Source organism: Peromyscus maniculatus, chromosome 14 (assembly GCF_049852395.1).
Source record: "Peromyscus maniculatus bairdii isolate BWxNUB_F1_BW_parent chromosome 14, HU_Pman_BW_mat_3.1, whole genome shotgun sequence".
In the NCBI taxonomy this organism is placed as follows: domain Eukaryota; kingdom Metazoa; phylum Chordata; class Mammalia; order Rodentia; family Cricetidae; genus Peromyscus; species Peromyscus maniculatus.
The window spans coordinates 53,888,404-53,960,492 of NC_134865.1; the positions used below are offsets into that span (position 1 = coordinate 53,888,404).

The 72,089-nt window shown below is 41.3% G+C and overlaps 2 protein-coding genes and 1 long non-coding RNA gene across 9 annotated transcripts; 1 reads left to right on the forward strand and 2 right to left on the reverse strand.

The window, feature by feature from the left end:
• The first annotated feature begins 10,937 nt into the window (after positions 1 to 10,937).
• Positions 10,938 to 21,441, forward strand: LOC143268460 (uncharacterized). Its single transcript, XR_013044408.1, has 3 exons — positions 10,938 to 11,308; positions 13,080 to 16,937; positions 18,348 to 21,441. It is a non-coding gene; the product is annotated as an uncharacterized LOC143268460 (long non-coding RNA).
• LOC102903665 (disintegrin and metalloproteinase domain-containing protein 21) lies at positions 16,321 to 27,273 on the reverse strand. Of its 6 annotated transcripts, none has more exons than XR_013044407.1 (3): positions 26,999 to 27,273; positions 16,502 to 16,687; positions 16,321 to 16,406 (listed from the first exon to the last, which is right to left on the reverse strand). XR_013044407.1 is itself a non-coding variant. In XM_076550977.1 (3 exons), exon 3 carries the CDS (start codon positions 20,228 to 20,230, stop codon positions 18,128 to 18,130), a length of 2,103 nt encoding a protein of 700 aa, XP_076407092.1. In that variant the 5' UTR covers positions 20,231 to 20,397; positions 23,152 to 23,256; positions 26,999 to 27,172; the 3' UTR covers positions 17,876 to 18,127. The 6 variants fall into 6 exon arrangements, 3 of the variants coding, with proteins under 3 accessions (XP_076407092.1, XP_076407091.1, XP_015847403.1); XR_013044406.1 differs by lacking the exon at positions 16,502 to 16,687 and adding an exon at positions 23,152 to 23,260 and having other exon boundaries at positions 26,999 to 27,259; XM_076550977.1 differs by lacking the exons at positions 16,321 to 16,406; positions 16,502 to 16,687 and adding exons at positions 17,876 to 20,397; positions 23,152 to 23,256 and having other exon boundaries at positions 26,999 to 27,172.
• An 18,134-nt stretch (positions 27,274 to 45,407) lies between these two features.
• On the reverse strand, positions 45,408 to 63,595 carry Med6 (mediator complex subunit 6). Of its 2 annotated transcripts, XM_076550978.1 has the most exons (8): positions 63,484 to 63,594; positions 55,630 to 55,789; positions 55,094 to 55,185; positions 53,339 to 53,421; positions 52,422 to 52,530; positions 50,011 to 50,126; positions 46,389 to 46,416; positions 45,408 to 45,813 (listed from the first exon to the last, which is right to left on the reverse strand). In XM_076550978.1, exons 1-8 carry the CDS (start codon positions 63,503 to 63,505, stop codon positions 45,683 to 45,685), a joined length of 741 nt encoding a protein of 246 aa, XP_076407093.1. In that variant the 5' UTR covers positions 63,506 to 63,594; the 3' UTR covers positions 45,408 to 45,682. The 2 variants fall into 2 exon arrangements, with proteins under 2 accessions (XP_076407093.1, XP_076407094.1); XM_076550979.1 differs by lacking the exon at positions 50,011 to 50,126 and having other exon boundaries at positions 45,622 to 45,813; positions 63,484 to 63,595.
• Between the last annotated feature and the right edge of the window lie 8,494 nt (positions 63,596 to 72,089).

The following is a 72,089-nucleotide window of genomic DNA, read 5'->3' on the forward strand; positions in this document are numbered from 1 at the left end:
TATAGCATTAAGTGCCTGCATCAAAAAAAACCAAGATAATGCAAATTAATAACTTAATGATGCACCTGAAAGCCCTAGAAGACAAGCACAAACAGCACCCTGGAAAGTAGACAGGAGGAGATATGCAAATCAGAGTGGAAATTAATGTTTTTGTATTTTCTTTAGTTTCTCTTGCTATTGCTTTTTAGTTACCTTGTACCACGACTTGATAAAATACAATAAATAAATTTTTAAAATCTAGTTTAAAAACAGAGAGCCTTTGAGATGCCTCAGAGGACAAAAGTACTTTGCTGAGCAGGTGGAGACTTGAGCTCAGTTCCCATAATCCTCATAAAGGTGAAAGAAGAGAATTAACTGCATAAAGTTATCCCCTGACTTCCACATGCACACTGTGGCACACACACACCCTTATACACACACATCTTGCAAACACACACATACTAAGTACACATTTTAAAAAAAATCTGGAAATATCCATTACACATACTCCATAAGGATAGAAAAAAGAGGAGTTAGATTACATAAGCTAGGAATGTAAGTATTATTAATGGTAAAATTATTAATACATAGTCATATTAAAGGAAGGGAGATTGGAAAATAAAAAGACAGGAAAGTAGTGTAATATATATACAAGATGAGGGGAAACAAATACAGAACAAAACAAAGCAATGAAAAACAGCAGCAACAACAAAATATACTGGTTATTTCTTCCTTCCTGTAGAGATAGCGTATACATTTGCTTTAGATTGGGGTTTATTTTGGTATTTCCCCCGTTTTATCATTTACATTTTACCTGACTGGGGTATGTGACACGAAAATAACATCATTTTCTTTTTGAACCCCCCAAATAAATCAAACCAGAAATGGCTGCTCTCAGACTGAGCCCTGCTCTACATTTCCAGTTGACACATGTTACCATAACTATGCCCTGGCTAAATTCACGGCAGTATTTTTTGTATCCAGGCCTGGCAATATGATAAATACTGGGGACACTCTCAGATTGGTTCTGGCAGCTAAACCCAAGGACTTTAATTCAGCTGGGTATCGCCTTACCAAGATGCATTCTGTCATACAGGTATGTGCCTCTTGGACTTTGAGAGTACATTCAAAACAAAGCAATTTGTGTTGACAGGATGAGGCATAGGGTTATGAGCGATCGAGATACTCTGGCCACACCAGTCTGCCAGTTTCCTGTCTGTGCTAGGGCAACTTTTATTTGTCAAATTAATACAACTTAGAACCACCTGGGAATGGGGTCTTAATGAGGAAGTGTCTACATTGTTTTGTCCTGTGGGCATGCCTATGAGGGATTTTCTTGGTTGTGTTGGTTGATATGGTGTGGGAGACCTACTCCCACATTTTCCCCCAGGGTACTCTTGAGAAGGGAAAGGTGAGAAATATTTAGATAGAAATATAGAGGGGAGAAAGACAGTATAGCCTCAGGAGGATCAGGGTCAAAACCCACCAGCCCCTTCTGTCTCTTCTAAAGGGCTATTTACAGAAGTGCCAAGGGGTGGAGCAAAAGACCTCCCCCCTAGCACAGCCTAGCGCAGACCCTCCCAAACATCTGGTAACCATGCAGGTGGTCAATCCATCCCCTTAGGCAGCCCTGGGTAAAGCAAGCTCGGATCTCACTAGGAAACCTCTGCGGGCTTGCACAATATGGAAAGTCCTAGCCCACTGTGAGTGACACTATCCCCTTTGCTGGTAGTCCTAGACTATGTGAGAGAGGAGAGCTAGATGAGCAAGCAAGCAAAGGTGTATGCATTTATTTCTGACCATTCTAGTCTGACCACGACTGCGGCTATGGTGTGACTAAAGTCACTGCAGTGACTCCCCACCCCCAGTGATGGACTCTACCTAGAATTGCAAGCCAGATAAACCTCTTCTGTCCTAAGTTGCTCTTTGTCGAGGTATTTTATCACAGCCACAGCAATGAAACTAGGATGCCATCCTAACCACCCAGCTGGCATTCACACGTAGATAGTCTTGTTCACGAAGGTCAAGCTATGGGTTTTCTAGCTGTGAGACCCTTGGCTCCTTTTGAAACATGGATCACACTTCCCAAAACAGATTTGTATCCAAGAATCTGCATCCAAATCCTGACCTGTTTCCTGGGCCCACACTGAGGTAATTACTGAAGTGATTACTTAACTTAGCTGCTGGAAAGCAGGAGATAGTCAAAGGGTGGAGATGAAAGGCTGCAAAGGCTTCTGTTCTTTCCGGCCCAGAGGTCGTAAAAAGCTCTTTTGAGGTGATGATTCCCTATCTGAGCACAGGTGAATAAACTAGGGGTTCAGGGAGGTCCTTCTCCAGCCCCTGCTTGCTTCAGGGACTGCAGATCTCCTACTGTGCCTGCCAAGCCTTTCCTTTGCTCGTTTATTTAAAGGCCCCATGGAGGAAGAGTCTATCCCTTACTGTTTTGCCCGGTATAAAATACTGGATTCCGCCGGGCGGTGGTGGCGCACGCCTTTAATCCCAGCACTCGGGAGGCAGAGCCAGGCGGATCTCTGTGAGTTCGAGGCCAGCCTGGGCTACCAAGTGAGCTCCAGGAAAGGCGCAAAGCTACACAGAGAAACCCTGTCTCGAAAAACCAAAAAAAAAAAAAAAAAAAAAATACTGGATTCCACGGCCTCTTTCAAGATTGAACGTTTAATGTTCCTGGATGCCACTGGCCTCTGTCTACCGTTGACAGTCATCCACCTTGCCATGCCGTCCCATCCTCCCTGTACGCATGCGTCTGGTGTTTAGACGAATCTTCATACAGATACAGGAAAGTTACAACCGTCTAATACACCATCTTCCCTCTCCTCCTTGCTGAATTTCTGATTCACATCATGAATTATTTGTTTGATTTCACTCAACTGTCTAGCAGTATTCTCTTGTGTTTCTGTTTCCTTCAGATTGGTGCCAATATGCTTTTTGGGCAGTTCTTAACTTCTCTTGCTTTGGAGTCAGTTGCTGGAGAAGTCTTGCACTTCCTTAGTGTTATCAAATTCCACTTTCTTTCATTTTCTTGTAACCTATGTTAAAAATCCATACAACTTGTATATGAAAAGACTTCCACCTTCAGATGTTAGTTTGGTACGTTAGATTCGGTTTTAAGGGGGCTCACTTGTGTAATCTCTGTAGATGCATTGGCTGTAACTGTTGTCAGCAATGCACACAAATACCTCAGTGATACAGGTTACAAAGTTTTCATGGCTAACATGATGTTCCATACACAAGCAATGATGCTGTAGAACTAGCCTGACAACATGATTTTGACTTCTCTGTAGCACTGATTTCTATGCCCACAGAAGCACAAAGCAAATCGGAATCAACTTCCCCACTGAGGAGGATAGGATAGCATGTGGGCCCAGGTGCCACGTGTAAGGGTAGACGGTGGTGCTCGTGACCGGCCGTGGCTACTGCGTGGAAAGGTCACAGTCACGACAGGACCCAGTGATACCAGGGCAGCTGCGGTTTGGCTGGCAGCAGAAGAGAGCAGAGGAATCACGAACCATGGCTACCTTTTAGAGCTTTATTAGGAGGAGGAGGAGGAGGAGGAGGAGGAGGAGGAGGAGGAGGAGGAGGAGGAGGAGGAGGAGAAGAAGAAGAAGAAGAAGAAGAAGAAGAAGAAGAAGAAGAAGAAGAAGAAGAAGAAGAAGAAGAAGAAAAAGAGAGCCAAAGAGACGCAGAGTGAGACAGAGACAGGGACAGAGACTGCACGGAGGGAAAGTACAGAAAGAGAGGGGCACAGAGAGGAGAGAGAGAGAGAGAGAGAGAGAGAGAGAGAGAGAGAGAGAGAGAGAGAGAGAGAGAGAGAGCATGGGGGCAGGACACAGTCGCCTGCTGATGACATACCAAATGCTTACATTCCAGACTTCTTTTGCTTATTATAAAAAAAGCAAGTAAACAGGAATGAATAGGGGCATTGTTTCTCTCAAAAACTGCTTCCAGCTGACTGGTGGACATCAGCTGGCTCTTGGGGGGGAAATAAGGAAGGGGGGTCTTCCAAGGTAGACAGGTTTTGTGGGATGATGAGCTGTCTGCATCTGTTGCTCTGGAGATGTGCATCCCTTGAGGCTGTGACTGGGAATCTTTTGTCTGACAAGATACTGGTGACACAGAAAAAGCTTAGAGAGGAAAATATCATTTTATTTTTTTGGAGTGTTCCCAGACCAGGGGAGTTGGCACTTATCTGAGGTAGATCTGGCCTGTCCATGTGGGTTTAAGCTGGTTTCTGGAGCTCAGGAAAAGTTTTGAAACATGATAAGAAGCAGCAACGAGAAAATTAGTGACCATATGTGGTCTTTAGTACTCTGCTTATATTGGTTAGTGTTAATGGGAGAGTATACAGGGAGAGTACAGGAGAGAGGGGGGCCAGAGACAGAGACAGAGACAGAGAGAGACAGAGAAACAGACAGAGAGAGAGTGTGCAGAGACAGAGAAACAGACAGAGAGACAGAGAGACAGAGAGAGATGATGCAGAGAGAGAGAGAGTGGGGGTGCACATCCAGCTTTTAGGCTGGGATGCAGTCGCCTGCTGATGACATACAGAATGCTATACCATGATCATAGCTGTTGGTTGTGTTGTGAGTAGCCGGGCACTTTAGTATCTATAAAGACAGGGGTGGGGCAGTGCTCTCATGAGCAGCTTCAGAACACATCTGCATTTAGAACTAAACCACCTCTTCTTTTTTTTTTTCATCTTATAACACTTTTTTAAAATTTAAATAACTTTTTTTCATTTATTTTACATACCGACCTCAGTTTCCCCTTGCTCCTCTCCTTCCAGTGCCCCCAACCCATCCCCCGCTTCCCATCAACTCCCCTCTCCTTCCACTCCTCCATCTCCATTAAGAAAGGAGCAGGCCTCCCGTGGGCTTGAACAAACCATGGCACATCAAATTGAGGCAGGACCTAGCTCCTTGCTTGTGTCAAGGCTGGGCAGAGCAAATCCTGCATGGGGAACAGGCTCCCAAAAGCCAGCTAAGCACCGGACAGGTCCTGATCTCACTGCTAGGAGCCTTGCAAAGAGACCAAGCTATCCAATTTTCCTCATGGCCTGCCCTGAGGAGATTTCTCCCAGCGTCCTGGGGAAGACACTAAGATCAGTGGGGGTAATCTGAGGGAATGAACCCAAGTACACCAAGCTCTACAGTCCATTCACTTTATTCATCTGACACAAGATTCTAGCTACACAGACTCAATTCTGTACCCACACATAGCTCCTCTCTGTTCCTTCTCCTCCTATTGTCTCATAACTCTGAGTTCTTTTCCGTCCCCATCCTCATCTTCAACTTCATTCTTCTCCATCCTTGTTCCTTCCCCTTCCTCTTCCTGTGACCCAGTCTACAACCTTGAGGGCTCTGTGTCCATAAAAATAAAACTGCCTTTATTTTTCTAGATGGCCATTGTCTGGCAGGGTGGGATAACTCTGTTCAGAGCTAGGAAACCTACCTCAGTAGCTTCATTGCACCTGGTATGCAAAAAGCCCTTTTGTTCTGAGTCAATTGCTCTGGAATGCCACTTGGGCTGTGAGAGAAAGGAGGGTCGGAGCTTCCTTTGCACAAGAAACAAAGGTATGCACCTAACCTCTGCCTGCCTCCTAGACAGGTGGTGTCTCTGTAAGGGTGTTTACCTTAATTCAGGAGATGAACAGTTGATCTGAAATGCTTATTCTGCCTGCCGTTTTGGCCTTGGATACTTGAGAGGTATTTCAGATAAAATACACTGTTAGAAGTTCTTGGGGAGCTATGGGAGCACACATGAAATTCATAGCAGGAAACAGCCCATATATTAAAAGCCAAATAGCACTAAATACTCCTTGAGATATGGGTTCCTGTGGAAGAATTCCTTGATTCTTCCAGTTTAGCTTTAACCATACATAGCCGAATCCCTATTTCATAATCCTCCAGCTCGTCGCACCAAGGTACACAACTGTCACACACATGCAGAGGGCTAGGTCAGTCCCATGGGGCCTCCATAAGTGTTGGTCCAGCATCCATGAGCTGTCATGAGCTCACGTTCCCCTGTCATGACCCCCTGGGTCATACAATCCCTTCCCCCTTTCTTCAGCAAGACTACCAGAGCTCAGCTCAGTGCTCGGCTGTGGATCTCTGCATCTGCTTCCACCAGTTACTGGATAGAACATCTCTAATAACAATTAGGGCAGTCACCAATTTGATTATAGTAGATGGCCAGTTCAGGCACCCTCTTCACTATTGCTAGGAGTCTTAGCTGGGGTCATCCTTGTGGATTCCTGGGAGTTTCCCTGGTGTCAAGTTTCTCCCTAACCACCCCATCCAACTCCCATCATAGATGTCTCTTTCACTACTCTACCCTCCATTCCATCTCCAACTGCCTCCTGCACCCAATCCACTCTCTCAAGTTCGCATCCCTACATCCCCGCCTCCCCTGCCCCCAGTTTACCCAGGAGATCTTTCCTATTTCCCCTTCCCAGGTAAATCCATGCATCCCTCTTTGGGCCCTCTTTGTTCTCTAGCCTCTTTTGGGCTATGGATTGTAGGTTGGTTATCCTCTACTTTACTCCTAATGTCCACTTATGAGTGAGTACATGCCGTGTTTTTCTTTCTTTGTCTGGGTTACCTCTCTCAGAATGTTTTTTTTTTTTCTAGTTCCATCCATTTGCCTGCAAATTCATGAAATCAATTATTTTTTACAACGAGTAGTACTCCATTGTGTAAATGTACCACATTTTCCTTATCCATTCTTAGGTTGAGAGGCATCTAGGCTGTTTCTTGGTTCTAGCAATTACAAATAATGCTACTATGAACATAGTTGAGCATGTGGCCTTGTGGTATGATTGAACATCCTTTGGGTATATGCCCAAGAGTGGTGTAGCTGGGTCTTGAGGTAGATTAATTCCCAATTATCTGAGAAACCCCCATGCTAATTTCTAAAGTGGCTGCACAAGTTTGCATTCCCACCAACAGTGGAGGAGTGTTCCCCTTACTCCACATCCTCTTCAACATGAGTTGTCATTAATGTTTTTGATCTTAGCCATTCTGACAAGTATAATATGGTATATCAGACTCACTTTGATTTGCATTTCCCTGATGACTAAGGATATTGAACAATTCCTTAAATGTCTTTCTGCCATTTGAAATTCTACTGTTGAGAATTCTGTTTAGCTCTGTAGCACATTTTTAAAATTAGATTATTTGCTATTTTGATGTCTAGTTTCTTGAGTTCTTTGTATATTTTGGAGATCAGCCCTCTTTCAGATGTGGATTTGGTGAATATCTTTTTCCCATTCTGTAAGCTGCCATTTCGTCTTATTGACCATGTCCTTTGCCTTACAGAAGCTCTTCAATTTCAAGAGGCCACATTTATTAATTGTTGATCTCAATGTCTGTGCTACTGATGTTATATTCAGGAATTAGTCTCCTGTGCTAATGTGTTCAAGGCTACTTCCCACTTTCACTTCTATCAGGATCAGTGTAACTGGATTCATGTTGAGGTATTTGAGCCACTTGGACTTGAGTTTTGTGCATGGCAATTGATATGGATCTATCTGCACTCTTTTATGTGCTGACATCTTCATGCCAGTACCATTTGTTGAAGATGCTTTCTTTCTTCCATTGTACAGTTGTGGTTGCTTTGTCCAAAAGTAAGTGTTCATGGGTAAGTGGATTTATATCAGGATCTTCGATTCAATTCCATTGATCCACATTTCTGATTTTATGCCAATACTAAGCTGTTTTTATTACTATAGCTCTATAGTAGAGCATGAAGTCAGGGATGATGATACTTCCAAAAGTTCCTTTATTGTATAGGATTGTTCTGGCTATGCTGGGGTTTCTGTTTTTCCATATGAAGTTGAATATTGTTCTTTTGAGGTCTGTGAAGAATTGTGTTGGGATTTTGATGGAGATTGCATTGAATCTGTAGATTGCTTTTGGTAAGATTGTCATTTTTACTATGTTAATCCTACCTATCCATGAGCATAGGAGATCTTTCCATTTTCTGATATCTTCTCCAATGTCTTTCTTTAAATACATAAAGTTCTTGTCATACAGTTCTTTCACTTGTTTGGTTAGAGTTATCCCAAGATATTTTATATTATTTGTGGCTATTGTAAAGGCTATTGTTTCATTAATTTCTGCCCTGCCTACAGGGCTACAATGGGTACGCGACCACCCTAAGGAGAGAATGTAGGGACAGGAGATAAAAAGGAAATACACCAAGTCTAGATTCTGATCAAGGTGCAACTTTATTTTTCTCCAGAAGGGTTTATATAGTTCCTACAGGGTGGGGGGAGCAAGAAGCTGTCATCTGCATAAGGTGGGGCAAGCTAACAGGATGTTTGTATAAGATGTTTACAGGGTGAAAGGGTCAAGGGCTCTGACTCAATGTCCTGTTGCTAGGCAACCTGACTGTAAGATGATCTAGTTGCCTGTCTTATGGGGGGGCTCCTGTATTTTTCCACTAACTAGAGATTCTGTCCTTGTTCCTAACAGATTTCTTTCTTAGCCCATTTATCATTTGTATATAGGAGGGCTACTAATTTTTTTTGAGTTAATCTTGTATCCTGCCACATTACTGTGTCTGAGAGTGCCTCTCTTGTTCTAATTTTTAGTCTTGGTTTAGTAGGGGTTCTTGGTTAAATTGGTACTATTGGGCTGTTTCTTCAGGGACAGCTGATTTCAGTTGGTGAATTATATACTTATGATTCTGGTGATCTGGTTTAGTGGCTGGGTAGCGCCTTCTTCTGTGTTCCCAGGTCACGTTTTGTTCATTTGTCAACTCCTCAGCTGATCTTGTTTCTTCAGACTTCAAACTGTAGGCATCTGAATCCTCTCCCAGATGGGTTTCAGCTGAGCAGGGTAATCTCACCAACACCTCCAAGTTGTTGGGTTTCACAGGATCAGCAGTTGGGCCCTGGGTTGTCCCCAGACAGAGTGCCCAGACTCGCCCTGGTTCCGTCCCACGGAGATAGCCTCTTCCCCAGGTGTTGGGGCTAGGGGCGTCCCCGTTCCAAGCTTTGTCCACCCCTCTCCATCCCCGGGCCTGTCCACCCCTGTGGCCCGCCGCCACAGGCCCACCTGCATCCACTTGTCTCCGCCACCAGGCCTGTATGTCCCTGTCAGCTGCCGCTGGGTCTGTCTGCCTCTGCGGGCCACCAACGGGCCTGTATGTCTCTGCCGGCTGCCACCGCGGGCCTACCTACCTCTGCTTGTCACTGCTGCGGGGCCCATCCACCTCTGCGGGCTGCCACCGGGCCTGTATGTCTCTGCTGGTTGCCGCTGGGCCTGTATGTCCCTATCGGCTGCCGCCACTGGGCCTGTTCACCTCCGCAGGTCGCTGACCTGCGTCTGCTTGTCTCTGCCGCGTGGCCTGTCCACTTCTGTGGGCCGCTGCTGGGCCTGAATGTCTCTGTCGGCCGCCGGCACCGGGCTGTCCACCTCCGTCTGCTTATCTCTGCTGCAGGGCCTGTCCACCTCTGTGGGCTGCCGCTGGGCCTGAATGTCTCCGCCAGCTGCTGCCGGGCCTGAACGTCCCTGTTGGCTGCCTCTGGGCCCGTCTACCTCCGCGGGCCGCTGCCACAGGCCTACCTGCGTCTGCTTGTCTCCGCCCGTATCCTGCCACATTACTGAAGGTGTTTATTAATTGTAGGAGTTCCTTGGTAGAATTTTTGGGTCACTTATGTATACTATCATATCATCTGCAAATGGTGAAAGTTTGGCTTCTTCCTTTCCAATTTGTATCTTCTTGGTCTCCTTTTGTTGTCTTGTTGCTCTAGTTAGAACTTCCAATACTATATTGGATAGATAGGGAGAGAGTGGAAATCCTTCTCTTGTCCCTGATGTCCCTGATTTTAGTGGAATTGCTTTGAGTTTCTATTTAATTGATGTTGGCTGTTGGCTTGCTGTATATTGCTTTTATTATGTTTAGGTATGTTCCTTGTATCCCTGATCTCTCCAAGACCTTTATCATGAAGGGGTGTTGGATTTTGTTAAAGGCTTTTTCAACATCTAATGAGATGATCATGTGTTTTTCTTTTTTCTTTCAGTTTGTTTATATGGTGAATTATATTGACAGATTTTCATATGTTGAACCATTTCTGCATCTTTGGGATGAAGCCTACTTGGTCAGGGTGGACAATTTTTTTTAAATGTGTTCTTGGGTTTGGTTTGCCAGTATGTTATTGAAGAAGATTTGTCAGTAATTCTCTTTGTTGCATCTTTGTGTGGTTTGGGTATCAGGGTAACCATTAAGGGGATGGGGAGAAGTCTGCAGCTAGGGAAAATCCCAGGAACTCACAAGGTTATCCCCAGCTAAGACTCATAACAGTGGTGGAGAGGGAGCTTGAACTAGGCTTCCCCTGCGCTCAGATTGATGTCTACCCAAATTGTCATCATAGAACCTACATCCAATGACTGATGGAAGCAGATGCAGAGACCCACAGCCAAGTACTTGGCCAAGGTCCTGGAGCTCAGTTAAAGAGACAGAGGAAGGATTATATGAGCAAGGGGATCAGGATCTTGATGGGAAAAACCACAGAGATAGCTTACTCAAGCTAGTGGAAGCTCATGGACTCTGGACTGACTGCTGGGGAGCCTTCATTGAACCGCACTAGGCCCTCTGAATGAGAGTGGCAGTTGTGTGGCTTGATGTGTTTGTGGGTCCCATGGCAATAGGACCAGGACGTATCCCAGGTACACAAACTAGCTTTTTAGAGCCTGTTCCCTATGGTGCAATGCCTTACTCACCCTTGATACAGGGATGGGGAGGGGCTAGGTCTGGCCCCAACTTGGTATGACAGCCTGTGTTGACTACCCCTGGGAGGCCTTATCCCCTATGAGGAAGGAATGGGGGTTAGATGGGGGGAGGCAGAGGCGGAGTGGGAGAAGGGAAGGGAAGGGGGACAGGGGTTGGTGTAAAAGGAAAGAGGATTTTTTTTTAATAAAAAAAAATATTGGAAGAGTTAAGACTTTGGTGACTCCTGAAGACAAACTAAATGCATTTTGCATTCTGAAATAAAAATAATCCTTTGGGGGGCCAGACACAAAATATTATGGTTTGGATCTTAAATATCTCAGATGATGTATATTAAAGGTTTGATTGCCAGTCTATGGCACTATTGGGAGATGACAGAATCCGTGGGAAGTGAGACTCAATTGGAAAGAAGTTAATTCATTGAGGATGTACCCTTGAAGGCAATGTTGGAACATTAGCTTATTCTCTCTGATTGTTCCTAGCCACCATGAAGCAAACAGCTCCCCGGCGTGGCATTCCCTTTTGCCATGGGTCTAAAAACAGCAGAGCCAAGCAACTGTGGATTGAAACCTCTGAAAAGGTGAGTCAAGAGCAATCTTTCAAGTTGCTTTCCTCCTGTATTTTGTAACAGCCACAGAAATCTAACACGCTTACAAATCAAATAAACCAAGTTATTTTTTGTCACACAGTGAGAGAATTGACACGAAATAAATATCATAAAAGGTCTCAATCAAAACAACCATGTTAAAGCAAAGGGACATAAGAGTCAGTGACCCTCAACAGTCACTGTTGGAGGCACTGGTCCATATCGAAAGCCAGCTGAGCACGACACAGTCTTTGTTTTAAAACTACACTTGCTTGCAAAGTGTGATTCCCTGGCTTCTAATATCAACCTCTGTGCTGCTAACTGGGCCCTCTGCATATGCTCTCCTTTTCTGTAGAGAACAGATTGCATTTACACAAAAGGGGCCTCAGCCTGACTCATGTCTGCATATATTAGGGGGTTCAAAGAATCTTTTAGGTTCTTTTAAATTACCTATTTCCTTTAGTCTGGCATTTTCTCTGTCATCATGCTTTATTTATTTTTTCAGGTGAGAACTGTTTATTATGAATATCAGATGGTTTTGTTGACTTGCGGTCAACAAAATTTTCCTGACTGGACAGGAAAGGTTTCCTGCATTGTTAGTCTTCTTACCCCTGAGATAGAGTTGTATTTCGCATGCATGTAAATACATAAATGCAACCTGCTGAATCCATTTAGTTTTATGTTATGTATGTGTTTATAGAGCTGACCACCTGGTATTGGATAACCAGTTAGTGCCTCATCTCTGGGGAAGAGTTGACTATCCCTTTCTTAGTAGTCATTGCTGCAGCTCTTTATCTAGAAATTTCCCCTATGCACATTGGCGTGTCAACTGGCACTGTCATTGTTTAGTACTGTTTGCGTGACCATAATTTTGTGATTTCATGGGTGTAAGTTCCCTCCCATGTCTAGAGGACACTACTTGTGCCAGGGGATGTTTTTCTGCACGCTGTGAATATATGTTGTTTCCACTGGTTAATAAATAAGCTGCTTTGGTCTATGGCAAGGCAGCTTAGAGGCAGGCGGGAAATCGAAGGAAAGAGAAAGGTGGATTCTGGAGAGACGCCAGCCTACTGCCCAAGGGAGCAACGTGCCAGCAGACAAGTAAAACCATGGAACATGTGGCAGTACATAGATTAATAGTTATGGGTTAAATTAAGTTATAAGAGCTAGCTAGCAAAAGGCCTGCCATAAGCCATATAGTTTGTAATTAATTTAAGTCTCTGAGTGATTAATTTATAAGCGGTTGTGGGACCACGGGGCTGGGCAGGACCAGAGAAAACTTGAGGCTACACTACTTGGGCATCCTGGTCCCCTGACTTTTACAATTTCTCTGTCCCTTCTTCCACAATGTTCCATGAACCTTAGGCATCAGGTTGTGTTGTAGATGTATTCATGGGGATGGACATCCCATGGTTAGTTATTACTTGCATTTTAACCAGTTCTAGCTTTCTGTAATAGTCTCCATCTGCTGCAGAAAAGAAGCTTCTTTGACAATGGGTGAGAGCTACACTTATCTGTGTCTAAAGGTAAGTATTTAGGATGTAGTTAGAAATTATACTGGTTTAGGGCCCTTGGTCTCACCATCCATGGGTAATTGTCTCAGTTGACAGTACCAGACATGAATTCACTCCTATTGAGCGGGTCTTAGGTCCAATTAGACAACTGTTTTTAAAACTAAGACCACTGTTCTTGCCATGCTGATTATGGCTATATTTCATAGACATCACAGCTGGATAGGAAACTGATTGCTTCCCCAAATTTGAAGGTAAATCCTTATTGCTGAAGTTACACACAATTTGGACACAGAACTTGAAGGACTTGAGCTGGAACTGACCTGGAAGCCTCCTCCCTGTACTAATGGCCTTCACTCATAGTACTCAATGGTGTTGCACAGCTGACAAGAGAGAGAAACAATCACTAGCTCAACCCAGCTATGCTCTCTTTTAAAACCAATTTCTTATATCTTATAGGGGTTAATTCCATTAGACAAATGCCACACTCACAAATCTATTCAATATAAATTCTCTACCTTTGTACCTCATGTGAAGCTTCTAGATGACTAAACCCCTAAATTCTAGGTGTGTGTGTGTGTGTGTGTGTGTGTGTGTATGTATGTATGTGTGTGTGTGTTTGTGTGTGTGTGTGTACTAAATAAATGTAATTTTAAAAGATAATCTGAAAACTTTTATTTCTCTTAGTTCTGTGGGTATAAAGTCCTGGATGGAATCTGGTGTCTAGTGCCCAGTGCATGTAATACCTAATGCAGCCACTCATGCTAGAGTTTTTCATTGACATGTCTTATTTCTTGCTGTTACATCCCTTGTCTAGTTTTATATCAACTTGACCCAAGCCATAGTCACCTGAAAGGAGTGAATCCCAGTTGAGAAAATACCTCTATAAGATCTGGCTCTAAGTAGAAAATTAGAGTCTGATGAGGAGGGACTAACCCATGGTGTGTGGTGGTACCCCTGGGCTGCTGGTCTTGGATTTTATATGAAAGCAAGCTGTGTTAGCCATGATGAGCAAGTCAGTAAGCTACACTCCTCCACGGCTTCTTCATCAGCTCGTACCTCCAGCTTCCTGCCCTGACATCCTTCAAGGATGAATAGTGATGTGGAAGTATAAGCCTTATTATTAAACCCTTTCCTCCCCAACTTGCTTTTGGTCATGGTGCTTCATCATGGCAATAATAACCCTAACTGTGTCAGTGTTCCTCAGACTCACTATTAAGAAAACAGTTTACTGTCCAAGCCTTCAAGTCCATCATGGTAGCCTTTGTGATGGTCTAACTGTTCTCCAAGACTTTAGTCCTCTCAAATCCTGAACTTGAGCCTGACAAACTATTTTGGTAAAATTATTCAAAGATAAGCACAGATTCAAGGGATGGAACACCAATCTCATACACCACAGAGAGACAGATTAAAGAATTTTCAGCCCTCCTTAATCTTCTAAGTGCAATGTTAATGAGATTATAGGGAACCTACATATAGATTCACATGCAGTAAATGTGGGAATGTCAGTGTACAAAGTCCCTGTAGAGTGTAATTTGTTGGTAAAGAGTGGAAATAGATGTGCAATACACTTGACCCAGCAATACTTCTTCTGGAATTTTGTTCCAAAAATACTGTCAAAATTTGAAATTATGTGACATATAAAGCTATTTGTAGCATATAATGGCAAAATATGGGAAGCCACAAAACTCTCTGTGTTCATTTAGATTTAAGCAACAGTTACTTTAGTGTAGTTACTGGATAAATGAAGAGATGAGGGTGGAGAGTTCCAGAGGATCTGACACTCAGGTACCTTCACAGGTAACACACACACACACACACACACACACACACACACACACACACACACGCACACATGGAGTACACATAAATACACATAGGCAAGACGCTCATACATAAAATAAGATAAATAGCTCTTTAAAAGTACTATATGGCAGACTGTTGGCTTAACAGATTTTTTTTCTCACGGTTCTGATGGATTTCAGGTTCAAGACATTGTATTAATTCAGAATCTGGTGATAGATAGCTCCGTGGTTTGTAAACAAATGTCTTCTTGCTGTTCCTTCACATGGTGAAGAGAGATCATCTTTTTCATCCATTGGGTACAAGTCCCATTCATAGCCAGGCATGGTGACACACACCTTTAATCCCAACTCTCGGGAGGCAGAAGCAGGCAAATGTCTGAGTTTGAGACCAGCCTGGTCTATAGAGCTAGTCCTAAGACATCCAGGCCTACTCATAGAAATCCTGTCTCAAAAAAATCCCATTCATAAGAGCTCTAACTGTGTCCAAAGGTCTTACCTTCAAATACCATCCCACTGGAAATTAGAACTTTAACATACAATTTCTGAAGAGACACAGACCATTCAGTCTATAGCATTTGCCCAGATATCGTAGATCAAACTATGGTACTTCAATACAATGGATACAATGAACTTTAATATGGTATCCAGAAGATTTCTGCAGAGTGATTCCACATGATCTTCAGGACCTGTCCTTAAGTGGTAAAAAAACAGATCCAACACATGATGCATATGTGGCCATTTTTAAAGTAGGATTGATTCAACTCTGCATAATTATTTGCTAAATTTTCTAAAACTAAAGACTAAAAAGATAAACCAAAAGCTAATATCATAGTTATTTGACAATGGAGGGAAGAAAATAAGATAGAGATTATATCTAGGGCTAGATATATTTTTGAGTATGTATAGGTGTGTGTGTGTGTGTGTGTATGTGTGTGTGTGTGTGTGTATTTGTGTATATGCACACACATTCATATGAATGCCAAAATATATGTATGGTCAGAGGACAACTCAGGTGTCAGTTCTCTGCTTCTGTCTCACTGAGGCAGTTCATTATTTGGTTCCAATCAAGGACAGAGCAAGAAAAATATTTGCTCCAAAATGAAAATGAACTGAAAGTGAAACTTACGCTCAAGTTGATGGATATGTTCATTCTCCATTGCTATAACAAATGATCTGAGGCTAGGTAGCTTGCACAGATGTTTATTTTTCTCACAGTATTGGGGCCAAATGTTTGCTATTGGACAAACCCATTGACATAGCCTCTTACATTTGCTGAGTCACCTCATGGAAGATAGCATGGTGATGAGAAAACAAGCAAAAATGCAAAAAGGAGAAATCAGATGAGAAGCCAGACACCAAGGAGGTTCACTTTTAATGTTTTATAGCAACCCTCTAACCAGGGTCTCACAGGAACTTTATCAATTCCTCCCATGGACAACATTCTCAATGACTTAAACAACCCCCTCTTGGCCTTCTTGGCAAGATCCATTCAAAACCTATTCAAAACAAGCAGAGCCAGTATGACCTCAAGGACCACCTGTTAACCCATTCTTTCTGGATTTCTGCACGTGGCTCCTCCATTTCCCAGTCCTTCCAAGAACATTCACATCCTAGGGTTGTAGTTTAAATTACTAACACTTGAGTCACTTTTTTTGTTTTTTTGTTTGTTTGGTTTTTTTTTGGGGGGGGGTTGTTTTTTACTTTTTGTATCATAAGTCCGTGGTCAGCTTGCTCCATTGATTATTTCAAAGTAGTACCAAGCATACATACAAGAGTCTGCAATTATAAAATAACATTAGATTAATACATCTTAATCAATTTCAAATATTTATGTAATATTTTTTTTGAAAATTAACAAATGATAGAACTACCTTTTGTCTCTATCTGGACACATATACACTTAAAGCAAGTAAGCCTTTTCCTATTGTATCATCTATAGCCAAGGTTAACCAGATTATAATCTTGCTTCACTCTTCAGTTTCTATGGTTTCCCCAGTTGTCCTTTCCTTGTTTGTGACTCTGGATGGTACATGGTCTACCTTGGTCCTCATCATCTACTGGGATGCAGAAAACTATTAAGGCATGACCATAAAATGACAAGGGGACACAAGTGAAATATCAAATAGTTCATCAATTATCTTCCAAAGACTGAATCTCTTCGGGGAATAGAATGGAGTTCCCAAGGGTAAAAGCATGGCAGAAGCTAGTAAAGATTTTGGAGTGCCAGTTCTACACAGAGACTGTTCAAGGATGACACAGCCAAACATACTTTGAGAACTACTGCAGGAGGAAAAGGACATCAGAAAGGTCAGTTGACTCAGTTATTCAGATGTTGTCTTGAGATATGATGATTGCCTAATTAGATCTATGTTTTCAAGAGATGGGCTCTTTAAAATGCTAAGAACAGACTAAGGATGGGACAGGGTAGGCACAAAAGACCAGCAAGGTACCCCTGGTATACACAGCAGCATTTTATATAAATGGGGTGAGTTTTCAAGGTTGAAGTTTGAACAGAAACTCTAGTAGGTTTGAACAGATAGCCAGAGTAACATCTCCAAGGTGATTAAACAGGTACCCTTTTTCTACTAATTCAATATTTTATGCAATTAATATTCCACTTCATTCAGATGTTTGTTCAAATTGGGCAGTGTGCAGAGAAAGATAACGAACAAAACATATAAAAAAAAAATCCTGTTTCATGAGATTTGTGTATATTCACAGAAAGTCTCCAAAAGGGTTTCTAAACTGCCAGATAATAACAAAGAGAACAGACAAACTAGGCCAGCAGACATGTGGAAAACAAGGTCATGGATGTTTAATGAAAGGAACAACAATTAACAAAGATTCACTCTTCTGGGCTGGAGAGATGGCTCAGTGGTTAAGAGCACTGGCTGCTCTTCTAGAGGTCCTGAGTTCAATTCTCAGCAACTACATGGTGGTTCACAACCATCTATAGTGGGATTTGATACCTTCTTCTGGCATAAAGTCATACACGCAGATAGAGTATCACATACATAAAATAAATAAGTCTTTGACCGGGTGGTGGTGGCACACGCCTATAATCCCAGCACTCGGGAGGCAGAGCCAGGTGGATCATTGTGAGTTCGAGGCCAGCCTGAACTACCAAGTGAGTTCCAGGAAAGGTGCAAAGCTACACAGAGAAACCCTGTCTCGAAAAAAAAAAAAAAAATTCACTCTTCACTTTTGTTTGCTAAATAAATACAAACAGTTGGGTGGGACAGATATTATCATTTCTCAATTAAGTTTTATTTGCTGCTTAAGATAATAAACAACAGCTAAGAACACATTAAGAATTACCTGTACCTGATGACAATATTTCTGAAAGATACTCTCATCTTTCTATAAGTCTCAGAAATATGCTTAGATTCATACATACAATAATATTTTGTTGCCAAACTTAATGTATAGGCTGTTAAGTTAGATATATCTTCTTAACCAGGCAAACAAGCCTTCGTCTCTTTGGGACCAAAAGGTATTCAATGATATAGTATATAAAGTCCAGCTATTAACAGACAAGTTAAAATGGACAAAACAGTCAAAATTACTGACAATTCAATAATATTGACTCTTCTTTTTGGTGATGTTGGACCACTATCAACACTACCTCCATAGCCCCTGTGCAGGCAGAAAGGCAGGGACCACCCATAGTCACAATGGCAGTGATGTTTGTTATTACAGATCCCCCTCCTATTACAGGTCTCAGGAAGGCAGGCATTTGAAAGGACAGACAGGCTGATACACTTCTTGTGTATGCAGATCTTTCCTGCTCCACAGGTGGTGCCATCTTTCACTTCACCAACATCCGGTACACCCATCCCCAAATGATGGTCAGTACTCCAGCAGGCGACACCATCGGCATAAATGTTCTGCAAAACAGAGTGAGCCTGGAGATGGAGAATGTTTTCCACGTTTTCACACTGAACTTTCCCACAAAATATATCTGACATTCTACATTTTAGGTATATTGTGCCATTTGTGCCACAGTGGCCAAACCTGTTTCCCTGTGAGTTCATTTCTTTGTAACAGTTAGGAGATGCACTTCTTGCACTTTTGCCAAAAATCTCCCTGCATTGTTGGTCATGGTTATTGCACTGCTTTTGATAGCAGTAGGCACTGACACCACAGGAGACCCCATTCTGTACATAGCCATCTTCTGGGCACTGGTGGGATGTTCCATTGCACCATTCTGGAAGGTCACATTCATTGACCTTTGGTCTACAGAGTTCCCCTGAGAGCATGAGTTTGCAGTCTTTGCAACAAAGCCCAAAAGCACATGCAGCCCCAGGCCGCAGTTTACAGTTCAACAAACAACAGGGATCCTGTTCACAGTCATGTATAGATCCACAGTCACACTCTTCTTCTTTCTCAACCACACCATTCCCACAGCGCTTCACCAGAAAGACTGCCCCTGGTCTTGGATGATTGTGCAAACAAGTTCCTTGGTTTAAAGTAGTCTCCACAAAATCATGATAGCTACAATTGGTGAATCTCTCTGCTGGTACTCTGAACTCACTCATGACACAACCTCTTTCCCCACAAGTACAGGATTCTTCATCATGCTGCATACCAAAAGTATGACCTAATTCATGGGCCACAGTGTTGGCAAAAAGAGACCAGGAGTCTCCTTGGAAATTTTCAACCCCACAGTCAAGTGGAGGATGACATATTCCTGCAACATAGGCTATACCAAGTACACTTATAAGTGAGCTTCTGATGAAAATATGGGCTGCATCATGAGGTACCTGAGAAAGACTGATTTGTTTCCACTCCGAAAAATCTTCTAAGACCTGATGAATGTTTTCCACTGGGAAAACATTTCCTCGATTCCAAATCTCAATGCCAATCAAAGACACATAGGTATCCAGCTGCTTGTACATGGAATCCACCATGTTAACAATGAGAACCACATCTTCTCGCACCTTTGACAAATTTTGTTGAGAGTAAGTGAAGAAACCATAGTCTACCACTACAGCCAGCTCCAGAAACCATGTGTGGGTCCATGATTTTCCAGAATTTTGCTTCACAGCTGACCTCTCAGCTTCTTCAAGTCCAAAGCGTTGGTTTGGTATTCTCTTCTCTGTTACACCACATATCATAGGTGGAAACTGTGTCTTGTTATTGTTCAGTGTATAGACTAGGTGTTCAAATGTGCTGGACTGCCTGATGGGTTCGATTTCATAGGAGAAGCCATTCACTTGTAACACTCCCTGAAACCCCCCACTGCAGGTACTTAACGCAACTAAAGACTCAGGAGCCCCCTCTATGAAACCATGATAGTAACAGTCACTAGGGACGAAGGGGTAATCCTTGAGAAGGGTATGTTCCTCTGTGTAGGTGAGCACAGAGAAGTGAGTAGGAACCAGCAGCTTCTTGACTCTCATGTGGACAACATGTCTTTGGCCCCCAAAAATCAGGCTGTAGGAGAGCCATCCTGAATTTTTTGTACCTCTGGCCCTGCTGGTCACCTTTAGGGGGATGACCACTTCTGGAGAACTGAGGTATTGAGTGGACCCAGTCTGTGAGAGGTCGATAGGGGACAGAAACACCTTAAGGCAGAGCAGCAGAAGAGTGACTCTCATGAGTGCTCCAGCATCTGCATCTAATATTATGAAGCCATCTGCCCAGAGCAGAAAAAGACTGGGTGTGAGACACTCCTGTTCTGACTCTTCCCCTGGAGCTGATCAGAGAGTGGTGGTAACATTTAGAGATGGTATACTGGCAGAGTTGGACCATCAGAGCCACAGTGCTGAAAGTGAAAAGAATTATTGGATAAGGTGAGACATTCAAGTGAGAAAATACTGACTGATGAGTCAAGACAGTGTTTTTGGATTTGGTTTCAATAAATAGAGTGAAAAGTTCTGGGGTAAGGGTAGAGAAGATGATATTGGCCATATGTTGATAACTGCCTAAGTATGAAGATAAGTACTTATACAATCAGCTTAATCCTTACAGGTGATATGAAAAATCTATAATAAAAAGTTAAAGCAGAATTAGGAGTAGAATGAGTCTACATCTTGATTTGTCTAATAGTATTACTAGTTCACATTTGGGTGCCTTTGCATAACAATTGATAGTGTTCCACCTGGTGGCTAAAACTGGAAACAATAAATAATCAACAATCCGTATAAATTTGCACTAGTCTTGGGATTTACATGAATTGTTCTTTATTTGTTGTCTCCTCATTGGACTCTCCTTTATCTGTATGTAGTACATTGCAAGGTCCTTAACTACAGGGTTCATAACGTTCATTTTAACATCTTCTGTAATACCCAGTATATTTCTATAAACCATGAAAAAGTAGAGAGATGTGGTGGAACACCTTAGATTATAAATGAATGTTATTTAAAATGGATTCGTCTCTAATTATAATTTTGGAAGGGGGAAAATTCATGAAACGCCTGTAAGGATATAGGAAGAAAATGTTATCAGTTACCTGGAGAAAATAGAAATGTCAAAAGGAAATGTCTCCAAAAGGAAAATGAGAACACATGCAATTTAAAGTCCCAAGCACTGACTGTATGGTATTTAGGACTGCTGTGGAAGAATTTCAGTTTCAAAAACATATACTTTTGAAAATGGAGAATTTCTGCACCTGACATACAACCTCACTGGCAACACATCCATGTCTTTATTCATTAAAAAAAAGGATTTATGTATTTAGAGAATACAAAGTACAGAATGTTGTGCCAGACCTGGGGGGATCAAAATATAGAAAATGAATATATATTATCAATTTAGTGCAGAAACTCATAATAGAAACATGAATAAACTTTATGGGGTCTCTATGATTGTGTGCAAGGTTTTATATTGAATAAATTAAAGTTCTCTAGTTGTTTTTTTTTTCTTTTTTTCTTTCTTTCTTTTTTTTTTTTTTTTGAGACAGGGTTTCTCTGTATAGCTTTGGAGCCTATCCTGAAACTCGCTCTGTTGACCAGGTTGGCCTTGAACTCACAGAGCTCCTCCTGCCTCTGCCTCCCAAGTGCTGGGATTAAAGGCACGTGCCACTACCGCCCAGCTAAAGTTCTCTTGTTATTCTGAGAGAAAAAGTCTTAAGACTTCATCATAGTTTCAACTAACTTATACAAACCAAGAGAAGGAAACCAGCATTTATAATACCCATTGAAACAAACCAGACTGATCCGAGGTTAACAAAGTTCATGCTTTGGGGATCCTCATTGCAGGCCTCTAGAAATACACTAAGGAGGCCTCACAATACACTTAATACAAGTCACCAATCATACCTCATAAACAAAAACAGAATTTCTGAAATTGGATAATATATGGGTAATATATATATATATATATATATATATATATATATACACACACACACACACACACACACATATATTTTTCTCATTACCAAGCATACATTCTGGAGAGGAAAGTTTTTTTTCTAAACTATCAGGAATACAGAATAAATGTTTATCATAGTAGAATGAGAATAACTCCCCCAGTAGAAAGTACAGTGAAGTAATTTTCATAAGGGAAGAGATTGGAAAAATCAATTGCTAAACCTATTAACAGTCACAGCACTTGTAGATGGAACCCAAGGAGGGAGGTTTGTGAGTTGAAGACCAGCCCTGGTGACACAGTGAGACCCTACCTAAAACAGGTAAATAAACACGAGAGAATACATATCGTAAAGGTGCGCCCAGATCAATATAAACATTGATGAGGATCAAATTCCATTATACCTATGGTGCTGTTGACTTTTCAAATTTATAAACTGTACTCAGTAAATGTTTGCTTTCCTACTCATTTTTGTACTGTGTCTGCTCTTAAACTAGGCCCTTCATCTTATACATGACTCAGAATCAAAATTTTTATTTCATTTCTGGTTTTCATAAAAATACTAACTAGTAGTTGGTATAAGGGTGTGTGTGTGTGTGTGTGTGTGTGTGTGTGTGTGTGTGTGTGTGTGTGTGTGGTGTGTGTGTGTGTGTGTGTGTGTGTGTGTGTGTGTACAAGCGCGTGCATGTGTACAAGCAGATGCCCATCATGTCTATGTTAGGAGTCTTCTTCAGTCACTCTTCACCCTATTTTCTGTGACAGGGTCTTAGGTCTGAAAACCTGAATCTCACTGATTCTTCTAGATTTGCTGACCAGCACGCCCTTGCCTGTCTCTTCCTCCCTAGCACTGTAGTGATAAGTACAGGCCGCCATGCCTGGATTTTACATGGGGAGTGAGGATTCAAACTCAGGGATGTATGCTTCAGTGGCAAGCACCTCACTAACTGAGCCGTCTCCCCAGCCCCAGGATATAGTTTCTCACAGCATTTTGGTTTGGGGTTTTTGATACACACACTTGTTATGTAGCCAAAGGTGGCCTCAAAATTTCTATGTAGTCCAGGCTAAATTCAACTAGTACCCGCTACCAGCCTCCCAAGTGATGGGATTATAGGTATACACCAGTGTGCTCAGCTTCCTAATGTATCTTTAATCATACTGATAGTGATAAACCTTGCCTAAGGAGATGTGGAAAATAAAAATGACTAACCTAATGCCAATCACCTCCCGAATTCCAAATCCATCCTCACTTGATGAAAGCTTCCCGATTCAACTTTTCCTGTACCTCCATACATCCTTTTATGTTTTCTGGAATCTTCCTTTGATGAGAGAGGAAGAGAAGGAAAGAAGGACAAAGGTAAGGAGAAAAGGAGGGAAGGACTGGAGAGAGACAGAGACCTCTTTAAGAAAAGTCCCCTCCCTGTGCCTCTGTTTACCTAATTAAACTTGAGTTTTAAAAGAAGTTACTGTTGCATGAAGGCTCACCCCAACTCCATCCTCAGAAGCTTCATATTCCATATGGCTTGGAGTCAAGGCTCCCCTTCTCCTGTCCACCAAGTCAATACCAAAGCATCCACTCTACAACTGCCTGCACTAATCTTCACATTTCTCACCAACTACTTCATCTCTCTTGCACAAATTTCTAAGGCACTGGCCTCAGGCCGATAAAATTGTTCTTCACCCAAAATTTGACCCTCAGCTAATCTCAGCAAGTGAACAACACACCCCCGAATCGGTTTTCAATGACTCAGTCATAGCTGTCGTCTCTTTCCCACACCACCCCATCTCTTCTATCGCACATACACACACTTCTTACATCCTAAGGACTTTGCCATTCGAATCCCTCTCTCGCTGCCTTGCTCTGATACATACTCCTCAAGCTCAGGAAGAATCTGAGTATGTTCACTTTTCATTGTGTCATTTCTCTCAGTCTCTTCCTTTGCCCCTGATTACCACTGGAGCCCAGGCGACCAGTTCCAGCCCTTCAACCACTACAAATCAAAATCTTTAACTCACTAAGGTCCTACAACTACAGTTTCTATGTTGAACATGTCTAGAGGGCCATGCTTAAAGCTCTGATCATATGGAGGTGCCATTGGGAGATGCTGTGAACCTTCCAAAAGTGGAGTCAAGTTAAGGGGGGATGGTCTCTGGCTCCATGGAGGTGTGCCATCCAGGGAACTATGGAAGCCTGGCCATCTTCCTCTCAGTTTTACTCCCCAGCCTGTAGTGAATGTGAATTTGTTCTTCCTTTAACTTCTCACCATTCCCATCTGGTCTGACCACCAGAGGCTGGTCACCTGATCATGGGCTGGAACCTAGGAAACACTGACCTAAAATAAACCTTTTTTCCTTATAAGTTTTATTATTTGGATATTATGTTACAGTGACAGCAATGTAACTAATATACCCATTTACAATACACATTGAAGGGGGGAAACTACAGAGAACCTGTCAAATTCTTTATTCCTTCATTGAAATTATTACAAAAATAATCCCCAAACAACACAATTACCAAAATTTTTAAAAGGGAGTGTACAATCTGAACTGAAACGATGTCTTCTGGCTTCCCAGTCCAAGGGATAGAGACTTTAATTCAATGTACATCCAAACTCTCTGATACCTTGTTTATTTTCATTTTCCTAGATACTACATTGACATCTCCTTAACGTTCTGAATCTCCTTGTTCATGTAGTTCATGTGGAGAAAATCCATTCTCATTGATATCACAATAAAGTTAAATCATTAGCCAAGTACACTTTATATGAGTATAAAGTCTTTTTTTTTTAATCTGTCCTAGGTTTGTTACATAAATATTGGTTTGTTTCAGTCTGAAAATATCCTTGCCATTGATGTTCCTAAAAGATCCTGGATCTATTTGACCAGGATCTTTGAAAAGTATTACTCAACAAGACACCAGCAGAACATAAGACAACTAAAATCTTTTCTTTTGAGATAATTTGTTTTTTTTTTCACCTATAATACATAAAATGTTTAATCATGTAAGAGATATGGAAAACATGCTTTTTTAAATTTGTATTTATTGTAATCATTCACTTGAAAAACAGAATGCAATCACATTGTAATTTTTATATTGCCTGAAAGATTTTCCTGGGGTATATAAGCTGTAAGGAAAAGAATAAAGCTAGAGTTAAAGTGGGTTAGAAGGAAAACATCAAGAATGAGAGAATTAGAAGGGAAATATAAATAATAAAGATAGAAGGAAAATATCAAGAATGGGAGAATTAGGAGGAGAACATCAAGAGAGTTAGCAGGAGAGGGAAACCTCAAGAGAGACAGAAGGGACATTTCTGGATAGAGATAAGAAAAGAAAATATAGAACACAGAATGAAGAACACAGAATAATAAAGAAGGAAACCATCAAGATAGTATATGAGTATCTTTTCCCCTAACCCCCTTAGATTAAAAGAGAAGAAGAAGTCTAGTACGTGCTGACGCTGTGGATTTCCCTTGGAACCCTGTGCTGCTGGAGGCTGGTGCCCCAGGCAGTGATACAACATGAACCTACATTTCACCAATACTTTTTTTTTTTTTTGTTTTTTTCGAGACAGGGTTTCTCTGTGTAGCTTTGCGCCTTTTCCTGGAACTCACTTGGTAGCCCAGGCTGGCCTCGAACTCACAGAGATCCGCCTGGCTCTGCCTCCCGAGTGCTGGGATTAAAGGCGTGCGCCACCACCGCCCGGCTCACCAATACTTTTCCTGGAGCTTAGATTTATAGCAGGCAGCAAGAAGAAAATAAAACCTTTACAGAAGACTCTCTGCTGTCCTTCCTAGAACTATAGAGACAAAACAAATGGAATATCACTCTAGTATTGATTATGTGAAGTTTAGCCACAGCTGTTTATATTCAACATTGTCAGACTAGCGAGCATATTCCTTGACATAGTGTATAACTTTCTCACTATTTCAAATTCCTCAAAACCTATATGCTCTTCTCCCTTCTCTAACACCCCAGTATAACATGCCCTGTCTATCATTTAGATAGGCACTTGTATGAAAGCCTGATGACCTGGGCTGATCCATTTAAAAAGTTGTGGCATTAATTTAGTTGGTCATGGTGTGTAAGTTTTTTTTTTTTTTTTAGAAAGAAAGAAAATAATAGAACTGTCAGCGGGCATCCCTGGGAAGTCCCCACTGATTCTCACACTGACACTCATACTGTGTCAAATAGAAGTTGGCAGGTTGGATGTGTGACTCTTGATAGTAAAAATTCAAACATAGAAATGGTTTTCACGAGTTTTACTTTCTAAGCGTATCTGAATCCACACCACACTCACTTCTCTTCTCTTCCTCTCCATTGTGGTGTCAGTGGAGAAGTGATTCTCCCCTAGATTTAATTTTAACTTTATTATTATAGCAGTCACTGTGCCGTGGCATGCATATGGAGGTCAGAAGATACTCTATGGAGTCTCTTGTCTTCTTCCACTTTTTCATGGACCTATTCAGGTTATCAGGCTTGGGTAGAAGTGTCTTTGCCTGCTGAACCAGCTCACCAAACCCCTCCCCTCAATTTAGGTAATAGCCATACTTTCTGGCCCATATTGTAGTTCTGACCTACTTGGGGACTGGGTCTATCAATTTACACTACTTCTTCTGTATTTTCATCTTCTATTTTACCTTCTCTTTGCTGGCAGTTACGATAATCAGCCACTTCACCCAGATTTGTTCAGATCTAGCCTGCTTTTAAAACTTAAAGGTTGTCCTCCCTCATATCCATGCCCTCAGTTTCAGACAAACTTCAGCGATTGCTTACCCCACCCTCTAACCTCTACCCCCTACCTGTGCTTAAGTCACTCATGTATTGAAAAGGAAAAAGAAGCAAACATTAAGAAATTTCACATTAGCCGGGCTTGGTGGCTCACGCCTTTAATCCCAGCACTCGGGAGGCAGAGGCAGGCGGATCTCTGTGAGTTCGAGGCCAGCCTGGGCTACCAAGTGAGCTCCAGGAAAGGCGCAAAGCTACACAGAGAAACCCTGTCTCGAAAAAAAAAAAAATTTTCACATTATCCCGCAGACTATTCTAGATACCAACTTACACAGAGTGGAACTGGATGAATGACGTAGCAGCAGAAAACAGTCATTTCCACAGTCCTTTCTGTCAGATGGTTTGCTTGATCCCTATCAGTCAACAGCAGCTTATCGTTGCAGCCACACAGAACAGAGAAATGCAGCCCCTCCCTCACCCCCTTTGTCTAGCTCATGACTAAATTCTAGATTTTAGCTGCTTAGCAACAAGGATCTTTCGCTTCTCTATAAACAGCAACCGTGGGGATCAAGCGCAATGGCAAAGTATTTGCCTAACAGGCGCAAGGCTCTGGGTCTATAGTGGCAACAAAGAAAAGATAAAATTATTTTAAAAGACAAAATTATAAAGAACACCCAACTCTCGAATGTCCTGCTGTGACCCCACGGTCCCTATACAGCTTTGTTTCAGAACTCTGTAACTCAGTTGGACGGCCCTTCCACTTCCATTTTTCATTCCCCTGCAGAGGTCCTTGATCCCGGCTTCATAATTTTGCTTATGCCATTGCATTGGCCTGGATCAAATCATCTTTCACAAGTGAAGTGGATTACTTCAACTTTCTGGACCAAGATCTAGATGAAATTTCATGTCCATTATCAAAACTTTTTCTAAACAGTCTAGACATTAGCTCTCTAACGCTCGTAGTAACATTATAGTCTATACATTTCTGTGATATAAATTTACAAACTGCTGTAATCTGTTTTACACATAAGCTTTTGGGGTTATTTTTTGAGAGTTTTATTTTGTAGCCCTGGCTGGCCTCAAAACTCACTATGTAGCATAGGCTGGCCTCAAACTTGCAGTGACTCTCCTGCCTCGGCCTCATAGGTGCTGAGATTATAGGTCTGTACCACCCACACACAGTGTCAGAGAAACTTTAAACTGCATCTACTATTAGAATGGTTTTGAGAAAAAATTTTCAGAGTCAAGAAATTTTGGTAGAGTACTTGACATGATGTGTAATCTATGTGATTGGTTTAAATATTAACTCTAGCTCTCGGATGATTTATTTCTTAAGAGATTCCTATCCATTGAAACTTTCCCCTGCTAATTTAACTAGTAGATCCAAACCCATGAGATAATTATAAATTAGAAGCATTATCAATCAATTCTCTATTTCTCCTCAGAAACTTCTCTGGAACTATTTTAGCCATCTAGACAGAACTAGAGGCACCTCCGTCTTAGGATGGGTAGATATAAATAGCTGTCTTTGACTTCGCTCTGTGGATAAAGTTTGTTCCTTTGCCAGAAGTGATTAACAATGAAGAAAACTGTGTCATTTGTTTGTTTGTTTGTTTTTCTGTGATCAAATATCTGAGAAAAGAGGCTTAAAAGAGGAAATATGTGTTTGGCTTACAGTTTTAGAAACATCAGTCCTTCATGGTGGGAAGGGTATGGCAGGATAGGACAGTTTATGCCATAGTGGCCAGGAAGCAAAGCCAATGAATGCAGAAAGGGGCCAGGACAAGAAATAGCACAAAAGGGTATAACCCCAGTGACCATTAGGTCCAACTTGGTCCTACCTCCTAGCTGTTAGCACCTACCAGTGATTCTATTACATTATGAATTAATTCGGGCGTTAATGCACTCATTAGGTCAGAGCCCTGATCTAACCATCTTCAGAAACTCTCAAAAGCACACTAATCTCCTAAGCACTTCTTTTTTTTTTTTTTTTTTTGTTTTTTTTTGTTTTTCGAGACAGGGTTTCTCTGTGTAGCTTTGCGCCTTTCCTGGAACTCACTTGGTAGCCCAGGCTGGCCTCAAACTCACAGAGATCCGCCTGGCTCTGCCTCCCGAGTGCTGGGATTAAAGGCGTGCGCCACCACCGCCCGGCCTCCTAAGCACTTCTTAAGCCTACCCAGGTTGGCCATGGTAGCTCACCCCTTTAATCCCAGCATTCAAGAGGCAGAGACAGAGGGCCGACCTGGTCTACAGAGTGAGTTCCAAGACAGCCAGGAAAAACTTTGTCTCAAAAAACAAAAAGGAAAAAAAAAGTCTACTCTAGGTTGACAAAACTATGACACATAAAAACAAAGTGAAAGAATCGGAAACCACGCAAACTCAACCCCTGAAAAGCTCAATAACAACTTAGTAGTACCAGTCTGCAAAGAAACTCTACCTTGGGAAAACAATTATGACAGAAGATTAGCAATTCGGCAATGTGCAACCCACAGGTGGGACAGCAGAGAAACCTTCCGGAAGCAGTTTCTCTCCAGCTTAGGAAGGAATAAAACCTATTGCTTTACAAAGTCACTGAGAAGGACCTCTAGTTTTTAAACCAAATAGAAGAGACACACTGCTCTGGTAGTCCTGCTACATTCGGATAAAAATACTGGAGCTTCTTTATGAAGCAAATGAAGTTAGGTTTGGTAAGGTGGAGAAAAGAAAGCAGACTGGCTAGGTGCATTGAGAGCTGGGGAATAATGTGCAGGTTGTAACCCTGACATGGTAACAAACAGACCAAAATATCCCCCTGTGTGGGAGGGGTAAGTTTCAAGTCTCAGCTCCTCACATTAGCTTTGCTGGTGAAGTTGAATGTGGGGCTGTCATTTTTCCTGTGCTATTTGGCTAGTGGACCGTTGTGTTCCAAAAGGGTTGTGTCACTGTATAAAACCTCTTTTGAGATCTTTTAGCTAAAGAAAGAAAACTTTTCTATTAATTTCAAGGCAAATGGTGGTCAACATATGCAACCCTAGCATTTAGGCGGCTAAGGCAGAAAGCAGCCTAGACTATAAGTTCAAGGCCAGGCTGCACTATATGTTGAGACCCTGTCTTGAGAAAGTTTTGAAGTTGGGATTTCCTAGTTTAAAAAGACATCTAGGGCTGGAGAGATGGCTCAGAGGTTAAGAGCACTGACTATTCTTCCAGAGGTCCTGAGTTCCATTCCCAGCAACCACATGGTGGCTCACAACCATCCATAATGAGATCTGGTGCCCTCTTCTGGCCTGCAGGAATACATGCAGGCAGAATGGTGTATACATAATAAATAAATAGATCTTTATAAAAAATAAAATAAAAACTGACATTTTAAAAAAAGGAAAATAAAATAAAAAGACATCTACCAGGCTAGGGAGACAGCTCAGTTGGGAAAGCACTTGCCACACCGACATGAGGACTTGGGTTATATATCCAATGACCATGTGAAAGTAAGGTACAGGAGCACAGGCCTGGAATCCCAGCACTGAGGAGGGAGAGACAGGTACTCAGTGAGGCTTACTGGCTAGCCAGTCTGGCTGGATTGGTGAGTTCTAGGTTTAGTGAGACAGATTGCTTCACAAAACAAGGTGTATGTGGTGGAGAGATGGCTCAACTGTTAAGAGTACTGGCTACTCTTCCAGAGGACACAGGTTTGATTCCCAACACCCACATGGCAGCTTGCAACTATCCATTTCTGGGGCATACAATGCCCTCTTTTGGCCTCCATGGACATCATGCATGTATGTGGTATACAGACACACATACAGGTAAAACACCTGTGCGACTAAAATAAAAATAAATCTTTAGAAATCAAAACAGCAATGGAAAATACTTGACATTGACCTCTGGTCTCCATATACCTGCATACGCATCAACGCATATGCACACATATGCACATATGTGAGCATGTACACACAATCAATCAATAAATAAATTTAACAAGCCATAAATAAAAGAGAACATTTTTTTAAGATAAAAATGACTTCCACAATTTATTTTGGTTTTGTTGTTGTTGTTGTTGTTTGTTTGTTTGTTTTTCAAGACAGAGTTTCACTGTGTAGCCCTGGCTGTCCTGGAACTCGCTCTGTAGACCAGGCTGGTGACTTCCAAAAAATTTAAAATATACAATTCTTATGGAATTTCAATTATCTCAGTAAAATCAGTCAATGCTACAACTGTGTGTACTACCCAACAGTGTTCTATATAATCTAATCAGAATATTAAGAAAAGAAAAAGGTGAGGTAAGATGCTTCAGGAGCTAGAAAGAAAGAATTATTTACAGCTGTAATTGTTCACATGGGAAACCTAACAGAATTCTGAAATGTCTCTCCTGATCCCAAGCCCCCTTGTACCTGTCACTGCATGGTCTTCCCTTGAACTTCACTGGGACCTGGAACTTACTTCTAAACAAAAAATAACATTGTTTAATCAAGGAGATTGTCTTGAGAGGGTCATTAGTCCCTATTCACTTGTCGTCCCTGTAATTAAACACTTGACACAGTATGATGATAGTTTATTTGTGCACCCCAATAAAACTTATCTGGGGATCAGAGGACAAAGCCGGCTACTATATTAAACACAGAGGCCAGGCAGTGGTAGCACATGCCCTTAATCCTCACATTCAGGAGGCAGAGATTCATCTGGATCTCTGTGTGTTCAAGGCCACACTGGGAACAGAGCCAGGTGTGGTGGCACATGCCTTTAATCCCAGCACTAGTTAACCATAGAGGTCTGGAGGTCTGTACAGACAGACAGGAAGTGATAGAGCTGGACGAAAAGAGGAAATGATGTAGCTGGGAGGAGAGAGGAAGTAAGATGTCGGGGCACAGAAAGTAATATAGGCATGAGTATACAGGAAGTAGCTCTCTCTTTGAGGATTTCCTTGAGGTAAGACATGGCTGGCTTGCTCTCTGGTTTTTCAGCTTTCACCACAATATCTGACTCTGAGTTTTTTTGTTTTTTTTTTTCATTAATAAGACCTTCTAAGATTCGTGCTATAACACAGTGTACTTAGGAAGGAAATAAAGTTACTCAGCTCCCATTTGAGAGGCTGAAAGTCCAGAAAGTGCAGTGCACACAGGACTTGCTCTGAGTGTGCTGTCCACGGCACAAATTTCAGTGGCAGAGGCATGGTCCAGGAGCTTCTTTTATAAAAACCCTCTAGTGAGGATTCAAGACACTACCTTCAAGAAACATGCCCTAATGACCTGAAGGTTCCATTTCCTGAGGTCATCCCCACTTCTCAGTAGTCTGCTCTGCACACCAAGCCTTTTATCACAATGCTTCCTTGGTATGTACCATTAAACTCCATGCAGACAATAGCAGTTGGCTTACCCTGCCAAGCTAGCCCTCTTAGAAACAGTACAGTAATGAGTTAAAGCACTGATCATTTCTCTCTTGACAAGCACAAGGAAGACATTTCCCCCGGGCTCTGCTCTGCCAAGAAATGAAACTTCTACCAACCAGAAGAGCTTTGGAAGCATATCTGTTCTGAGAATGCAGCTCAGCGGGTACCTTGAATATAGCCTTATGAGAGCCTGAGCCAAGGACCTAGCTAATCCATGCCCAGACTCTTCACTTAGAGAAAGCAGGATAATAAATGCATGTTTCCTTAAGCTGCTAGATTTGTAGTAATCTTTAGTATAGAAAACAAATATAACTCAAACACTTGAAACATCACCTCTGCCAGACATTTTTTTTCCAGTGGCACACCATTCCAGTTCACCACTAGTGGCAATTTAAGCACCAGAACACCCACCTATACCAGGACAGCCTGTGTCCCACCTGCTAACAACCAAGTCCCTATTGCAAGTTCCTGGAGGCACTTGTCTCTGCTGCTGTAGCAGACTCTGAAGTAGCTGGAAGCTAACTTCTAACCTTGAATAAGTAGAAAAAAAACACAACTTAAACACGAAGTCAAGGGAGGGATAGTTGGATTTATCAGGTGGCTTCTCAAACTTCCTAATGCCATGACCCTTAATACAGTTCTTCATGTTGTAGTGAACCTCATTCATAAAATCATTTTTTGCTGCTGCTTCACAACTGTAATTTTGCTACTGTTAGGAATTGTAATGTAAATATCTGATATGCAGGATATCTGCTATGTGACTCCTGTGAAAAGATGGTTCAACCCCTAAAGGGGTCATGACCCATAGGTGGAGAACCACTGTTATAAAGGGGCAAAGTGACATTGTTTGAGAGTATTTTGTTTTGTTTTTCAAGACAGAGTTTCTCTGTGTGTATTCCTGGCTGTCCTGGAATTTGTTTTGTGGACCAGGCTGGCCTCAAACACACAGATATCTGCCTGCCTCATCCTCCCAAGTGCTGGGATTAAAGGCATGCACCATCACCACCCAGCAATGGTGTGGGGTTTTATACTCTGGCAACAGATTCAGTACATGGTGAGACTATGTACTGAACGTGAGATCTAATTTCAGCTGTATTTCTCATCCATTCATCTATTGGTGCTGACCTTGCCTTTAAAGGCCTAATCACACTTTGCATTCTGAATCAGCATTTTCAAAAGCCACAGATTCTAATTTGTCTAACTTCTGAATCTGATACTATTCTATTTATAGCTGAAGTCAATCTTTGCAAAAAAAAAAAAAAAGTCAGTGAAGGCTTCTTTTTTGCCTTGTATGATTTTAGTAAATGACTCAGACCTCTTTCCTGATTCTTCAGTCCTGCCCCAAGCATTTAAAGCTGCTAAACAACACCGCACCAAGGTGTGATTTTCCCATTCAAGCTGCCTTTGTAACTCAGCAGATTGACCTTCACCTGGAAACTGATCTTGGGAAATATCAATACCTTGCTGTGGGATGGTCTGTATGTCAAATTGCTCTGATTGGTCAATAAATAAAACACTGATTGGCCAGTGGCCAGGCAGGAAGTATAGGCGGGACTAACAGAGAAGAGAATTGAGAGAACAGAAAGGAGGAAGAGAGACACTGTTAGCCGCAGCCATGACAAGCAGCATGTGAAGATGCCGGTAAGACACGAGCCACGTGGCAAGGTATAGATTTATGGAAATGGATTTATTTAAGCTATAAGAACAGTTAGCAAGAAGCCTGCCACGGCCATACAGTTTGTAAGCAATATAAGTCTCTGTGTTTACTTGGTTGGGTCTGAGCGGCTGTGGGACTGCAGAGATTTGACCTGACTGTGGGCAAGGCAGGAAAACTCTAGCTACAATACCTCTAGCCCTATTTTGTTGTTCTATAGTCCTAGCTTCCTCTTTCCAACATTTTTTACATTGTAACTGAGGACCAGATTCCAATATTGCTGTTGCCAAATCTTTCCAGTCTTGGGGGATAATTCTGTCCTGAGTTGCCATGAATTTATTATCTGCTTCACATAGGATGAATGCATACCATATGAAATGACCACTTCCTTAAGTCTCCTCAAATCTAATATTTCTATAGGATTCTATTTAACTTCTTGATAACCTTCGGGATGCCTGCCATCTGCTGGTACTTCTAGGATGGTAACTGGATAAACTAAGGTTGGTTTTCTAAGAACCTTGACCACCCCTCTTTAGTATCATCATGTGGTGGTGTGAAAGGTTCTTGTCTAAATTACTCTGTATCTGAGTATTTTTTTCATTTTCATTTATAAGTCTTTCTAATGTTTGTATCTTATCAATCCACTTTTCATATTTGGTACAAAAAAATCTGCTATGGCTATTAAGGATACAATATGAATTATTGTATTTATAATTATAATTGGCATTATGTCATTCTCAGTTAAGTCATTTATCTTTTCATTTTCTGATTCTATTTTCATCTAAAGTAGCACTATACTTGGTCCTAACACCTTGTATTATGATATTTCCCATCCTTAACATGGGAAAGGTTTTTCCTTTTAATATTACTTAACTCTCTTCTTGAGGACTTCCAAGATGTCTTACCAAATCTGATGGCTTCTCAGTTTGTCTACAACTGGCATGATTTCTCTGTCCATGTGGTTGTGCTATGCATTGGAGTGTCAAATGTTGTTTTTATCAAAATCTCAATCGTTCCATTTTACCAATAAAGACTTGGGAGTCAGATGCTGAGTCTGCTAGCTCAGAGAGGCAGAGGAAGCACCCAGCTGACCTTCCTCTTCCATAGTCATCTCCAAAGCTTCTCCTCTCTCCTACCATCTCAAACAAGTCTCTTCAATGTCCCTCCCTTCTACTTCCTGTGTGTCTCTCTATCCATCCTCCTGACTCCCACTTACTCTCTATGGTTTTTTTCTTAATAATCTTATGTTCACTTCCTGTCAACTCACGCTTGCTCCTCTTCTTAACCTATAGTTGACTTTATTTAATCATGTTTAAAATCCAGAAAGCTCTTGGATTAAAGGTGTGTGCTAGGGGTGAGCCACACCACAACTAGAAACAGGTATTTCCAGTAAATAATACAGTCTCAGGGTTCACATCATGATTGATTAGTTGGTACCAAAGGTCTGTATGAGTAATGCACTATAAAATTCACCTTGCCTGTGCTGACCAATACAGGTTAGGCCATTACGAACATTGTTTTGTCTATATTGCCCAGTATGATAACTACCATCACCTTGCCTCTGGTGATTCAATGCTGCCACCTAGCCCCTGCTACCTCAAGGCCCAGTTAAACCTATTGCATTTAATTCATCCAGCTGAGCAGCAGCATCTCCAACCCTAAGGTCAGGCACAAGGAAAATGGCAACAACAAAACTCTTCAAATGTTCTGGTGCCCCCTCACCATTTTGCATCTTATAGAATTTCTTAAGGGCATGTCCTCTGGTCCTTCCCAATGTGGAGGATTAGGTTTTATTCAGTGTACCCACTCCAGCATTGCAATTTCCCTGAGCCTTAAAACCCCTTCATCAAGGCTGAATACACTAACTGTCATCATAGAGCCCTCATCCAGTGACTGATGGAAGCAGATGCAGAGATCCATGGCCAGGCGCCAGGCTGAGCTCCAGGAGACCAATTGATGAAAGAGAGGATGGATTCTATGAACAAGGGACATTGAGATCATGATGGGAAAATGTACAGAAACGGCCAGCCAAACTAGTGGAAATGCATGAACTATGGACCAATAGTTGTGGAGCCCCCTTGGGACTGGACTAGACCCTCTGGACAGGTGACACAGTTGTTTAGCTTGAACTATTTAGGGGGCCTCCAGACAGTGGGATCGGGACCAGTCCCTCACATATGAGCCAGCTTTTTGGAACCCAGTGCCTATGGTGAGACACTTTGCGCAGCCTTGGTGCAGGGAGGAGGGGCTTGGACCTGCCTCAACTGAATGTAGCAGGCTCTGCTGACTCCCTATGGGAGACCTTGCCTTGGAGGAGGTGGGAATGGGGGTTGGGAGGAGGCTGGGGGGCAGGAGGAGGGAGAAGAGGGGAATCTGTGGTTCATATGTAAAATGAATAGAAAATATCTTAATAATAATAATAAAAACTTTCATCAACATTAAGCCAAGGGATATCAGGCATCTCCAACTTCTTTTCAGGAGGCCATCTTTTGATAAACACTTCAGCCAACCATTCAACCAAGTTTTTGACATTCTTTAAACAGTGTAAGCTTCCATATTAAATCTAGAATCTCCACTCAGAGGGCCCATATCAATAAACTCAACCTGATCTAGTTTTACATTCCCTCCACCATTATCCCACAACCTTAAAATCCATTCCCACACATATTCCCCAGACTTCTACTTGAATAAATCAGGAAAATTGGTAGGCTCCTTAATAGTGTAGTGCTATAATCAAGCCAAACTTATAATGAGAGCTCTGGCTTGATTCTCCACAACTCAGGCTCCACGGCTGCTGGAGAGATTTCTTCCAGGGAACACTCAGAGACCTTTAGACTGTTTGTTTGCATCTGAAGACGGTCGATTTTATCATTAAGTTCATTGTTTTCCTTCACTGTATTCTGAAGTTGGTTTTATCATAGAGCTCATTTCTATCCTTTCTCATTTTATCCAGAGATATTAAGAGCAACCAACTAGCAGCGTCATTTTCTTTATATTCTCCCAAGGTCTCAAAAGTTTCACTAAATCCATCATTCCTCACTATTGATGAATCAAGATAATCAAAGGCATTTACCTCTTTAAGTTTGAAATATAGTTTACACCATGGGCTTCCAGTACTTTCTGAGCTCCCAGGACAGAGAGTGACTGGAGAGGCTTCAGAAGCTAAAGGTGTTGGTAAATTAAAAAGCCAACTCCAGACACTTAAAAGATTTATCCTTATACTTCTGTTTCTCTAGAATCACTGGTACCAAAATCTGTATTAGTCAGGGTTCTCTAGAGTCACAGAACTTATAGAATGAATATATATTATATATATATATATATATTATATATATAAATATGGGAAATATATGGAAATTCATTGAAATGACTTACAGGCTGCAGACCAACAATGGCTACCTGTGACTGTAAAGTCCAAGAATCTAGAGACTGATCTCACGAGACTGGGTGTCTCAGCTGGTCTTCTGTATATGCTGGAATCCCAGAGAAGTAGGCTCCAATGCCAGTGAAGGAATAGATGTATTGACAAGGTGAGGGCAAGCCAGGCACAGGCAAAGAACAAAGGAAACTTTCCTCGGTCTGCTGTCCTTATATAGGCTTCCAGCAGAAGGTATGACCCAGATTCAAGGTGTGTCTTCCAGCCTGGAGATTTGATCACAGGTGTGCCCTCTATTTCTGGATTATAGTTCATTCCTTCCAGACATAGTCAAGTTGACAACCAAGAATAGCCATAGCCATCAAATCCCCCAAACTAAAAAAAAAAAGAAAAAAGGACACACTCCAGAATGGAGGCTGAATCTGGGGAAAGACACAGGCTTCTCAAGGTGCTGAGAATAAATGACAGCTGAATGCTAAGCCATCAACACACAACACAACATTTAAATTATCCCTTCTAAGACTCAGAAAACATCACAGAAAATGAGAAGGGTGGTGAAACACTATTTTCTGGGCATGATACAACCATGATTTCATAGCATCTATGGCTGTGTGCAATGGGGCCGATACAAGAATGTGTCTGTCAATAGTCAATCATGGATCTGGGAGGGGCTCGCTAGGCCCTACCCCTGTTGGTTGAAGTATTGGCTACTTACTATTGGGTTCTGGGGCAAACAAAGATATTTTCTTTAATTACACACCCACCCATAGGCCTACCAGGCTTTAAAAAAAATGACTAGTTACAATCAGGGCCATGATCAGAAATGGCCCTGGTTAAATTCAGCAAGTCCCAAAACAAAAGTCATAAATGTAGGAAAGGGAAATGGGGAGGAAGGAATAGAAGACAAGGAGTCAGAAAGAGTAGTGGGTGACAATAATTGGAATGTACTGTATCTGTGTATGAAATTGTCAACAAACAATAAAAATGAAAAATAAAATGTAAGATAGCTAATTAAACTGTAAGACAGCGATTAAACTTTAAAAGTAAAAGAAAAACAAATAGAACAAAATAATTATATTAAAAAACAAATTTTAAGGCTGGGCTCATGGGGTCACACATCTTTAATCCCAGCAGGAGGATCTCTGAGTTCCAGGCCAGCCTAGTCTTCATAATGAAACCCTGTCTCAAAGGACAAACAAACAAATTAAAAGAAAATCATAAAGTAAGAAATCCTAGCCCATTATAAAGAAAAACAATTGAAAACACCTAAAATATTTATCAAAAACTAAATTTAGGCACTGGAGATGTGGCTTAGTGGTAAAGTTCTTGCTAAGCATGTGCAAGGCCCTAGGTTTAATCACAAGTTAAATTAATAAATAATTTAATTAATCAACAAGTGTTAAAACTGCAAGGGTAGGCCGGGCAGTGGTGGCGCATGCCTTTAATCCCAGCACTTGGGACCCAGAGCCAGGCTGATCTCTGTGAGTTCGAGGCCAGCCTGGTCTACAGAGTGAGATCCGGGACAAGCACCAAAAACTATACAGAAAAAAACCTGTTTTGAAACACACACACACACACACACACACACACACACACACACACACACACACAAAAGCAAAGAGAAGAAAAAATATGAAAATTAATTCAATAAAACAATGTCTGAAGCCGGGCGGTGGTGGCGCACGCCTTTAATCCCAGCACTCGGGAGGCAGAGCCAGGCAGATCTCTGTGAGTTCGAGGCCAGCCTGGGCTACCAAGTGAGTTCCAGGAAAGGTGCAAAGCTACACAGAGAAACCCTGTTTTGAAAAACCAAAAAAAAAACAAAAAACAAAAAACAAAAAACCAAAAAAAAAAAAAAAAAACAATGTCTGAAAACCTCCCTAATCTTGGAAACAATGTTGACATACAGGTCCACCAAAGCCAGGTTGATGCGACCAGAGGCTTACCCCATCAAGCCATAGCAAAACTGCTGAGCATGTACACCAGAGAGAAAATTCTTACAGCAAGAATGCCATCCACATTTAAGGCAACTGCCACTACACTAACAGCAAATCTCTCAGCAGACACTTAGATCAGGGAGGAATGGATGGCATATTCAAAACTCTGAAACAGCCAAGCAAAAACCTGCTGGTCCAAAATATACACATAAAAACTATTGTGAAGAAATGAAACATTTTCAAAATAAAGAGCTTTTCTGCATCTAATAAGATGATCATGTGGTTTCTGTTGTTTAGTCTGTTTATGTGGTAAAGTACATTTATTGACTTATGTATGTCGATCCATCCCTCTATCACTGGAATGAAGCCCATTTGTTCATGGTGAATCTTTTTTATGTGTTCTTGGATTAAGTTGGCAAGTATTTTATTGAAAAATTTTGCATCTATGCTCACTGGAGATAGTGGCATATAATTTTGTGTTGGGGTGAGGACGGGTACTTTTCTGGTTTTGCTATCAGGGTAACACTAGTGGCCAAGCCTTTAAATATGGGCCTTTGAGAGAACATGCATCCTGATATGGTTGGTTTTAAAATCTAGTCACCAAAAATTAGAATCACCTGAGCAGGGAGCCTCCCTTGAAGAACTGTCCTGGCTGCCTTGATTGACGTGGGAAGGTCCACCTTCTGTTAGCAGCCCATATAAAAAGGGTATGTCAGGGGACTGGCCATCTTTTGTTCATTTGGCTTTTCCTCTTGCCATGAAGTTGATTTGTCTTGTTGCTACTGTTGCTGCTGATTTCATCACTGACAGAACCAGCGCTTCCAAGCTTCCATCAGCAGCTCTCCAAGAAACTTCCAGGCTTCTGGTGCCAGATTAGGACTACTGAAGCACCCTGCCTTGTGGATTGAGTAACTCCCTGTTGTTACCTGCTCCCCAGCCAAATGCCTGGTAAGACACAGCTATTGTAGGACTACGCTGACTGTCGAGGCACTCAGCCTCAAAGACCAAGAAAATACAGGTTTCTCAGTGATTTAGCTGGCATCACTTTAAAGCAGACATTACATATATGTATGTGTGTTTATATATTATATGTATATATAATATGTTCCTCTACACAGCCCTGATTAAAACACTCTAATCAAAGTGTTTTAGTTTGATTAACACCCCAACACAAAATTATATGCCAATATCTCCAATGAGCATAGATGCAAAATTTTTCAATAAAATACTTGCCAACTTAATCCAAGAACACATCAAAAAGCTTCACCATGAACAAGTGGGCTTCATTCCAGTGATAGAGGGATGGATCAACACACGTAAGTAAAGATTTACTGTTAGGTTAGTAGGGATGAGGTAAAAGGATAAAAATGCATGAGACAGGAAAGAAGTATGGTAAAAATCTTTTGGACAGTTCTGGCATTGAGAGAACTATGTTGACATTCCACACACAAACCCCAAAACAAGATAGGAATCTGTAAGAATGAAGGAAAGAAGGGGAAAAACTAAATGATCAAAAGTAACCCATTGAAGAATTAACCCAGTCCCCATACTTGACCAGCTGTGGGTCTTTGTATTCATCTCCATTGACTGTAAAAAGAAGTTTCCCTGCCGGGCGGTGGTGGCACACACCTTTAATCCCAGCACTCGGGAGGCAGAGCCAGGCGGATCTCTGTGAGTTCGAGGCCAGCCTGGGCTACCAAGTGAGTTCCAGGAAAGGCGCAAAGCTACACAGAGAAACCCTGTCTCGAAAAACCAAAAAAAAAAAAAAAAAAAAAAAAAAAAAAGAAGTTTCCCTTACAAGGGTGGGAGATCCACAATCTATGGCCAAAGATAAGAATTTACAGGAAAGTTTACTACTATGTCCACTTAGTAGACTAATAGTATTAGGTTCTGTCCTAGGTTCTATGGCCTAGCCAGCCATGGGGTTTTGACCCAGTTAATGGTTCCAAGCATGAGTTCTATTTATGGAGTAGGCTTTAAATCCACACATGAAGCTGTGAAGGAAAAGAGGAGGGAGATGGGAAGTAGGGGAGGACTTGGAAGGAAGGAAGGAAGGAAGGAAGGAAGGGAGGGAGGGAGGGAGGGAGGGAGGGAGGGAGGGAGGAAGGAAGGAAGGAAGGAAGGAAGGAAGGAAGGAAGGAAGGAAGGAAGGAAGGAAGGAAGGAAGGAAGGAAGGAAGGGTGGATTTGATCAAATCATATGTAGGTGTGAAAGACTGGGTTTTTTTGTTTTGTTTTGTTTCATCCTGTCATGATCAGACATGGAACAACCTGGGAATTGAACCCAGTTCCTCTGGAACATCAGTGCTCTTAACCACATCTCTGTCCTCAAGATGAAGTGAAAGACTGGTTTTTTGTTTTTGCAGGTGTGGAATTCTCAAACAAAAAATTAAAAATTTTGGGCAATTAATTAATTAACCCAGATAGATTTCTTCACACAGCACTGAACTATGTTAAAGAGCAAAATCACTGTAAGCCACTAGTGAACTCCAGTTAGAGGCTTTTTACAGAGGTACAGGTTACCTACCCTAGAGTTAAGTAAGTAAATGTATCATACTTCACGGCAGCCAGAGCTCTCATCAATACAAGAGAGGCAGATCCAGGGTGGAGCTCATTTAGAGGGCTTGCCTAGCATCACTGCCCAGGGTACAATCTGCACCACCACATACACTGGGTGTGCTAATCCCTATACCTGGGAGGTGCAGGGAGGAAGGACAAAACCGCAGTGTTATCTTTAGCTGGTCTGGAGCCATTCTGTGATGCATGAGGCATTTAAAACAAACAAACAACAAAAAGGACAGAATAAAAGAGAGTGAAGTAAGCCTTGAGGCAATGTACTAAATCTGGAAGGTATCAGTGTGAACTGATGGTAGCTTTTAATCCACACAAATAGACATCAATGTGCAGACTAATTTCTAAAAATTATTTGTTTATTTAAAAAAACAAACAAACAAACAAAAAACACGAAGCCAAATATAGTGGTGAAAGCCTTAGAGATCAGGGAAATAGCGAAAGCCACCAGCCAACCTTACCTCACCAACTCTGCAGCTTCCAAATGCAAGATACTTCCTGTCTTACCCATGCCATTATATGCCTTGCTTTTCTGCCCTCTCATTGGCTCTTAGCCCAGCTACCTCACTTCCTTGTCACTGTCTGTCTGTACAGACCTCCAGGTCTCTATGGTTGGTACTGGGATTAAAGGCATGTGTCACCACGCTTGGCTCTGTTCCCTAGTATGGCCTTGAACACACAGAGACCCGGCCTGCTAAGTGATCAAATTAAGGGAATGTGTTGCCTGACTTTGTTTACTTAAAATGGCTGGCCTTTTCCCCTTGATCTCCAGGCAAGCTTTATTTATCAAAGCACAAATAAAATATCACATCATTGTATGTAGAAATATGCTTTTTAAAAAATGTATCTCATGTGTATAGGTGTGCACTGTGTTGTCATCTGTCAGCTGAGGCCAAAAAACAAACACCCCAGTAGCAACAAACATCATGATTTCCAAATGTTATTCTCCAAACAGAATATATATCCTTAGAGAAATGGCTGTTCTCAAGGTTGGGATGAATCTAAAATAATATCTTACTGTGCTGAAAAGCGAAGAGTTCCCAATGGGAACTTGCACAGCAAAGATCTCAGGGATCAGCTCCCAGTGGCTAAACAGACACTTTAGCAGCAATGGTCTCCAAAAGATCCCCAATGATAAAATAGCACAGAGATGAAGAGGCTATTTATAGCAGGAAACCAAGAACTACAGAATCACAGTCATTTAGGTACCATCCTAGTAACATAGGTAAGAACTTCCATTGGCAGCTAACTAGTGGCTAAATGTTTGAGGGATAACAAGAATCATTTACGAAACCTCTCAATGTAACTTAAAGGGGTTGGTGTAGATGTAACGGTCTTATTAAATAAGAAACACAGAGCCAAATGCAGAGGTAAAAGCCCAAGAGATCAGAGCAGTAGCTAAGAGCTGAGACTAAAACTACCTTCTTACCACCCGCTACCATCCTTCTTCTCAGAAAGAGACCTACTTCCTGTGTGTCTGTCTTTTTATTGACTTTCTGTTCTGCCTTCTCATTGGTTGTAAACCCAACCACATGACCTCATCACTGCCTGTCTATACAGACCTCCAGGTCTTCTATGATTGGTATTAAGATTAAAGGCGTGTGTCTCCATGCTGGTGGCAGACTCTGCCTGCCATGTGATCGGATTAAAGGCATGTGCTACCACCGCCAAAATTCTGCTATGGCTTGCTATTAGCTCTGACCCCTGGGCAACTTTTATTTATTAACACACAAATAAAATCACATTTCAGCACAAATGAAATATCACCATAGGTGGAAAGATGGCTCTGTGGATAGAATGCTTGCTTATCAAATATGAAGGCCTGAGTTCAAACCCCCAGCACCCATGTAAAAGTTTGATATGGCTGGACATGCGTATATGCCTGTAACCCCAGCATTGTGGGGAAAGGGGGGTGGTAGTTCCTGGAGCTTGAGGTCAGTCAGCCTAGCCAAAACAGCCAGCAAGCTGTGAGAGACCATGTCTCAAGGGAACGACCAAGAACACTAGAGAAGACATCCTCTGTCTTGCACATGGCACTTAAACACCCAAGTGCACACACATGCAGACACCAACACACAACACACACCAATTCAAACATAAATAAAAATATAATGTATAAAAGGAAATGTGTAGTAGAGTAACCTGATGAACACAACCCTTAACTAAGGGATCAACATTATCGTGAGAAGATTGATGGCATATGGCACAAGCATCCTTCCAGTGGAATTTCTGTAAAACAGGTATGAACTAAATAGGAGTATATGAAACGCAATGACATTCAACAAAATAACTGGCCTACATTCTTTAAATATTGAGCTCATGAAAAACAAAACTTAGGGCTGGAAAGCAGACAGTGGCAGAGTGCTTATCCAGCATTCAGGAGGTTCTAGACTCAATCCCCATCACCACCAACTTAAAATAAGAAAGAAAAATAAAGCTTAAAGGATGAGTCAAGGTGTAAAGAGTAGGCAACTAAAGAGATAGGGCAATTCAATCAGGACTTTGTTTTGCTGTAAATAGCATTACTGGCGCTTGTGGGCAAGATCAGAATAAGACCTACAGATCAGCTAGCTGAATTTGTTAACATTAGTTTAATTTTCATAATTGGACTACAGACACATAAAATAGTGATTTTAGGAAACAGACTAAAATACTTAGGGAAATGGGCATATACTTTTTTTTCCCACTACTGGAACCAAAGTATTTGAGAACTGTGCGAGAGATGGAAATATACAGAGGAAAAGCACCTTCATCTCAGGGTAGATGGGAAACAAGAGGAATACAGAGGTGCTGGAGCAAGTAGACCCCTGAAGAACTTGCCCCCAGAGACCTATTCCTTCCATATAGACCTCACCTCAAATTTTTTTGTTTTGTTTTGTCCCAGAACTTTCCAATACAGTACCATCAGTTAGGGACCAAACTTTCAATACATGCATTTTGGGGAGGACACTTCATATCCAAACCACAGCAGCATGACTATAAATGAGTAAAAAAATAAAAGGGATGTACATGTGCATGCATACCACCCAGGCACACAGAGAAGCAACAACAGACAGAGGGGGCAGAAAACACAGGCAAGTGTTATCCATGAGGAGTACATAAAGGAGTTCTGTGCTTGTTTTACAACTTCCCTAGACATCTGAAACTAAAACTAAAAGAACAAACATCTCACAGAAAACCAAATGCTTCATAAAAGTAGAAACAAAGAAATCTGTCTTATCACTTTAAATAATAAAACACTTTCTGTGGCTTAACTGGCAGTAGAACATTAAGTGACAGCCTTGGTGACAGAGACCCTGAGGAGCACAGTACCTTCACACTCTGTACTTAAATGAGGAACCGGAGTCCACACCATTGGAGTACAACAACCTGACCATACAGAGTAAGAGCCCCAGGATACGGAGGCTGCAGTGACCCAGCCCTATAGACCATGTATATGGCACTATACACAAATGGGTCACTGCAGCCTTATTTAAAATACGGCAAACTGGGAAACCTCCAAAATAACACAGGAAGCATTTTAAAAAAAACTGAGCTCCAAATCTTGGTAATGATATTCCATACACTAGTAAACACTGGCAAGTACTCACAACAGACTGACATTATGATAAAGAAAACGTGCGCAAAGAATTATTTAAAAACTGTTATTTAAAAAAGAAAACAAAGCAAACTGACAAGAGTCCATGGGATGATGATATCAATGAGTGAAGGTTTTCCTTTACCTTTCAATTATTCAATAAAAGTATTATTGTAATATGGAGGAATATCCAAATACTACAAGACATGCTTAGTTATTGCATTAACATTTATCCTCTCAGAGACAAGGAAAAGGCGTGATAAGTAATATATACAAATAACTTTATTGTTTTTAAAGATATATACTGGCATATCTGTGAATTAGGTGCCCTGCCCATGTCCAGTAGAGGCAAGGTTACAAAAGATACGTAAGAAATATTCACATAGAAATCATGGTAGGGAGAATGTCCTTTTGTAAGGAACCAGTGCATTCCATACAAAGAAGAGGGCTGTGATAGTGTTTTAAGACTCCAGAGCCTCCCATGGTGCTGAGGTATAGTGATTGACAAGGAGCTTGCTGGCTTCTTTCTTGTCCACTAGTCACTGAAGTCTCATTCGTTTCTCAGGGGGACCTTTAGTGCTCACAGTCTGCTGAACATTCTTTGCACTCTCCTTCTCCTCAGATTTCACAGTTTCTGGTAGAGGCTCTGTCTCTTTCTTTGTCTGATCCACTAGACATCAAAAGCAGGTATTTTGTCAAAACAAATGAAGGTAGAAGGAAGACATAAATTTAAACACTGGTTAGTATCAATGGTTTACGCTTTTAAATTCATTTTTAATTGCTTATGATGTTGAATATTTAGTTGTTTCCCCAGGCAGACATATTTTAAAAATCATTTATAAACCTAAAAATTTATTAACTCAAAATTTATAATGTTAGGCAAACACATGGTATTAAAATAAGACATCACGTGTGAACAAGCCACAAAAAAAGATCCTATGGCAACTTACCAGGCAGCTCAACACCTGTTCTCGATGATGAAACCTAGCATGAAGTCACCGTGGCTTCTTTGCTCTGCCTGTTCTCCTTACCTAAACCCCACTTTTAAATGCTAGTATCACTACTACAAAAACACTAAGTGTTGACAATTCAAAAGTGTTCAAAGGTTAGGGGTGACAAACTATAATGGGACAGCCTAAAAGGACAAAATAACCACAGCTCATCTCACATGCCATTGCTGTTAGGACATTAAACAGGCTGCTTAATCTTACTTCAAGTTTAATAAGAATAGCAGATGAATCATACCTGGGACAGGCTTTTCTCCAGACTTTTGCTAGGATTTGAAAAATAGGACATGGGAGAAGGAAAAGGAAAAGTCAAGTTAATAATGTTTCTTCTGGGTTTCATAGTCTTAAATGACATAATTATGTAACTGCATTGTAAAATGATTTCATAAAGAACAATTACCATTCATGCACCATAAAAAGTAAGCTTGTCATTTTCTGCTCTTTACACCCTTCATTCCAGAAAAAAAAAAAAAAGGACACAAATCTAAAACCAGAAGTCATCCATAAAAATGCTGTACAGCTAACAAGCTGTGCGCCCTCCCACAAAGGCTACAATAAAAAGAATAGTCATGTGGAATCCAATGATAAGAAATAAGAGAACCACCAAACCTTCAGAGACTTACCTGCTTAGAGGATATGAACTATAAAAAGGAGAATGAAGCCAGGAGTGATTTAATCCCAGCACTTGGGAGGCAGAGACAGGTGGACCTCTGTGAATTTGAGGCCAGCCTGGTCTACATAGTGAGTTCCATGGATAAACCCTTTGATTTTAAGTATGGTAGGCATGGGAACTAAGAAAGAAAAAGATTTATTTATTTTTATATGTATGGGTATTTTGCCTGCATATATGTCGGTGTACATACTGGTGCCCAAGGAAGCCAGAAGAGGAGGTCAAATCCTTTGGAACTAGAGTTACAGATGGTTGTGAGCTGTTTAAGTGGGTGATGGGAATAAAACCCAGATCCTCTAAAAAGCAACAAGTGCTCTTAACTGCTGAGCCATCTCTCCAACCCAGCTGGCTCAGTGGTTTAAGATAATGTATTGCTCTTGCGGAGGACCTAAATTTGCCTGGGCAATTTAATGAGACCATGTCACAAAAAAAAAAAAAAAAAAAAAAAAAAAAAAAAAAAAAAAAAAAAAAAAAAAAAAAAATTAACGGCCAATAAAATGGCTAAGTAAAGTAAAATGCACCTACCACCAAGCCTGACCTAAGTTTGACCCCTGTGACCCACATGAGAAAGGAAGAAAATCTACTCCAAGGTCTCCTATAACTTCTACATCCATGTATCATGGCATATGCATGTCCCCTCCCCCAAGAACTACCCTGCCAGTAAATTAATACTAATTTTCCCCCCTTAGGAAAATGGGGGGAGATGTGCCGAGGATGTAGCTCCTCCAAGGCCTTGGGTTCAACCCACAACACTGAAAAAAATTAAAAAACAAAGAGGCCTGTTTTCAAGATTGGCCCTTGGCTGGTATACATAAACTTGAATTGTAGGAGGTTTCCACTATTCTGTACCTGATAAAACTGATTCACTGTCCCTAGGCTACACAAATAATACGGTTTATAGCAAAGATCTGCTTTCCTTCAGAGACTGTGGGACTTTGTTATGTGCTTAAGAGAAGCATCAATATATGATGAACTACTTCTAAAAGACTTAATTCGAAATTCTAATAAATTTCCCAGGCAGAAATATTCATATGTTGGTGTATTTTTATTGTTGAGGTAAAAATGCATACTCTAGGGCTGGAGAGATGGCTCAGTGGTTAAGAGCACTGGCTGCTCTTCCAGAGGTCCTGAGTTCAATTCCCAGCACCCACATGGTGGCTCACAACAATCTGTAATGAGATCTGGCGCCCTCTTCTGTATACATAATAAATAAATAAATCTTAAAAAAAAAAAAAAAAAAGCATACTCTATATAACCTGTTACAAGAAAGGGAAAAGGACAAGGGAACCTACATACAGACCACAGACCCCTCCAGACTCTATTGCCTCTTTTCCCCTAGAATCTGACTATATATTCTTTAATGCATAGGAATGTTTTACCTGAATGTTTATCTTTGCACTACATGCATACCTGGTGCCTGCAGAATCAAAAAGAGGACCCTGGAGCCCCTGGAACTAGAGTTACAGACAGTTGTGACCTGCCATAGGGGTGCTCGGAATCCAAACTGATCCTCTGTGAGAGGAGTCAGTACTCTTAACCACTGAGCCATCTCTCCAACCCTTGGCTGTATATTCTTATTATATCACATAATAAAAAATCTTTACCAAGTAAAACCACATAAATATCTAACAAATTAGCAAATACAGGGGTAGTCTCAGACATCCCACAACACAGCCATATATCATGAACATATCAAGATTTAAATATGTCTAAAGTAATTATTCCTTATTTTACAACAGAAGAGGGAATAGAGTAACAGTGAGGGGAATGAAATTTTAAGATTGTTTTTAAAGGTTTATTTATTTATTATGTATACAGTGTTCTGTCTGCACGCATGCCTGCAGGCCAGAAGAGCACACTAGATCTCATTATGGATGATTGTGAGCCACCATGTGGTTGCTGGGAATCGAACTCAGAACCTTTGGAAGAGCAGCCAGTACTCTTAACTTTGCTGAGCCATCTCTCTAGCCCTAAGTTTGTTTTAAGATTTATTTTTATTTATGTGTGTATGTACAGTATCTGACCCCATGGAACTGGAGTTACAGGCCGCCTGATGCGGGTGTTAGAAACCAAGCTGGGGTCATCTGAAAGAACAGCAATGACTCCTCAATCGCTGAGCCATCTCTCCAATACCTGGTACAAGTTTAAGACTGGGTATGTATTGTACACTTACATCACAACTCAGCCTGCGTGAGCTGTGTGTGCAATACTCAAGAGTCATGTGTGTCTAGTGGTTAATGTGCTGGACAGCACAGATCTAGATGCCCTTCCCTCAGGCTATGCCCAGAGCAAACAGCCCAGAGCAGTTTCCCAGCACCCAGCACCCAGCTCTAACTCATGTTTCCCCTTGTTCTACCTTCAAGAACAGTTCATGAAATTTCTCTCAGCTAGCTTTCTCATCTCATGTTCCAACCTTTGTCTCTTTACTACCACATAACCATTATAGTAACATCTCTCACTATTTTAGAGTCAGACAGGGGAAGAAGAGGCCTGTTCTAAAGTCATTTTATGGTGTTTTTAAAAAAAAAAACTCAATTAACTTAAAACTATCTTTAAAATTCCCTCAAATCCTTCCTAACAACAATAAACATGCCTGTGAGAGTACACATTTCTTTAAAGGTCCAGAATAACTAGCACTAACATGGCCATGAACTCCATTTCTCAGCTGCTTCACTTCAAAAGCTCACAGGTAGAATGGCAGGTGGATCTGCTGCTAGACTACTTCTACATCACTAGGTGGCATTACAACCCGTTAACACAGTTAGAAGAGAACTCTAAGGAACCTCTGCTTCCTCTCTTGACCATGCCAAGCCCTCTGCCACTTTCTTAACCCACTAACCATTTAAGAGGTGACATATGTTATATATCAGGCTGGGAATGCAACAGGTAGAACAGAAAGCATGAGCTTCATATTCTAGGTTTGTTAGACTCTACTATGCTTTCAGCAACCTTACAGGTGAGACTATCATCCAAACACAGAGCTCAGTGTTCACACAGATTCAATAAGGAACAGAGAGCAATGCTGAATCCATTCCTTTCATTCATTACCTCCATTCAGCCTTTTTAAACCTTTCCTCTCATTCAGGGGTAATTTTTCAGCTAATAAGGAAAACCAATATTTCTAAATCATACCTAAAAGACTTTCCAATTAAAATGTGTCGAATCAAAATTCACAACACATTCTCATTACCTGAACAAACTTGGGTGGGAATTTTTGTCTGAGGTCTACGAGTAAAGCATCCACACGCTGTCTCTGAAAAATAGAACTTGGTTCTTCTTTCCTTTTGGCTTTAGGTTTGACTTTATCTATTAAAATATAAAATCCAAATCAACATGCTGAAACCATTATTTTAATAACATCTTTACTAAGACAATTCTTCAAATAAAACAGCAAATATATAAAAGGAGTTCCTAACTATCCTTTACAAATGATGTTAAATTCTAACATTTCAAAAGCTGACATACCTGTCTCTTAAAAGATATTTTAGTTTCAGTGTGTAACACTGATAGACAAACAGTTCTAAGACTAACATTCTTCATAATTACCTAAATCACAACCTATATTACAGGCCTGAAATTACTTTTGAGTATTTCCCCCCCACCCCCAGCCCCCGCTCCTTTTGAGTATTTTAAGTGCAATTCAATAGTCCTTTTCTGTACAATCTACTAAGGACAAATAGAAAAGACAGGTTTTAGTTACTATGCTCCGTTATAAAGATAGTAATTAAACCAGGCAAGAGAATCAGGAGTTCAAGGTCATTCTTGGCTATACAGCCAAGTTAACCTATAGTTAACCTGCCTAGACTACACAAGATCTGTCTTAAAAGACTGAAATTAGCTGGGGATGGTGATTCATATCTCTGTTGATCTTAGCATTTGGGAGGATGAGGCCAGAAGAATTAATGGCTCAAGGACAGCCTGGGCTCCATATGGAGAGATTTTCTAAAACACATTCATTTTTTCATTCTCATTCTCTCTCTCTCTCTATGAAAAAGGATAAACACTGTATTGAGGAGAAGAAATACAAAACAAGATCATGAAGGCAAGAATAAAAAAGGATATGGAGGAGAAATTCTAAAGTCACTCGCATTTGCTCTGGCAGGGGGAACAGAGGTAGGGAATGGGTGTAGGGACTGTCTCTAAATAAAGGATTCCAAGTGGCCATGCTCTAGATATCATAAGGTGAGGACAATTGCCCCGGGGCAATTTTACTCCACTAAGATACACTTTCCTACATCAAACATTACTGCCTGCACCCAATATTAAGAATCAAAGTAACTTTATTTGAAAGGCCACTACACAGCTCTGAATCCTACATAAAAGTCATCTTCCCTATGCTTAATTATTCTCAAAAAAAGAAAATACACTGATATAGACACATTTCTGGGCATAGGTTTTGTGGGGCGTTTACCCACCAACCCTACAGCTCCCCAGAGTTTTCTTGAGTGTGCAGCAGGAAATATTAGATAGAAGGATTTATTTCGGAGAATCTTGTGGAGAGAAACAGATAGAAAATAAAGGATAGCCTTGAGAGGGCCTGGAACCTATTCCAACGGGCCCTGACTGTCTCTGCCCCAGGGTTTTTATAGAGATGCCAAGGGGTGGAGCAAAAGACCTCCTTCCCCAGCACAGCCAAGTGCAGACCATCTCAGACACCTGCACTCAGGCCCGTGGTCCTAATCATCCTCGACGTGGACCTGCTGGGTAAAGCCACAAGGAACCCGAGAAAGGGCTCCCACAAGGTTTTTTGGTAAAAGTTGCCAAAAGAACAGCCATCGATTAGCATCCATGGAAACTAAAAGACCTAGTATCATGACAGGTGCTAACATCAAAGAATTAGAAAGTGACCTAGGTCCAGAGAGAGGTACAGTAGACAAGGCAGTGGCCATGGAAGCCTAGAGAACTGAGTTTAATCCCCCAAACACACATTAAAGGTGGATGCAGAAAACCAACTCCAGCGGTGTCCTCTGACATCCACACATATTCTGTGGCACACAAGCTTATATGCACATCACACACTTACACACACACACACACACACACACACACACACACACACACACACACAGTTTCAAAAGACAGCCAGCAAACAACCTAATCAACTAGGGATATAACTTGGGAGTAAAGTGCTTGCCTGGCATGCCTAAGGCCCTGGGTTTAACCCTTAACACAACAGGAGGGGGTAAAAATGAAAATGAAAGGGAGGGAGGGAAAGGGAGGGAACACAGTCTGGCCATGTGAAGAAAGGGCACCAAGAGCAGTATCTCATCTCCTGACTTTGAAGACTAGAAGGCTGAATGGTTCCAAATTCCAAGACAACCCCAGAAGTAAGAAATATCTTTGCTCATTCATCACCAATGTTTCTCCTCTTACGTTCCATCTTTATGTTTACATCTTCTTTACAAAGCTTATGGACATGTGACCTCATAGACAAAACTAACAACTGTTCTGATGTTACTATTACTGCACCTATGACATGAACACGGGGGCAGTAATGCCATCATCTGAGAAATTAAAACCTATCTCGGTAACATAACAAGCCTTCGAGCTGCAACTTCAGAGTATCAAACCATTCTGGGAGGGCCTAGGCACTCTACTTACCTTGCTCTTCATGATCTTTAAAGTGCCACCAGTACCCTTTGGAAGGATGATATCGACAGTACGACATAGCTTCATCAAAAGCTGACTGAATACCATGCACTGCAGTAAGCTTGCAAAACAAAACAAAAACCAACAAATTCTAAATCTCTCATGAGGTCAACTAAAATGTCCTAAGTAAATATAAAATATCACATATGCAAAGATAATTTCCTGTTTTCAGAATCTAGATTGCCATTCGACTGGAGTTGTATTCACCCCCAGTATCTGCAAGGGGTGAGTTCCACACTCACATCCCTTATATAAAATAATTAGCATTTCTGTGTAACCTATGAATTCTCCAATATTCTTTTAATCATCTCTAAATTACTTATAAGACCTAACACAATATAAGTACTATATAGACAGACAGCTAGGTATTGTTGTTGTATTGTATTGTTTAGGGAATAATAAAAAGGGCAACAAAAACATAGTACAGATGCAGTTCTTTTTCCAAGTACTTTTATGTATATTACTAATGATGTGGAGCCTGTGACTCTTCAGACTCTATTAGCACGGACTTGACCCATAGTACAGTTAACATTTTATACCAGTTTACACAAAGCAGGAGAGCTCCTACTTGATTCTCAGAGCAAGGGCTCTCAATTATAAGTTTGCGTTAATGTTCTAAGAACATAAAAAAAAAAAAAAAAAAAAAAAAAAAACTAGGTGTGCTGGCACACATCTGGAATCTCAGGACTTGAGATGGAGGCAGGAGGACTGGGGTTCAAGGCCATCTTTAGATACGTAATGAGTCCAAGGCTACTGTCTAAAGAAATAAAAAGGGAAGGAAAGGGAGGGGGAGGGAGGGGAAAGAGAGAGGGAGGGAGGGAGGGCAAGCAGGTAGGCAGGTAGATGCGTAGGTGGGTGAAGACACATACCACTCTGGAGTTTATAACTGATCCCAAGTCTGGTGCCTGATAGATGACTCCAGCAATGATATAATAATCAGCCAGTGGGATAACTAAAGCAGCAGGAAAAAATGCTTATGAACACATCTTGGACACAAACTGCTAAAAAATGATTTTTTCATAGAATGAACAACTAAACTCTGGCACTTTAATATATGAAACTTTAAGGGAAGGTCTGGCAATTTCTATAGAAGTAGGCAGAATGGGAAAACAGCCACACTGTTCATTTATGCTATCTAGGGTTGTTAACAGTTGAGTAGTTCCATATAGTTCCATCCACAAAGCCTAAAGAGTTTACTCTCTGCCCTTCACAGAAAATATACACCAACTCTTACCCACAAGCAGGGCTTCTCAAACACCAGGCACATCTGAATCAAGTTTAATCAATTCAATGTATCTTAAGATTACTAAAATGAGATCTTACTAGGTACATGTATAGGTATATATAGCACATTTCAATGGACTAAACAATGCCAATGCTGTCAGTCAACCGAATTGGGAAGTAAGACTGAAGAACATAAGACACTTAGAGACCAGAGTGAAGAAGATATGTGATGCATGCACTATACTTTCCTGAGTCCCAAGGCTGAGCCCTCAGGACAAAGATAACTACTACTGAGCCCCAATACCATCTTGTGTCATTACTATATCCTGAATGTTCTCAAGTAGCCTTGCTTATTATCTACAGTTCTCTTTTTCTCTGCAGAGACTCTAGACCTTCCATTCTGAAATAAGATTTGAATTTCGAACAACAACTTCTTTGACAAGTGATTTTCTGATATTGAAAGGTTCCAGGGAAAAGGATTTCCCCAAGTGCCTTTATGTAGAGCATCTATTTGAGAGATGTCTCTCAGCAATACCATCCTGCTTTTCTATTTTGAATAATCTCTTCTTCAATGAGACTCTGCAAAATCTTGGCTTGATCCCAAGGTGTCTTGAAGTGCCAGTCATTGCTAAAATATATGCTTTAGCTCTCTGATTCAAAATCAAATCTGGATGCATTTACTCTTCAATGTTGTTTCCTAAGAAAATATTCATTTGATAGTAAAACCCAGGTAAGATTTTTGGTTGAATGTGTCATTTGAAGATACTCAGTGCTCTATGAATTTAATAAAAAGTATTAACTCAAAGACTGAGAGGAGATGCAAGTTATTCAGGAGGCTCAAGGTCCAGTGGGAACTCAACAACTGTGCTCATAGGAAGAGGTGAACCATCTGGGTTTTTGATATACTTCTTACGGGAGCTATACCTGCCTGCCCAACCAAAATGTATACCGTAAATATGGTGGAAAACTGGTTCCTACTGAGAGCCTTTAATTCTAGGGAACAGAAAATGCCTATGTGACCAGTCCTCAAAAAAAGGTTTAGGCTTAGAATTTCAAATGGCTTCCTGGAGTAGAAGGCACATTTGGTATGGATCCTCATAAGATGTTGATTCCTACAATGGCTTTTCTTGTTATTTGTCTAGCTGTGTATCCTTACTAGGCAGCCATAACAAATTCTGGCCGTGAGTACAATAGATGCTGACTCTGATGAGTACACCCCTAACAAGTACTGGACATATATGTAGTTTGTGGGACCTATAGAAACAGAACTCGATGCAAAACAAAACAAATCATAACATACCAGTTCCTGAATGGTATACCAAAATAAATCCCTTATTTAAAAACAAAAGAAAGCATACAGATCAGGAAGTAAACAAATTGTGGTGTTTTGGACATTTTACCTTGAGCAGGGGACTGCCGCTGTTGCTTTCGAATGATGAAAAGAATGGGCTCTTGAGCATGTAAAAGGATGTATTCAACTCCAACCATCTGACTGAAATGGAAACATACAGAGATCTATGAAGGATTCCTAAAACTTTGTAGGACACTTAAATTACCAAATAAATTGCAACAGTAGTGTAGAAAGGGAACTAAAATTGCTTATGATTAATGTTAAAAGTTGGCTATTGAAAAAAACCAGCTATTTTCCCAGACAGTTGGTACATAGATTAAAATGTGGTTTTTAAACAAATTTATAAAAATTCATGAATTTAACAGTAAGTTACCTTTAACAGCTAAAATTACCTCATAGCAAAAGCTATTTAAAATATAGAAACTAAATTTTATAAAACCAGTGAGCCATCTCCTCAGCCCAAAGCTCAGGGGTTTCCTTCAAAGATTCAACTGTATCTGTCACTAATTACCATACACAGGCAAAATGACCAATCATTGCAAAATCTCGAGTTAGCAAAGGTGCTACCTTCTTAAAACAACTTACTTCAAGTGCTCTAATGTTAGCCTCTGCATCTTGACCACTTCATTATTACACGTCCTATCATAAAAAGGGTTGCTTCTTTCTGAAAAGTAATCCAGGACACTACCACTGTTCAAAATGGGGATCCAAGAGCTGTCAACCCAAGAGATTCCCAGCAGATTATCTATAGGAAAGAAATAAAAGAATTAAAAACAATAAACAATCCAATGAATACCTACTACATGCTGTGAATTAATTATATAGATTCTGCCCTATGCACTCATATTTTGGCTGTGAGCCTAATATTTAACAACTGAGCCATCTCTCAGCCAGCCCAGCCCTATGTACTGTTAACAGTCTAACAGAAGAGAGGACTATGAAAAAGGAACACAGTAAGGACTACAGTAAAGTTAGGGGTAAATTAATTATAGAAGCATAAGTGGAGTAACAAAGCAGCTCACAGAGAAAATGGAAATTATATTTCACAGGCAAGAGGTAGGTTTGCACTGTTAAAGGAGAGACTCGCCATGAAGAAGAGGGTAAACTGGTTCCCAGCAGAGAGAACTCATACACAAAGGTACAAAAGATAAAATACATTGTTTCTCTATTTTGAATAGTTTGATTGGGTAAAGAAGTATTAAGATTTGAAATCTAGAAAGATCTTTTTTTTTTTTTTTTTTTTTTGTTTGTTTTTGTTTTTCGAGACAGGGTTTCTCTGTGTAGCTTTGCGCCTTTCCTGGAGCTCACTTGGTAGCCCAGGCTGGCCTCAAACTCACAGAGATCCGCCTGGCTCTGCCTCCCGAGTGCTGGGATTAAAGGCGTGCGCCACCAACGCCGGCTAGAAAGATCTTTTTAAAGACTAGAAATCCGAAGTTTTGGGGTTTTTTGTTTGTTTGTTTTTTTTTGTTTGTTTGTTTTTTGTTTTTTGTTTTTTTGAGACAGGTTTTCTCTGTGTAGTTTTGGTGCCTATCCTGGATCTTACTCTGTAGACCAGGCTGGCCTCTGCTGTGGATATTGTTCTATATAAATAAAACACTGGTGGCCAGTGACGAGGCAGGAAGTAGGTGGGACAAGGAGAGAGGAGAATTCTGGGAAGCGGAAGGCTGGGGGGAGAGACACTGCAGCCACCGCCAGGAGAAGCAGCATGTAGAGACTCTGGTAAGCCACCAGCCACGTGGCAAGGTATAGATTTATAGAAATGGGTTAATTTAAGATAAAAGAACAGTTAGCAAGAAGCCTGCCACGGCCATACAGTTTATAAGTGATATAAGCGTCTGAGTGATTATTTTATAAGTGGATTGTGGGACTGCGGGGCTTGGGGAACCTGGAGAGAAGACTTCCAGCTACAAATGGCGCCCAACGGCTCGAGCTTCCACCTTAAACCTGAGAATATTTAATAACCAATTCTAAACAGAGCCAAAACCAGGTTCCTGCTTCTTGTCTCATATGAGCAGCTAGACGGCGCAAAACGCGGGTTTGAACACTGGCGGGTTCCTGGCGTGTGCGTCTGACCGGCAGTATGGCGGGAATGAGGCATCTGCCAGCGGCACATTAAGCTGTGTGGTAGATTTAGTCTTTACTATTATTAAAAAAAAAAAAAAAAAAAAAAAAAAAAAAAGAGGTTTCTGGGCTACACGCTGCTTTGATGAAAGCTTAGACCCACTATTTCTGAGACTTGATGACTCCCAGAGCTGGCTGAAAATGTACCACTGCCATGTTGGGCAGCTAAAGTGGGTGGAGCCAGCAGCCACAATGCTATTTCAGTCTTAGAATGGTACAGTTTAAAGCAATAGGCTCAAGGCTCAAGGTAATATAAAAAATAAGCCACGTAACGATGGCTACCACACAGAGAATCTGGATTATGTTGTCTTTGATATTTGTAACTGAAGAAAAACATTTGATTACAAAAGCTGTTGAGTTATGCCAAAATGTATATTTTAAAGGTACCTTGACTTCAAAATTTGGATTTAAGGATATGTTGCTTTGGAAAAGAGGTTCTGCTTTTGCTTCCACAGAAAGCCAGAGGCTATGGATTTGTTCCAGATTAAGATACATCAGGTTTCAACAGCCAAGACCCCCTGAAAAGTCTCCGATGACACCATGGCCCAGATGATCCAGCATCCAGAGCGGTTTCAAGGCAACTGGTTCACACAATACAGCCTCACGGACTACCCCATAGGCCTAAAGTTTTCTTTGCGTCCCCATAAGATACAGCGCCCCCCTCCAGCAGGAAGTAGTAAGAGATGCTACGCCCAAATTCCCAAATATACCAAGCTGGCTTTAGAGGTGGAATTGGCTCACTCCCCCTCTAAACCCAGACATATTGCTTTAAAAAAAAATGGTTAAGAGATTCTTGTGTCCCAAATCAGAAGAGCCCTCTGGTGCGGGACAGAGAAAAACCAATATTTTTATTTAAAACAGGTTGATTATAAATGTGATCTCTTTCTAAAAAAGAAAAGGGGATATGATATGGATATATAGGATATGGAGATGATAAGATAAAAGGGTAGATTAATGAACCTACTTTTAAAGAACAACTTGTTTAAAATGTTTTACATTGGTATAGATTTTAGTTTATGTTTAAAATGTTTTACATTGGTATGGATTTTAGTTTATTGATACAAACTTGAAGTTAATATTGTTATACTGTGTATATATATATTTCTATTCTTGTTTGAGGTATTATGTTTATGTAACTCATTTAAAATTGTAATGGATAATTAAAAAATAGATTAATAATTAGTCATCTATGATAATCATATCTGTAGCCATGTTAGTTAAGTTTTCTAGGTATACATAGATATATTTCAGATAGATAGGTAATCTTCAAACACTTCATAGACCTAGAGAATATGGCATTTAAATAACTTAAAATTCTGTTGATGTGAGACACAATTGCTCCTGGCTGCACCAATTGATCCCGAGAGAATGTTGGGCTTCTAAGACATTTCCATTTGGAAGTTTGTCTTTTTGGCACAAAATGGCCTACTGGGCAAAGAACTGCCCTTGCCTTGATGGCTGACAGTACAAATGCAATGCTGTCCTTTCTGGACAAGCGGGACACAAGGAAAGTGACCACTGTACTCTGCCAAGACAGGGTAAGATGGTCTCTCAAAATTCCTGCTTCTGAAAATGGTCTGTCAGATATTCTAGGCCTGTAGCCAATCTGAATGCACCAACAATGCTGAGAAACATTAGGTGACTGTCCAGGCTGCCAGCTGTCTTGGTCTATTTTTGCAAGATTCCCGAAAGTTGCTTGCATCCATCTACCATTTCTCAGGTACCATTATGTTCCTTCTCAGGTCTTTGATGTGGTTGAAAACTAGATAGTTGTAATTTCCTCAGTTATGATAAAAGATAAGTTAGATATAAAACCTTAAACTCACAAATATAAGATAGATAGGACATCTTCTTTAATATTGTAACTATAATTCTTGCTCGATAATTGTTTTGTTATATGTAATTTTACCATGTTAAAGTTAAAACCTTCCTTTTTAAAAAAAAGAAGAAAGGGGAAGTGCTGTGGATATTGTTCTATATAAATAAAACACTGGTGGCCAGTGACGAGGCAGGAAGTAGGTGGGACAAGGAGAGAGGAGAATTCTGGGAAGCGGAAGGCTGGGGGGAGAGACACTGCAGCCACCGCCAGGAGAAGCAGCATGTAGAAACTCTGGTAAGCCACCAGCCACGTGGCAAGGTATAGATTTATAGAAATGGGTTAATTTAAGATAAAAGAACAGTTAGCAAGAAGCCTGCCACGGCCATACAGTTTATAAGTGATATAAGCGTCTGAGTGATTATTTTATAAGTGGATTGTGGGACTGCGGGGCTTGGGGAACCTGGAGAGAAGACTTCCAGCTACAGGCCTCAAACTCACAGAGATCCGCCTGCCTCTGCCTACCAAGTGCTGGGATCAAAGACATGCGCCACTGCCGCCACCACCCGGCTGAAATCCAAAGTTTTTTTTTTTTTTTTTGGTTTTTTCGAAACAGGGTTTCTCTGTGTAGCTTTGCACCTTTCCTGGAACTCGCTTTGGAGACCAGGCTGGCCTCAAACTCACAGAGATCCGCCTGCCTCTGCCTCCCGAGTGCTGGGATTAAAGGCGTGCGCCACCACCGCCGGCAAAATCCAAAGTTTTTAATGCTGACACTGATTCAAAAATTTCCAAACACACCCACAACCACCATTTTAAAGATCCTACCATTGGCAGGCAAAGAATATTAGGGAGCCTCTACTATAGATAAGAGAACAATGATACAAAAGTTATGGGGCAAATGGTAAGTAAAATCCCCTTTTTATAGCCATGTTTCAGATTCAGAGTAAAATTAAATCTTAATTTTTAAAAAGACATGGTAGGGCCAGGAACAGTGATCAAGACCTACAGGCCCATAGCACCCTGGGAGGTTGAGACAGGAGGATCAAGAGATTGAGGCCAGCTTGGACTACATGTGATCCTGTCTCAAAAAATATGGTAAATTAGTTTTCTATAACTAATGAGTTTCATTGCGCGCTGACTATGATGATGATGTTTCATATCAGTGCCTACTAAACACTACTAGAGTTAAGTTATAAAAATTATAATGCCAATATAATACTGGTTGAAAAGTTTCACCTCTTCTATACAGCTACTTTGGGCATCTCTGAAGAAGTCAAATCTTGCTGGGCATTGGTGGCACACGCCTTTAATCCCAGCACTTGGGAGGCATAGGCAGCAGACCTCTTTGAGTTTGAGGCCATCCAGGTCTACAGAGCAAGATCCAGGATAGGCTCCAAAAATTCAGAGAAACCTTGTCTTGAAAAAGGGGGGGAAAAAAGTCAAATCTAACTCAAGGTAACAAGTAATTTCCAGCAAAATGAATCAAATGTAAAAAAGTTGTTACATATAAAAAAAATAATAAATTGTGCTTTATGTGATCTAAAATAAAGGAGACAAACAGATGAAATATGTTAAAAATAATACCAACTGTGGTGGTATTGTGTTCCCCAAAATATTGTGCACACTAATAAACTTATCTGGGGTCAGAGAACAGAATAGCCACTAGGTACAGAAAATGGTGGCACTCACGCCTTTTTTTTTTAAAGATTTATTTATTTATTATGTATCCAGAATACATGACTGCAGGGCAGAAGAGGGCACCAGATCTCATTACAGGTGGTTATGAGCCACCATATGGTTGCTGGGAATTGAACTCAGGACCCCTGGAGGAGTAGTTAGTGCTCTTAACCTCTGAGCCATCCCTCCAGCCCGGCACTCACGCCTTTAATCCTAGCATTCCAGAGGCAGAAATTCCTTTGGATCTCTGTGAGTTCAAGGCCACAGTGGAAACAGCCAGGCAGGTGACTCACACCTTTAATCCCAGAAAGTGAGCCTTCAATCCCAGGAAGTGATGGCAGAAAGCAAAAAGGTTTATAAGGCATGAAGACCAGAAACTAGAAGCTTTTGGCCTGGTTAAGCTTTTAGGTTTTGAGCAACACTTCAGCTGAGATTCATTCTGGATGAGGACTCAGAGGTTTCCAGTCTAAGGAAACAGGATCAGCTGAGGAACTGGCGAGGTAAGGTAGCTGTGGTTTGTTCTGCTTCTCTGATCTTCCACCATTCACCCCAATACCTGGCTCAGGTTTGATTTTATTAATAAGACTCTTTAAGATTCATGCTACAACCAACCATATCTATCTCTATCTCTCTCCCCTGCCCCCTCTGTGTGTGTGTGTGTGTGTGTGTGTGTGTGTGTGTGTGTGTGTGTGTGTGTGTGGTCATAGTCAAAATATTAAAAATCAAGAAATAATGTTTTCAGAAAAAGATATCTTTTCTAATAAAAAGCAACAAAGGGAAACCACGGCCAGGCAGTGGGGGCACACGCCTTTAATCCACCCCCCCAAAAAAGGGAAACCACGACTAAGATTTAAATTCTCTAGTCCTACTAACAATCTTATTTACTGTGAAACATGCATTCCTTTTAGCTATTTTAGGAAATTGACTTTTTTCCCTTAAAAATGTTTCTTATACCTTATCTTTATATCATTTACCAGGCATAATCATTTCATGCCCATATCTATTAACTAAAGGTAGGTAGATAAGATCTTTATTTACATATACAACATTATGTGTGTTAAATGCTCGGTAAACTTGCAATCCAATAAATGTTAACTGTGACAATGGTAATGGTGGTCTTTTCTCTGCTCTCATGGCAATTTTAATATACTGTTATTACTAATTCTCATATCATAACCAAAAACACAGAAATGTGCTCCCATTAAGTTGTGAGTTTTTATTTGTCAGGAAATTACTCATCAAATGCTTACAATTCATGACTGAAAGCCAAGGCAAGTATGATTTACTCTATTAATCACACATCTTAATCAATAAATTTAAACAGCCTCATGTATTCAAGGGCATTCATCTACAAAATACTTAACTGGAATGAAAAGTATATATAGTCTCTGGCTGAAAAAAAAATGTATTTGTCCCACTTCAAGGTAACCTCTGGTCACAACTTCATAAACAGAACTACTACCAAATCAGGCAGATTCAACCACTTCTCACTAACGTAGTTATCACCCTTTTCCAAGCTATCTGCAATTTCCATTCATTCCAGAAAAGTCCTCCTGGTTTTTCAAATTCTTTCCTTGCCCCGCTACACTATTCTCAGCAGCAAAAATGATATAATACATAAATATATAAATTAAAAGAAAGACAGTCAGAACACGCCATCTCCATTGATCAAAACTCTGCAGTGGCTCTCTTACTGAGGAAATAAACCTTACCCTAGCCTACAAGACTTCTCTAAATTATTGTCCCACATCTTCTCACTCCATTTCTGGCTGTGCCAGCTTTTCTGCCATTCCTCTAAATATCAAACACATTACAATGATGCTAACAAATCTAAATAATAAGTAAAACACTGAAAATGCTAACTAATCAAATATGGTATTGTGGACTAAATTTTTCTTTTTACTTATTAGCAAGACAGCAAGGTGAACAGCTGCCAGGGTAGCACTCAGCAATCTTCAACTGATGAACTTAGAAACTTGAAACTCCTCACAATGGAAGACAAGCGGGTACAAATGTGATCCAGAAATACTGACAACCGATACTTAAGTAACTATACATAAGCTACCTGGAACCTCACTTCACCTAAGATAGCAAAAGATATCTCAAACACTTTAAAAAATACATGAAACATGTTCATTCAAGTAACCCTAATTAATTAAACTCAACACACACACACACCATGGAAGTAGTTGGTGAACTTGTTGGGAATAAAGGGTTCACCGGGAGTGTGTAAGATAAGAGAGGGTAATGGGCGGTATATATGATCAAAATGCATTATATGCATGTAAAAAATTGTCAAGAAAAAAAAAAAAACTGGAACATATCCAAACAAACATGCTACCCGAGACCAGGGAGCAATGAAGAGGTTGCATCTCCATTTATTTATTCTCTGATTCAACGAAAATGACAACACCAGTAGAGCCTGCCGAAGGTAACTACTGAATGACAAATGAAAGGTATTACAGACTAAAAATTAAAACATTAATACGAAGACTTAGGCATTTCTGTCCGGTACGCTAGGACCAGTCCTTATTTTATTCTACTTCTCTCTTCCCCAAAGCCATCCCCTCACCTCGATATAACGCCCCAGCATCGTGGTAGAAAAGGAAAAAACTGCTTCTAACTCTTCCGTTTCGACTCGTTTCAAGAGACCCGTCAGAACACGGGAAAACTCTACAACTTTTCGTCAAACTAGAGCCTTCGGTTGTCCGGAAGCCACTCAAAAGAGCTTGAGAGAGACCTCACAAAAGGGGTGTGAGGCTGACCTCGGCGAGCTATAAACCCCTAACCGACCACAATCTGGGGGTGAGCGTAACATACATTACCTCGGATGTCCACGGCCGCCATAATTCTAAAAGCGCTCGCAGAGCCTCCTTCCGGCGCACAGTGAAGGTAATGACGACCGCGACGGAAGCGGCGGGCTGCCGACCGTACGGGAAGCAAGGAGGGCCAAAGCATTCTGGAGAAGCGCGCGGGGGTGGGAAGGGGTGGGCGGAGGCATAGAGTGTTTGCGGGCGGGGAGGGGTAAAAGTAGGGGAACCGGGTTGAATTTTTGCAGCTGGACACCTGAGAAGAGGAAAAAGGCGAGGCACGGGGTGGCGACCAGGAGGTCCAAGAGGTGGGACCCGCCGAAGAAAGCCGGGAGGAGGGGAAGGGCGGGACCTGTAAACTATGGAGCAGGAGAAAGGAGGGCTACGTCGCAGTGGATTCCAAGCTGGAGCTGGCCGAGTCTGGAGGGACAGAGTCAGGGGGGAAAAAAAAAACAGCAGGCCAAGCATCAGGGCCGAACAGTGCAAAAAGTAAGTCTATTTACAGGTAAAGAGGTTGAACAGAGTCCTGCCTCATGCACACCACTGATACTCTAAAATTCTCCTCTAAACCGAGTCTAAGACTCTCACTTCTAATCCCAGCTCCCAGGAGGCAGAGCCAAGTGGATAGCAAATTTAGGGCCAGCCTGGATTACATAGAGAGACAGTATTTTCAAAATAATAAGAATACCTCATGAGTATACAAACGAGCTGTTACTTAGCAGAGAATTCAAAAGTCTTTGGTTTGCCTGTTGGCAGAGCCCATTAAAAACCTTAACCAGGACTAGCCGGGCGGTGGTGGTGCACGCCTTTAATCCCAGCACTCGGGAGGCAAAGCCAGGCGGATCTCTGTGAGTTCAAGGCCAGCCTGGTCTCCAAAGCGAGTTCCAGGAAAGGCGCAAAGCTACACAGAGAAACCCTGTCTCGAAAAACCAAAAAAAAAAAAAACCTTAACCAGGACTGGAGAGATGGCTCAGAGGTTAAGAGCACCGACTGCTCTTCCAGCGGTCCTGAGTTCAATTCCCAGCAACCACATGGTAGCTCACAACCATCTGTAATGAGATCTGGTGCCCTCTTCTGACTTGTAGCCATACATGCTGTATACAAAATAAATAAATATTTTAGCCTGTCTCCAAAAACCAAAAACCAAAAACCAAACAAACAAAAACCACCCTTAATCAATTGGAAACCTGAATCAATTTATGACTAAATTTCTCGAAATAGGAAGTGCTTCTGAGGTAAATTGTTAACAAGCTTGAGAAAAAGGAATGTTCTGAGTATTGTCCTAGTGTCTGCCTTCCAGGTAGTCTGGAACAGACAGACTTCAGGTAGGGAACAATTCTGTGGTGTGGAGAAGGCATAGAAAACGACAGAAGGGCTTTCTGTGTCTAGTGTGGCTTTATAAAAGCAAAATGAAACGGGCAGTGGTGGCACACACATTTAATCCCAGCACTCGGGAGGCAGAGCTAGGCGATCTCTGAGTTCGAGGCCAGCCTGGGCTACAGAGTGAATTCCAGGAAAGGCTCCAAAGCTGCACAGAGAAACCCTGTCTCAAAAAACAAAAACAACAAACAAAAAATCAAAATGATGGAGGTGCCTGCAAACAAGACAGAGCCCTAAAGTGCCACACCAACTCCAGTGTCGTCAGTGTGACATGAACAGTTATGTCAATAATAGTGGACGGGAGATACGTGTCCCACGGAACTAAGCTCCCTGGAGGTCCCTGGCAGAGTGCCCGTGTTATGCCTCCTTCTCGAAGAAGATGTGCTTCACAGATCATGAGCTCCCTGGGCTATGGGTTCTGTACAACTGCTTTTCTGATAATGTTCTAATTAATCTATAAAGTACAGTCAAAACTAATGAATGCTTGGGTTGTGAACTATGGAGGAAAGGGGAAACTGGACATGGACCTTGTTTAGATATAGCAGAATGAGCTATTCGTTAAAGACCCCAAGCTGCTAGATAATAGAAAGTATAATAGTTCAGGTACTTCTAGGGAATGAACGCTCACCCATTAGGAATCCCAACTAAAGTTATTTATGGCAGAAAACGTTATCTCATAGGAGGCAGATGGTGGGCCCCTCTGTTGAGGAACGTAAGGACTACAGCAGAACTCCTTCCCCTTACAGGCATAAAAGTACAAGAGTCCATATTCCAGCAGGTAGAAAAGTTTTATATTAAAAGAGATATTTGATAAAAGAACTAAAGAAAGACTTAGGGAGGATCGGCAGCATCCAAATTGGCTAAATGGGTCATGAGAACCAGAAAAGTAAAAATGAATTATAAACTAGCAAGCGGCTGAGATAAAAATGAAGGACACAGCTGCAAGAAGCCTACACAAGTCTACGGACTGTACTGAGTTCAAAAAACACAGACTGCTCTTTGGGTCATAAAGTTCTTTGGGTGAAGGGATATGTCTAGCACCAATTAATAATTGTGTGCTTGCTGTTTTTTAAAAGATGATGTAATTGAATTATTGCCAAGCTCTTGTTGTTCCTTGTATGACTTGATAGTTTTCTTTTCTGTATATGAACTATTGATTTGCAGAAGTAAAATTGCAGCAGATTCAAACCACTTCTGAGTGTGTTGTCTGTCTGTCATTCGCTGAATCCTTGCCTTCCTGACTACCCAAGCCCTTGTCCCCCTACGGTCGTGGTACCCCGATGGGCCAGTCCGTGGCACCAAAGCCTGACACAAGGAGCCTATATTCTCAAAACTAAGTACTGCCAAGCTCCCATTTCCAGCATTTAACCATAACCAACTAGTAAGGCAGGAGGACCACTCATTTAATTGGGATTTTTTTCACTCATAGACCAAGGAATAGCACATTTTAAATCAGTGTAACAAAAGCATATTTCTTATTCACTTCAATTTTTGAACTAGGATGTTATACTTGAAATGATGTGGATAAAATAAATGTTCACAAAGAAGGATGCACGTGTTGAGCTGTTTTTTTTTTTTGTTTTTTTTTTTTTTAATACAGACAGTTTCAGCAGGAAACAGCAAGCTTTTGTTTTGTTTCACTGATCTTGTTTCCTTGTGTCCTTCGAAGCAGATTAGGAGAGGCTGTGACAGAACACAAGCATTGTAAACCAGATGGATGTTAAACCAGACTGGGGAGGTCCCCTGGATTTTGCAGGCCACAGGAGAAACGTGATTGAACTTCCGGTTGAGAAAGCTGCTTTAAGGAGGATGGAGTTGGAAGTATTCCTAAGACTCAAACTGGGGAATCTCTACCAGCAATCATTGGAAACTAAATGATGCCTTCACTAATAAAAATATTGAACTGAAGGAGGGAGGGGTGAAAACTATTTAGGTGATAGCATTAAAGAGCAGTGGTGACTTAATAGCCTGGTGGGGGAGAGGGATTAAAAGTGAGTCAGCCCCAAGGGGGAAAGCAGGGGAGAGCTGGCCCCACTATTGATCTGTCATGGGGCGGTGTCTGCGAGGGGAAGATGGTTCCCCTTGTTCCTCACCCCTTGCTGCCTTTGGCACGTGGGAGATCTGGCCCCTGGGTCATGAGAGGAAGGGCTGGCCCTGCCCTCACTGGTTGTAGCACTCAGGACAACAGGCCCTGCACCTCCCTGAGCCAGCACAGTAGAGCTGATCCTGTTGATGGGGGTTAATGTGACCAGAGAATGTGAGCATGGGAGAGCTGGCCCTGCCCCTTATCTGCCTTATGGAGAGATTACCCTCCCCTAACCCCACCACTCACTGCCTGTGGCAGGTGGGAGAGCTGGCCCTGCCCCTCACCAGCTGCAGCACTCAGGACAGTGACCCCTGCAACACAGTGGAACTGGCCCTAGTGATGTAGCTGTGGGTGAGCCGACCCTGGGGGCATGAAAGCAGAAGAACTGCCCCGCCCCTTGCTGCTTGCTGCACGGGGTGAACTAGCCAGGGCAGTGCTGGAGAGCTCCCCCTGGTGGCGAGGACAAGGGAGAATGGGTGGGCTGCCAGAGCCAGGGCTATGAGTTGGCCACCCCAACATCCATGATCTGCTGGAGCATGTGAAGGGGCCGGTCCTGCAGATCCAAAGCTGCAGGATCTCGACGACATAGGGCAACAGAACATCCAAGAGGAGTCCCAGTGAGGGCCCAGTATCAATAGTGTAATGGGATTCAGAGGCCTCAAACCAGACCAATGACTTACTGCAATGAGCACTTGCAAGTGAAGATATATGGACTAACATATATACTGTGTGACTCACTGTGTCACACTACAGCTTCTACAGCAAGATTTTTCTTTTTTCTTTTAAATTTTACTTCATTCTACTGGGGGAGGGGTGTTTAGGGGAAGAGGGTGGATGTGAGGGGAGGGAGAGATGGGAAGGCTCAAGATGCATGGTGTGAACGCCACAAGGAATCAATAAAATGTTAAGAAGGAAAGAAAGAAAGAAAGAAAGAAAGAAAGAAAGAAAGAAAGAAAGAAAGAAAGAAAGAAAGAAAGAAAGAAAGAAAGAAAGAAAGAAAGAAAGAAAGAGGGAGGGAGGGAGGGAGGGAGGGAGGGAGGGAGGGAGGGAGGGAGGGAGGAAGGAAGGAAGGAAGGAAGAGCTCTCCTGACTAGAGAACAATGCAGGACACACAACGAAAGCTCCCTTTATGCTAATGTTCTCAATAAAAAGAAAAATGCATGGCTGTGTTCCATATGATATCCTTGAGAAAGTGGTCTAGAAAGTATGAAGTCTGTATGAGATGTCTTCTCCTCTTCTGAGGAGGAACTTCAGATGTTTCATAATATAAATGAAGGTAGAAAACACCCTCAGAGCTGCAGAGGCAACACCTCTAAAGAGTCATTCTGGAATCTCTGAGAGAGGCTCCAGTGGTCCAGGGAGAGACCAAGTATCAAGAGGGCCTGGGTGTTTAGACGTTACAAGAAAATACATCACTCATATACAGCATGACATAGAGGACAGCACTTCTGAAAACAGCTGTTCACCTGGGGGAAGTAGCTGTAACTGTAAAATAATCCAACCACTAAGAGCTGTAGCCCTACAGTCCCAAACAGATAAGCTCAGTCAGAAGACACAGAATCACCAGTGCCTAATGGGCATCAGTATTCTTCTCACTACAGAGCATTCATTAAGGGTCTGTGAGGTTGGATGGCACTAAACTTCAAAGACACCCGTGAGCCAGCCAGAAGCACCAACAGTGGCATACTAGATGATCAGAAGCCCACATCACAGTAGAAAACCCCTAACCACCATCATCTTCTTTGGGATTGAGGTCCTGAGTTGCTTAACTGATTCTGAGTGTTGCAGAGAGGAGTAGCAATAACATGCAAACCTGATGATGAACCCTCCTTATGGACCTATGAGTAAAGGATTAGGCAGTTTCCTAAGTAAGACTATCAAGGAGGGGCATGTAGCCCAGTGGTAGGTGCTTCCCTAGCATGCACAAGACCCTAGGCTGCATCTCTAGCATTTGAAAGAAGTTACAACCAGGTGTGGTGACTCATAGTTGTAATCCCAGCACTTGTGAGACAGAGGCAGGAAGATTACTTCAAGTTCAGTCTGCTTGCTCTACAGAGTGAGTTCCAGGTCAGCCAGGGCCTCATAGTGAGATACTGCATCAACAACCCCCTTCCATAAAACTCCCTAGATTTTATTAATAATACAATCAATTGATCCTGGTTTCTTATTGCCATTTTAATCTGAGCCTTATCTACATGTGGGCCGCATTGTTAGTAATGTTTGTTTTATCTTTTTTCATGAATAAAATCACCAAAGATTTATCCAATTTGATTGCTTTTCTTTAAAAATCAACTCTTACCTTAATGAATTCTAGTGTGTCTTTTCGCTTTCATTTATTTCTGCTCTTAATCCTGTTCTTTCTTTCTACTTCATGTGGCTTTCCCCCAATTTTAAAAAATTAACATTATCTCATTAATGCTCTTTTAATCATTTAATGCTATAAATTGTCCTTAAGGGAACACTTTCCATTGTATACCTTGAGTTTCATGCACAGTGTTTTCATTTTCATTTTATTCTGAGTGTTTTTTTAAAGTCTTGACTATTTCTTTAACCCTGAGTTTTTTGTGTGTTCTTAAAATTTACAAACATATGTAATTTTTAGTTTTATCTTTTTTGTTACTCTACTTGCCTTGCTCTCAGAAAATATCTTCTATTCAATATCTATCCTTAATATTTGCTAAGCTCGCTTTGCCTCCTACATGATTATGTTACAACTGTATTTTGAAATAAGGTCTTGCTATATAGCTCAGGCTTGCCTCACACTTGCTGTGTGAACCAGTTTGACATGGAACTGGCTCAGCCTCCTCACTGCGGTACAGCAATGTGTGGCATCATACCCTGAGACATTTAAACTTTTCTGAATGTGATTCTCCTCTTCCTGAATTCACACATTCAGCCCAGTACATGGGAGAGCAAACATGTATATGGATGAGGAGGCAGGCACACACACACACACACACACACACACACACACACACACACACACACACACACGAACAAACCACAGACATTTACCTAGAATATTCCACCCGTGGATAATGAAGATTAAAACAAAGGCTCAAAACTGAAACAAAAAGGTTTGTAAGTCTGCAGATGCTGACTGTAATAAATGTGACTTTAGTCAGAGAAGACTATGTACTTAGGGAGAAAGCAGGAAACAGTGTCTGGGGACAGATTCTCCCCTTAGCATCTCTCCACTGACATGCAAGGAAATTATAGTATGTTCATCCCCACCACTTCTAAGAAAGGGAAATGCCCAGGCGTTTTGGTGATTGGACGATTCTATCTCCCAACCCATTTCCATGCTACTTTCTCTCCAACTCGGTTGCCTGGTAACTCGGATCCCAGGCCTGCCTTCCTAGTAATTACATTTTTGTGATCTCCAATCACTACCTCCTGCTGAGCTTTCCTGCAGTTCACATTTTATTTCTAAATCAAGGCTATGTAGATGCAAGGAAATCATTTTCTGTTCTCAGAGCCACACACAGACTACGCTGATATAAGGATATTTACCAAGTATTTTCTGATAGAAGGAAACCTCTGGATTCATATTCAATTTTCTGCTGCTGGAAACAGCTCATCTCCCCCACAGATGTCTGTCTCTATGAATGTGGCTTTATGTGAGCTTGACAAATAATGTAAACTCATTTTATATTTTCTTATAGCTGTCAAGAGTAAGATTCGATGTTATTTCACAGATCTTATTTAAAGGAAGATTGGCCCTTAACAGAAGAAATAAGTGTTGAAATGATAGCCTTTGTAATGAAGTCCATTTTCTCATCTATCCACATCACACATTATTTCCATGTTAGATACAGATAAAGAGTATCAATGCATATAATTTTCAGATAGGTAGTGTACTTGTGTGAAATATAAAACCATACTATGTTTTATATTTCAAGCTGAACAAGCTGAAATATAACAAGCTGAAAATGCCTATCTGATTCATGGCCTAATCACGGGAAGAAGCAAAGTTGTCTTCCTTGGTCTTTCTTTATTCCCTAAGCTCTTGGTTGTGGTTGGGTATAAAATGGCCATGAAAATGAGTATTGTAATAAGAAGTAAAAGTGACTTAACAGATGTTGTAAGGATACAGGGAACCAGTCAGCTATAAACCCCCTGAAGAAGTGTCCTAGTCGTCATCACAAAACCCAGATGCTAGACTCTGACTTTCCAAGAGTCAGCATCTGCCGTGGTGGATTTTATCTTCCTCAGCCTGGTCTTTCTTTGTTCTCCTCCTATCCATCCCTTTGGGGCAGGGAGGGTTTATTCTATACCATTGTATATTTGAAGTAGATAACTTTTTAAAACATCCTAGCCGGGCGGTGGTGGTGCACGCCTTTAATCCCAGCACTCGGGAGGCAGAGGCAGGCGGATCTCTGTGAGTTCGAGGCCAGCCTGGTCTCCAAAGCAAGTTCCAGGAAAGGCGCAAAGCTACACAGAGAAACCCTGTCTCGAAAAACAAAAAACAAAACAAAACAAAAAAAAATCCTATAGTAGCTCACGGTTAAGAGATTGCCTTGAACCACAGAAGAGAATTTGAGTTTTGGACTTCTGAACAGCATGGGAACTTTTAGAGATGGGCTAAATATATTTTGCATTACAAGTATGAAACATTAGTGGGTGAAGGTGGAATGTTTTCATTTAGACCAATGTATTTGGGTATCAAGTTGACAAGGGGTGGAGATGTCAACCTGACTGGATTGAGACTCTGTGGAACCATACCCCTGGACATATTTAAGAATGTATCCAGAGAGTCTAAATGAAGAAGGAGAAAGACCCACCCTGAATATGGGCTACACCATCCAATGGGCTGGAGTCCTGGGCTTTAATAAAACAGAAAACAGCACCAGCACTCATCCCTTTCAGCTGCCTGACTACATGGCAGTGTAACCATGTTCCTTATGCACCTGCTGCAATGATTTCTTTGCTGTGGTGTATGGTACTCTCAAACTGCAAGCTGAAGTAAATCCTTCCTTCCTCAAGTTGCATTTTTTTAAGATTTATTTATTTATTATGTATACAGTGTTCTGTTTGTATGTATGTCTGCCCACCAGAAGAGGGCACCAGATCTCATCACAGATGGTTGTGAGCCACCATGTGGTTGCTGGGAATTGAACTCAGGACCTCTGGAGGAGCAGTCAGTGCTTTTAAC

Bases quoted from the DNA above. Each gene is read 5' to 3' on its own strand.
- LOC102903665 (XM_015991917.3), bottom strand. From the start codon at position 20,230: ATGAGAGTCACTCTTCTGCTGCTCTGCCTTAAGGTGTTTCTGTCCCCT.
- Med6 (XM_076550978.1), bottom strand. From the start codon at position 63,505: ATGGCGGCCGTGGACATCCGAG. The intron at 53,422-55,093 runs GTAAAATGTCCA...CTGCTGCTTTAG, and splicing joins GCGGCAGTCCCCTGCTCAAG to TTATCCCACTGGCTGATTAT. The intron at 45,814-46,388 runs GTATGATTCATC...TTTGATGTCTAG, and splicing joins TGGAGAAAAGCCTGTCCCAG to TGGATCAGACAAAGAAAGAG.